The sequence below is a fragment of the Quercus robur genome, chromosome 2, assembly GCF_932294415.1.
Source record: "Quercus robur chromosome 2, dhQueRobu3.1, whole genome shotgun sequence".
NCBI classification, from domain to species: Eukaryota; Viridiplantae; Streptophyta; class Magnoliopsida; order Fagales; family Fagaceae; genus Quercus; species Quercus robur.
This window is the reverse complement of record NC_065535.1, coordinates 4,346,671-4,418,759: the sequence shown is the minus strand read 5'-3', so window position 1 is coordinate 4,418,759 and position 72,089 is coordinate 4,346,671. Positions and strand designations below refer to the sequence as shown.

General features: G+C 35.1%; 6 protein-coding genes and 1 pseudogene across 6 annotated transcripts; 1 reads left to right on the top strand and 6 right to left on the bottom strand.

Annotated features, from left to right (window-relative positions):
* Window positions 1–7,579: 7,579 nt before the first annotated feature.
* Window positions 7,580–9,057, bottom strand: LOC126710317 (WUSCHEL-related homeobox 4). Its single transcript, XM_050410724.1, has 3 exons — window positions 8,767–9,057; window positions 8,245–8,526; window positions 7,580–7,950 (listed from the first exon to the last, which is right to left on the bottom strand). Exons 1-3 carry the CDS (start codon window positions 8,983–8,985, stop codon window positions 7,795–7,797), a joined length of 657 nt encoding a protein of 218 aa, XP_050266681.1. The 5' UTR covers window positions 8,986–9,057; the 3' UTR covers window positions 7,580–7,794.
* Window positions 9,058–31,685: 22,628 nt separating this feature from the next.
* Window positions 31,686–32,767, bottom strand: LOC126710305 (ethylene-responsive transcription factor RAP2-1-like). Its single transcript, XM_050410716.1, has one exon. The coding sequence runs from the start codon at window positions 32,446–32,448 to the stop codon at window positions 32,002–32,004; it is 447 nt and encodes a 148-aa protein (XP_050266673.1). The 5' UTR covers window positions 32,449–32,767; the 3' UTR covers window positions 31,686–32,001.
* A 10,254-nt stretch (window positions 32,768–43,021) lies between these two features.
* Window positions 43,022–44,933, bottom strand: LOC126710295 (putative FBD-associated F-box protein At5g56700). Its single transcript, XM_050410708.1, has 2 exons — window positions 43,712–44,933; window positions 43,022–43,617 (listed from the first exon to the last, which is right to left on the bottom strand). Exons 1-2 carry the CDS (start codon window positions 44,702–44,704, stop codon window positions 43,156–43,158), a joined length of 1,455 nt encoding a protein of 484 aa, XP_050266665.1. The 5' UTR covers window positions 44,705–44,933; the 3' UTR covers window positions 43,022–43,155.
* An 8,012-nt stretch (window positions 44,934–52,945) lies between these two features.
* On the bottom strand, window positions 52,946–54,968 carry LOC126710289 (F-box/FBD/LRR-repeat protein At4g26340-like). Its single transcript, XM_050410697.1, has 2 exons — window positions 53,754–54,968; window positions 52,946–53,630 (listed from the first exon to the last, which is right to left on the bottom strand). Exons 1-2 carry the CDS (start codon window positions 54,771–54,773, stop codon window positions 53,178–53,180), a joined length of 1,473 nt encoding a protein of 490 aa, XP_050266654.1. The 5' UTR covers window positions 54,774–54,968; the 3' UTR covers window positions 52,946–53,177.
* A 2,700-nt stretch (window positions 54,969–57,668) lies between these two features.
* LOC126710287 (uncharacterized) lies at window positions 57,669–59,364 on the bottom strand. Its single transcript, XM_050410686.1, has one exon. The coding sequence runs from the start codon at window positions 59,258–59,260 to the stop codon at window positions 58,037–58,039; it is 1,224 nt and encodes a 407-aa protein (XP_050266643.1). The 5' UTR covers window positions 59,261–59,364; the 3' UTR covers window positions 57,669–58,036.
* A 3,259-nt stretch (window positions 59,365–62,623) lies between these two features.
* On the top strand, window positions 62,624–67,415 carry LOC126693655 (uncharacterized; annotated as a pseudogene).
* Window positions 67,416–67,929: 514 nt separating this feature from the next.
* On the bottom strand, window positions 67,930–69,108 carry LOC126693654 (zinc finger BED domain-containing protein RICESLEEPER 1-like). The gene is made up of 3 exons (XM_050389716.1): window positions 68,935–69,108; window positions 68,522–68,814; window positions 67,930–68,419 (listed from the first exon to the last, which is right to left on the bottom strand). Exons 1-3 carry the CDS (start codon window positions 69,106–69,108, stop codon window positions 67,930–67,932), a joined length of 957 nt encoding a protein of 318 aa, XP_050245673.1.
* Between the last annotated feature and the right edge of the window lie 2,981 nt (window positions 69,109–72,089).

Sequence of the window (72,089 nt, the reverse complement as noted above, 5' to 3'; positions counted from 1 at the left end):
ACTTGAATGAGCTACGTTTTCAAGAGTATGTGGATTTCATTTGGCACTTGAAGTTTATACAATGTGTGGGGGATGAAATATTGGAGCTTGCCATTACCATTGCTTGGAGCATTTGGTTTAATCGCAATGCAACTTGGCTTGGCAAGACTAGCCAAAATGCTAGCATGATTATCCAAAAAGCACGAGTTTTAATTGATGAGTTTTAGGTAGTGAATTTTCAGCCTTCTCGTCTCATCATAGAGAACAATCCCTTGTGGATTAGTCCAAAACCTCGGTATACAAGATCAACATCGACACCGTAGTCTTCACACAACAACAGGCTTTAGGAGTGGAAGCAGTGATTTGTGATCATGATGGCAGAGTTGTGGCTGCCTTAAGTACGAAGCTGTGGTATCCTTTTGTCCCTTTGGAGGCCGAAGCCATGGCTTTCATGGAGGCAATAGATTTCGCTTGGGATGTTGGTGTAAGGGATGCTCATTTTGAAAGTGATTCTCTCATGGTATGTGATGCTCTGAGAGGTTTGAGTACTCCTCCAGTTGGTATTAGCAACATTGTTTCAAGCATGTGTCTTAGGTTACAAGATTTTCGCTCTGTGCAAGTGTTGCATGTAAAGCGATTAGGAAATAAACCAGCGCATATTTTAGCTCAATATGCTAGGGATCTAGATTCTTATGTAACTTAGGTAGAGAAAAATCTGGTATTCCTTGAGTCTGCTTTGACTCATGATGTATTGAATTTATCTTTATCTGAATAAAGTTACTCATCTTTTCATCAAAAAAAAAAAAAATGATAGAAATGAGTGTTGAGGACCATTTTTTCGGCTCACATGGCATTACTTCATTGGCAACCCATGCCACATCAACATATTATTGATTTTTTGGATAAATCTATTTAAAACCCAAAATAAGCTCATATCTCATTTAACTACATGGATTGGGCTTACATGGCCCACAAGATCCTTACTTCAAGAGGCGGATTCATGGTCCATATTTCCTTTTCATCAATTGGGATCATAACCCCACGACATTATCAACATCAACATATAGATTGAGCTTAAGCAATAAATCAAAGGTTACGGCCCATATTATCTCCCTTACACTCATGGCAAGTGGCTTCTTCAACAAAAGCCCATATTTACACAAAATAATAACAAAACCCAAGGTACGTCATCTCATTTTCAACTTATGACCCAAGCTCATAAGTCTCTTTGGGAAAACTTTGGGAGTCGTAGTTTGGAGGGTCAAGAGGTATGTTCAGTAAAGTTCCAGTGGTTTAAAGTTGATAAAAGAAACATGTTGTTTGGCGTGTCTTCTCCAACTCCCTAAACTCTAACGAGTCCGTGTGTAGCGGGTAACATATGGTATGCATCTCTTATCACATAGCACTTTAGATGATAAAAATTCCCTATTGCTCTTTTCCTAAAACTTAACATTTATTATGTGACAAATACTTAATATCTCCAGCCATCTAACTACTGGGTAACTGTTCATTCAATCCCCAACTGTTACCATACAAATTTAGAAACTTCATTATATTATTTTACATAAATCTCATTACTTCTTTCAGCTAAAATCCAACTCAAACACATAACCTAATTTGATTGGCTATCTTTTATCTCCAAATATATACAAAATATTTATGATATCTCTCATACCCAGCTGCTGTCAGCCACAATCAGACCATATATTTCTCTACCAACTACCAGAGCAAAGCATTAAATACTCTTCTTGCTCACTAGGATTATGTCACAATACATTGAGGCCTTTACTAAATTTCCAAAGCTTCATTAACTTTCAACTAGCCTTTCTATTACTTACTAGAAATGTGTTGTAATGAAACCTTGCACCAAAAACACAAACACCTGAAAATGAAACATTTCCAACTGAACCCGAGCAGTGTATTCAGCACTTGACACCTGACTGGAAGTGATATCATTAGTCATTTAATATTGAAATCCCAGCAACCAGCTGCTATATCCTGTAGGGGCCTTTTATGTGTATGGTGTATTGGGCTGGGCTGCTTCCTGTGGTAATGGGCCCGAATATTTCTGAGTAAGGGAGTTGGGGCTGGTCCAATTGTAACTCAACTTGGGCCGGTTTGTGCACAAATTTATGCCTTGTCTGCCAGGAGTAAACTTACGGCAAGTAAAACTGTTGCAGACGAGTTACGGCAGGTAGATATAATAATAATAACCAAAACAGAGTATTTTGATTATTTAAATAAATGGCTATGTAATCCCTACTTATAAAGCATGATTACAGTCATGATAATGTCAATCACAGAGAAAGTAAAAAAAATAATATGAGCTAATCAAATGGGTATAAATCAAGTTTTAAGCTTAGTTTGTCAAAGCAAAACCAAAGAGGGGAGAACGCCTCTTCTCAATGTAAATAATCTCCCAGGAAAAAGATCCTGCCGTGGGGATTAATGGCTTTGAGGGAGTTGGACCTGAATGGTTATTGCCCAAAAAAAAAAAAGAGTCCTTGTTTACGTTTTGGAAGAAAGCAAGATTTGAAAGGGGAGAGAGGGAAACTGATTTACCGGTGCATGCCTACTATATTACCTCTCATTTTTCCTTAATTTTCTCTCTTTTCTTCTCTGTTTTCTTTCTTATCTTTTTTCTCTTCTTTTTACTCTGTTTTTCTTTCTACTCCATAAAAATGCTCTGTTTTTCGATCCCTCTTTCAGGGCATGGCAAGGGCCCTTTTATAGTGCCTGCCATGACCAATCTTTTACCATTTTGCCCCTTAACCGCCTCTGTCTGGTCTGAGCGTACTTGCTGACCACAATCTGTGCGACATTCACCCTTGCCAGACAAAGGCAAGTTTGTTTCGTTCCTCAGTCTACCGTAACACTTCTTTCCTGCCACGGCATAAATGCTTTCTCTCTCTACTCTCAAGGCATGCACCCAACGGTTCCCCCTCAAACTTGTCTCTTTTGGGTGGTCTGTCATCCCAGCGGGATGTACCTCCCAAAAGGGCTTGGGCAGGAGCCGCAAAATAGATCTTTTCCCCTCTCCCCACCACCAAACCATACCCCCTTTACCTCTTACCTCTGGCCCATGGCCCCACCACGTCCTATATTGGCTGGGTACAGGTTGGTGGTGCCTGGGCCTTGCGCGTGCTTTCCTTTTAGATATGTCCAAGAGTCTGCCTGCTGCTCATGCGTTTGCCGTGATCTGGAGACTCTTCGTCTGTGTCTTCTGACCTTTCATGTGGGCTTTTCTTTGGTTTCCTGCTCCATTCAGGAGTTAGGCTTTGTATGATGATGGGCCTTACATTTCTTTGGCTCATTCTTGATTTTCTTTATTTCCTGCAACGTTGAACTATTATTCCTGCCGTAATAACTTAATCTTGCTGTACCTCTTTTTGGGCCAGCTGTTTATCCCTTTTCTCAGTGGTCTGTCATGGGCACTGTTTTGCTTTTATTCATGGGCTCCTATGTCCCTTTGGGCATCCACGACCCGATTGCTTTCTTTGGGCTTCCTCGGCCCGGTTGCTAATTCTACACTCCTATGGGCTTTTTACTAACTTCATTGGACTTCTCCAGCCCAATAACCTTATTCTTATTTTTGGGGTTCATGGGCCTTCCATAAACCCCTTACTCTCTTAGATTGCATTGCCTTGAGCTTGCGGTGACCCTTTTTCACTTTTCTACCTCATACACTGCCCATGGGATGCTATTCCTTTCTTTCTTGGCTTCTTTGAGTCCGCTTGCCTCTTCAAGACCCATTTATTTATTTGTTGGGCCTGTGATCCATTATTCCTGCCGCTTGGGCCTAATGAGTTTTTTGCTATCTATTTTGTCAATTCTTCGTAGCCTTCATTATTGGGCTTTTCTGTCTGCCTGGGCCTCTACAAATGGCCCTCAACATACCCAAAATAGCAAGATACCCTTCAAAGAGATCTTACCATTTTTCAGCCAAATCCATGAATTGACATATCTAGCAGTTTGAAATTACCCATTTGACTTCATTAGCTTCTGCCCAAAGCAAACAGCTGTCTCATGATAGCTGTTACAGCTTTTTCATGATAGCTGTCACAGCTTTTCCTGACAGCTAGGACAGCTTTTTCAAAACAGTTGTGACAGCTGACCTAGTAGCCTGAGTATTACTGATTTTTCACATTTAGCTAAAACCGAAACCAACTATTGAAACTACCTTTCTTTTGCTAAAATACTTTCCTTTTCTGCTACTTTTTCCCCAGCAGCTCTTACCCGAAATAGCAAGAATACCTTAAAACTAAACATACCATTTTTGGCCAAATCTTAAGATAGATTTTCTGAAAATTCATTGCTAGTTGGGACAAATTTTGACTGATATTATTTGCTAAAATACCCCTTTAAATTTAGCTCTAAAAGGAACCCTTCATCAACACCTCAAAGGGGACACCAATAGAGGAGAACTTTCTCATAAACTTCTCTCTCCTTCTAATTATCTTCTGAAGCTCTTAATAAAGTATTGAGCTTCTGAGTTTTTAGTTTCCAAATTAGGAACTAAACTCTTCAGCCCTTAGCTCATAAATGCCTTCATAAGCTCTCACACATCTTACAGCAGAAAATCCCAATAGCTTTGCTAAACACACTACAACACCATTACTTTCTTTATACTCATTCTCTCACTCTCCATGTCTAGAAAATACGTCTATCTTACTGCTCCTATCTCCAAATATCTAAACATATCTCTATACTCTTCTCTTACAAAATCTCTCATCTTGGGAAGCAATCTCTACAATTTCTCCAGCAGTTATAATCTCATATTTTTACTATCTTTAACCTCCATATCTCTCATACTTCCATATATCATACATATTACAAATATTACATCCCACAAAACATCTATGTCTTTTACCATCTCCACACTTCTCAAGAGATATCAAACACTCATATTAAAAGCCATTCTCATGGAAGGCATGAACTTCTATTACTAAAGTCCTTCTCCTAGAAGGCACCAAGATTTCATATCAAAACCCTTCTCTTAGAAGTTACAACTACTTCTTACAAAAGCCCTTTTCTTAGAAGGCACAATTACTTCTTACATAAAACCCTTCTCTTAGAAGGCACAAATACTCCATGCAAAAGCCCTTCTCATGAAAGGCAACACTATTCATAACTTCACAACAACTAAAAGAGTATTGTTAAGGGGAAAACTCATTTAAGTGCATGATAAGAGGGGCAAGCTTAACCAGTCCCTACACACAGCTGGGCATACTCTCTCTCTCCCTCCAGTTGCACCCATTTTTCCCCCTCAATCTTGAAGTTATCATGACAAACTGCCTTTCTACCGCTGGGGTCACTCTGCTAGGATATTATCAACTCACAGAAGCTGTACAGCTGGAGTTGCAAACCATCAAAGATAAGTGACTCTGCTTTCATATCTTTAAATTTACATCATTGAATACATGATTACTTCATATCTAAATACACATTACTTTATTCTAACTACTATTACAACTATTAATCAAGGCTTAAACTCATTTAAATGCATGATAAGAGGGGCAAGCTTGACTAACCTCTACTGCTGGCCTTCTGCTGGAATCCTATTAGCTCATTGATGCTACATAGCTGGAGTTATAAATCATACAAAGATAAGTGACTTTCCTTCCAAATCTTTAAGCTTACATCATTGAGTACATGATTACTTTAAATAAATACTACTTTATTTCAATTGTTATTACAACTACTAATCAAAACTATTATATCAAACGCATATTACATATTTATTTGACCATTATCGCGATTCTTAGACTTTGGCTTTAATGATTTTATAGGCTTAAAAAATATGCTGGTAGCCGTTGGACCATATGGCCCAATGTTGAGTTCCGGATGCAACTCCCTAAAAGAACCTGGGTCTAGTAAGGTCATCCCTCCAACGGACCACATGTGGTTGGGCATTCGAAAAAAGCCCCCGAACAATGAGACAGAGGATCAAATTATTTTATTTTATACCTTAGGGGTCAATACAACGAAATTGAGAATGCACAAGGGCTATTTAAAATTGATGCAAACGACATAAGTTTTTTTGTATATGTATTTTTTTTTAAAAAAAATTATGAAAGTGTTAAAGAAACTTACAAATAAGCCAAGCTCCTGTGTTGAAGGTCCATTATTGCTTGATTTTGAGTTGGAGAGAGAGTGTTGAATTGGATTTTGTCATGCAGACTAAGATTTTTTTAAATTTTTTTTTTTTTTTTATCACACCTTGATTATGATATCTTTAGAAATTATTTGGTTACTATCCTTTATGGTTGCATATGATGCATGCTTTCCAAACCAGTTGTCCTTGTGATTTTTATTTTTATTTTTTTTAGTTGTGATTTATGATCTTCTTGCCACTTGATCGACAATATGTCCAAGTTGAATCACAATCGGAAGGGCATTCACACGCCATGGATGGTTTCATCTATAGTTTTTTTTTTTTTTTTTTTTTTTTTTTTTAAATTGTGGGCACAACCGCACAAGCAATAGATTGGAGGGCATTCACACAATATATAGTCGTCTATATTGACATGAAGTTGTCTGTACGTTTTTATTTTTACTTTTTTGAGAATCGAAAGTTGTCTGTACTACGTGACAAAGATGATGCCTTTCAAGTTTCAACATGAATAATTGAAATTACATAAATTTGAATTTTCCATATTCCAAATGTATCAACTATCAAGGCCACATAAAATTGTCAGAATATAGGAAATAAGAATAAAAAGCACCACATAATATATTGATATTGTAGTTTCCAAATAATAATAAGTAATCCATGTTAATTTTTTGCATTTCATGAAATATTGAGACAAAAATTAAGAAAGACATATTCCATGCACCAATTTCCCAATATGCATCAAAATCGAATATGAGCTAGTTATTATAGGCTCATCTCATTACCTCAGTAGTCAGTACCTCTAGTTTTGTCTTTTATTTTTGTATTTTTAAGAGAGAGATATATATATATATATATATTTTGAAAAGTGGCTCCCTCATAGGCATGGTTTTCATGGAGTCGTATACGTGTTGGTGTGCTTGTGTCGGATATGCTTGCTTTTCAAAGTTCCTCCATCAATTTCGGAGTACCTGCATGGTAACAATGTATATAGAGTACTCTTAAGTCGTATCTAACCATGTTATGTTCCTACGTTAATGTCATTTGAAAGGTCTACCAACACTGCTCATTGTTGACGAAAGAAACCCTCAAGCTATTTCAAATTTTTGTTACCTTGCTTTCCCTCCCTCCCAATCAAATCTCATAGTTATAATTATCGAGTGTCCCCACCAAACACTAGCTGTTATAAAAACTTGCATGCCAATGATGGAAAATGTTTTTTTTTTAAAAGAAAAAAAATGCATGAATCTTCATAGTTGATATCCCACTTTATGAAAGTCTTACAAGCGGGTGAAATATATCATTTTTTTTTTTTGGGCATTAACGCTAGAGAACAATGTCTCTTTCAAACTTGGAACTGAAGCGATAGGCTTAAGAAGTAGGTGTGTGGACTTCAGTGTCCATCGGCTGCTCCTTTTAACCTAAAAGCTTCAATTCAACAAGTTCCTGTAGTCAAAAGGAAAGGCTCATCACAGTCACACCCACAACTACAAGGGCAGAGTACTCATCGAATAAAGAGTGACATAAGGCGCTTTGGTTACAAGTCAGGAATAAAATAAGCAGTAGGGTACAATGGGACAACTTTGTCTTTCTTCTTTCCCGAAACAAAGAAAGAAGAAAAAGAAAGCAAAGCACATCAAAGCAGATTACAATGGAACAAAAGCTTAAAGAAAAAAAAAAAAGAAAAAAAATTTCAAACCCCTTCATCTGCTTTCCGGATGTAATGGGAACAGCTCTAGAGTTCTATCTCCCTCCTCTTTACATGATCTTCTTTCTTCTTCTTCTTCTTCTAAGGTTTCAAATCCCCAGCTCCTGCACTTTCTTTTGTATGGACTATCTTCCTCTCTTTCCAATTCCCCCTACAATATTTGAATTAACATATGAATTCCTTGCTCACTTCGAAAGAAAATACTAGAGGTACTGTCAATTTTACTATAAAATGTTTACAAATCAAAGCACGTGATAATGAATGTGCTCAGTGTCACTCCATTAACTTAATAACTAGATATTTAAATTACTTTTTTTTTTTTTTTTTTTTTTTTTTTTTTTTTTTTTTGTGTGTGTGTTTGTAAGACTTATGTATGAAAATGTATAATATCACTCTTATAAGTAACTGGAGTTGAAAGATCTTGGCATTGAACTTATGGGCATACCCTGGAGTCCAAAGTAATGGTGGTAATGGCAGTCGGGGTTCTTGGACAATGACTAAGGCCAAGACTGTTGCGCTTCTGCTTCTGCCTCTCGCGCGCTTTGTGATTTTGGAACCAATAAAACACATTCTTCCCTTCGATTTTGCCGTACTTCCCAAGCTGTGCAGTGATTTGTTCTATCTGCTGTGCATTAGGAGTTCGCATTCCTCCCCTATACAGCATCTCCAATATCCCTATTTGTTCTTGTGTTGGATTCCATCGTGTCCCTCCTGGGTGTGTTTCCACCTGCATTAATTTTTAGGCAAACATTTTAACAATCATTAGGTCATAAACAAGTTTTAAAAAGGGGCAACAAATTATACGCAGGCTCAGACAGTTTGAAATTTGGACTATATCTAAAATTGCACTACTCAAAGGGCCATGGTATTCATTTTTAGTTGAAAAAACAACATGCATGAAGCAATGATATTGTATGATTGCATGAAGTATGGGAAGTGGATAAGTTAGTATAGCATTAATAAGCACCTGAGGTGGATCTCTCTTGTCTTTGTCTTCAGAGGAACCGAGTTTTCTGGGTCCACTTTCAGGTCTGATGAAGCTCTTGAGGTCGAAAGCAGTGACACCAGAAGTGTCTGTGTTGGCCAGCTTGGGAGCAAGAGGGCGTAAGCGCTTGCAGCCAAGCGTGAGGGATGGTTCGTGCTCCCAGAATCCACGTGCGAACTGATGCACCTTCATGCTTCCCATGGTGGAGAATTGGATGATAGGAATGCAGTAATTATATAGAAGGGATATGATATGAGAGAGTTAATTAAAGTGAAGAAAGTGGGAAATGAGGTGGTGCTCGTAAAGAAGCAAGACCAAATGATGAGGTGAGGTTGACTTGGGATTTTCCATGTATAAACAAAGGAAAAAGGACACGCACATAGAAAGAGAAAAGAGATCGAAATGGGGGGAAAAAAGAGTAAAAGACACACGCACATATAGACAGCAATAAGTCTTAGTGTGATACAATCAAAGTGATAGTAGGTACTATAAATTTCTGTATATAGACTTTTAAAAATGGCTAATGCTTGTGTGTAAACACACATTGCCTGTAACTTAAAACGTGGCTTTTAAGTCAAGAATTTAAACTTGAAAACGTGACTTAAAGTGACACTTTTAATTATAATAGGCCTGTTTATTTATACATAAGAGATGATTTGTTGCAACTTTGTATGCAGCAATTGATGCATAAAGGGTAAGGTGATAGCCATTTGGGTCACTTCTTTTTGGCTGCCACTTTACCTTATATGCATCAATTGCTGCATATAAGGTTTCAGTAAATTTTTTTTTTCTTACACAGTGTGTGTAATAAATGCTATTTTCGAAAAATTAATATATCATCAATCACAATTATAATACTGTTGATTGTAAATGATCGAAAAAAAAGTGATAGAACCATATGAAAATTAAAAGTTATTACTTATAATTAATTATATAATCAAATTGTGGCAAAATGTATGATCATAAATAGAATTAAACTGATAGTGTATTTATTGTCTTTGTAAATTGTAACAATGTTACTTTAACCGCAACAGATAAATAAATAATTATAAAAATATTGTGTGTGTAAACATTTATGAAGAGAGAGAGAGAGAGAGAGAGAGAGAGAGAGAGATGAGACGAGGAATAGGAGAAACGCAAAGAGGGGGATAATTCATCATAATTGTATAAGCGTGTGGGTTAGTGTATGTGCGTGTGTGTTGGCCTGTCAAATCGGGTCTTTTTTTTCTTGCTTTCATGATAAGGTGTCCATGCTTTTCGGTGGCCTCTTTGGCTCTTCAAGCTTTTTTTCACTATAAAGTGAGGGAAGGGAATAAGAGAAAAGATTCCTCCAATCCCAAAACTTGAAAATGGAACTCTTTGTTTTTGCTTTTTTCAAGATACGGATACTGGGTGAGCTAGAATAACTGAATGCCGTCGTCTTTAAGTGGTAGATAGAGAATGTTGAAAAACACAAAAAACACGGCCAAATCTATATCTGAATGCCAGCTACCACCAATCTAGCCAATCCTCTTCTTTGGGAACTGTTGCTCCAATTTCCCAAACAGTACAAAAATAAATAAATTATAACCCTCAACCAAATCCATCTTTTCATTTTTTTAGCAATATTATCTTGACTCTAGCACCTCCCATTATATGTGTTGCTCATGTTATTATTTATATACCCACCACTATAAAACTTGTCACTTTGTATTATTAATATGAACTTAAAGACTTTTAGGAACTTATCTTTTTTGTTTCATGCATATCTCTTAATCTAGATAAGTTAAGATTCTTCTTTAAATATTACAGATTCCCTTTTATTTCTTAATTGACAATGAAATATATATAAAAATATATTTGGTTGGAATGCAACTATGCAAGGAATATTTGATGCAAATAAGGAGACTGGGTAAATGATGATTCAGCGAACAACTTATATGATGAGTTTGTGTAAAACTGGCACAACAGGTTCTGATTACTGCAATCACGGAAATTTTGCAGTGATTGAGAATGTCACGTGTGACTGGGTGTTTTAAGTGAGACATGTTCAGGTTAGGTGCTTCATTGAAGAACATACTATAAATTATGACAAACATACCTGTAAATTCACTTTATGATGTATGGATAATTATGTGCTTGCCTGAGGGACCAATTCCAACGTTCTAGAGTCTATTATATTGACTACTATGGGTAAAAAATGAACATATCCAATTTTCTATTGGTGTTGGGTTTATTGGTATGGACTTTAGAGTATGATGTAAATCTAACAGATGAAAAATCTTAGATTCAATTCATCACACTATTAATTTATTGAATTTTTGACGTGTTTCCTGAATAAATAGTAGAATGTTTGGCAAAAAAACCTAGGACTGTCATTTTCTTTTAATTTATATACAAAAATGTTGTTATCCTAGTAGATAAAAAATTAAAAAAGAAGAAGGAAATGTGTTATTTTTAGTGGTTTTATATTAATGAATTTGAAGAGAGAGACAGAGAGAGCATCGTTCTGTGATTCTTTTAAACTAGATTTTTTTAAGAGAAAATAATTATCTGAAAGGGAATTCTGAAATCATGTTTTGTAATGAATTTTTACAACGTTCTATGTTATGGTGACAAAGTTTACAAAAACAAATTCAAACTTTTCTAGAATTTTTTAAACTAATAAGGCTGGTATTTCAAAACTCTTTGGTCTTGTGGGGAAGTAGCATTGATGGCATTCCACCGTTTTCCACTTTTCTAACAAAGTCCACTGTTTTCTAGAAGAAGTTAGAAATGAAAAGGGTCCATATTAATCGGCAAAACCACCTTCAATATCCTTTTCCTTTTGAAAGACATCTGAATTAGGCCACTTTCTATCATTACAGAAGCTAATTAATATAAAAAGTTACTCCTAAAATGGCAATGAAAGACACTCGTGAGTCGTGAGTAGTGAAAAACAAACAGCCAAAGCAGTACAGTACTACTCCAAAACATTGCATATTTGCATGACTGTAGTGTAGCTTTCATGCATCTGATCTGATTGCTATTCATCATCTCCGGTTAATAAGGGGCCTATCATAAAGATTTGGTTGCCACACTCTGATGTGACACAATGCTCCTCTTCTTCTATCCTTAGATCTCACACTCGAATGTGTGTGTATGAGTCTGAGGGATCTTATGACAATGACAAAATATGACATAGTTGCGTGATATTTGGGTGTCAATCTGCTCAACAGCTCATTGTGTTTTTTTCTTCATGGGAATACTTGTGATGTTGCATTTTTGTGATGGCAGTCTAAAAAGTCATATGGTGTAGAATTTGCTTCATTGGGTACAGATCAAAGGCGGTGTTAATTATACATATATCAGGGTACGTACAATTTCATCATTTGGGTCCCAGTACCAGAAGGATTAGCTAGCTGGTCTTTGGTAAAATTCTATTAACACCTCCAATGATTTCTCATGACTTGAAGAACTCTCACCTAGATATTACTTTGCGTATGGATTATAATTTGTTGAAAATTGATCAAAGTATAATTGTACTTGAGCAAAATTAAAGCCTTAAATACAGGTTAAAAGGAAAAGAAAAAAGACTAATCAAAACCTACATGAACTTATGCTTACTTCATAAATTCAAAGCTCCTTATTTATCATTTATGAAATACTTTGAAAATTTTTATTTTTTATTTTTTTTGGGTAATTGTATCTGTATGGTTCTCATACAGACACAGAGGTTGTCGAAGAAGTTGCACGCTGAACTGAGACAATTCCTATTACTCTGACACCTAAAAAAAGAGAGAGTGAGATATGCAATAACTTTTAAAAGGTTACTCTTTTTAGATTTAAATTCCATTGGCCAGATGTCATTCTAGCTTGACGTCAATACGTGGGGATAATGATAACATTGTTGACATTTGAGGTTATGAGCTTGAGCCCATGTTTTTTTGGCCTCTAACCAAAGCAAAATATCCCATATCTTATTTCACCAATAGGCAAGTAACACTTCCTTCAATCACGACAGCATTAAAAATTTCTCTTTCAGAAATCTTTTCCCTAGTTACCTAGGGACTCATGATTCTGTACCTAATCTTGGTTTGTCCATTATGGGGTTAAGCAACCTTTATTGTGTCGCAGAAATTAATCATTATACTTGGACGTACTCCTAGCTAGGGTGAAACCTATGTACATATGTGAGAGTGAGACACTAGGATAAGAAAAAAAAAGTCGTGTACCTATACCTATCTGTATCTCTACTTCTCTTGAATGCATCTAACGCGGTGTTTTTTTCTGCGGTAAAAGGAATACGGAAAAATATTTCACACCATAGGACGTATTTGGATCGGACGAAAAAGTCAGTCAAACGAAAAATAATTTCTATAATTTCTATTAACCGTAAAATATCAACCTTGAAGTGTAAGATGGTTTACACTTCTATTTTATCTTCAAATCAATTATATTAATTTTCAGCCTACCTCTCTGTCTGAGAGAGAGAGAGAGAGAGAGAGAGAGAGAGAGAGAGAGAGAGAGAGAGAGAGAGAGAGAGAGAGAGAGAGAGAGAGAGAGAGAGAGAGAGAGAGAGAGAGAGAGAGAGAGAGAGAGAGAGCCCTGCTGTCACCTAAAGTCTGCCGCTGCTTGAAGCTTGTTGCCACCGCCCTCTAGATTGAACTCTCATCGTCTCGATCTTGTCGCCGCCTGAAGCCTGCCATTGCTTGACCGATCTTGTTATCTTGATCTCATCGCCCATGATTGATCTCGTCGTCTCAATCATGTTGCCCGTGACCCACCCATGACCGATCTCTTTCTTTCTCGATCTACCTCTCTCTTTCTCTCAGTTTTAAATCACCTCTCTTCCTCCCTCTCTTAGTTCGACCAATTTTTTTAGTTTAATGAATGGTTTTGTTTTCATTTTTGTTTCTTTAAGTATATATATATATATTGAAATTTTTTATTATAAAATTTGTTTGGAAGCTGAGAAAATATGAGAAATTAGTAGAAAAATAGCATTTTCAGAATGCAACCAAACACCTGAAAATATTTTCCAAAACAATTTTTAGAATGCAGCAAAACAATTGAAAATATTTTTCTTTTGCCAAACACTGCCTAAGACCTTAAAAAACCGTTACACCAAGTGAAGACAGGAAGAAGAAGAAGAAGGCGCTCTCATGGGACATTGTTTCTGCCTTATATATGTATTCAAGGCCTCTTATACATTTATCGTCTTCCGTAAAAAAAAAAAAAAAAAAAGGCCTCTCATACAAAAGTTTATGGGTAAAAGTGCAGCTATAATTTGTTATATATAATAACAATATAACATACCAAATATGCATGTATGCATTTTACTCTATTCAATGAATCAATTTAGCTCCACATAAAAAAGAAAAAAAAAGAAAAAAAAAGAGGGTTCTATTAATGGATGTAAAAATTTTAAGAAAATTTTAATAAAAAAGTTCTATTAATAGAAAATTTTATTACAATTTTTATGAAAAATATAAAAAGTTATAAAAATTTTAGTTATTTTTTTCATTTCCCATAAAAAGTTTCTAAATAGTTCATAGGTTAATACCCTTAGGGTATATATTAACTTTTTCCTTTAAAAAAAAGCTTGAAAGAATTTTTTTTTTCCCCTTCTGGGAGTAGTGTTTCTTTCTAACCCTACATCTTCTTCCAAATTCTTTCTTTATGTTACACAGTTAGGTGTTTTTTAATCTATCTATCAGAGAAGGTAGACGTAGACCTAAGTATTTTTCATGGCTACTGTTGTGTTTGGGATCCCTATTAACCAAGTTTTAAGTCCAAATATTCAGTTAATCCAATTATGCAAGATCTAGCTTGGTTAATATGATTAATCACTAACATTGTGCAAATAATAAAAACAAAGGGGAAAAAAGGACACACAAAGATATGGTGACTCAAGAAAAAATAATTGAATAGAAATTGCACAGTAAAAAACACATTGTGGGGCTTGGCCTAGTAACCCTCAAGGAAAAAATACATCCGTTAATTGAATAGAAGTTTTACAATAGCTGAATAAACCTATTCCTAGTAAACTTACTAGCATTATCCAATGTAGCTTCGAGTCCATAGAGTTCTTCAATTATGGAGATGTTACACGTGAGCTTCTGTCCAAGACTTCATGTATCCACTTAAAGATTCAAATTCATTACTTGGAAGAATTGGTATTGTAACGACTTTTACACCATTGGTTTGAAGATATTGTTTTTTTTTTTTATCATCAACAGAGACTTTTGAGAGAAGGAGGCACAAAACCTTCAAATCTACAATATGATGAGCTCCAAAAGTATTTTTCACGTTCCCTAGGGTTTTGTTTATATAATTGAGGCTCAAAGACATGAAGTTCTAGTGATTGAATGGATTGCAAGGGCAGAAACATGAATCATGTCTGCTGCACTTCAATTGATACTAAATTAGGTCGATTGATCCAAATTTAACTAGTTTGATCAAAGTTATCGAACACACATAACCGAGGCAGTGAATCGTAAAACCTGGTAGTTGTCTTGTCATCAAACATTAGTAGTCTAAGGACACTTACAAGACACACATACAACTTTTGTTCACGGATTTGCCAACATTGCTAAAAACCTAACAGCAACATAGACCTGAATTCCTAGTATGTTCATTGTTTCCCGTTTGTGCTCTTCTCTTGTATTTTTCTGAAAAAGAGTATGGTCCTATACTCTTATCTTTATTTAGCTCTGTCTTGATGACTTCTTCAAATTTCTTGAGGATGTTCGGTATTTTGTTGCACCCAACTACCATTGCTTGGAAAAACAAAATGCTATCATCCGTAAATAATAAGTGGGACATCTTGAGACATTATATACTGATTGAACTGTCATGAATGCAGCCGTCTATCACTGCTTGTGCTGACATTCTCGAGAGATCTTCTGCACACAAGAAATAGGTATAGGGAGAGAAGGTCTTTCTATAGCGGAGACTCCTGGGAGGAATGATTTATCCTTTGGACTCTCTGTTTAACAAGACACAATATTATAGAAATGTTATACATTGTACATTATTTCTCTTATTGTATTCCAACTTAGTATAATTTGTATGATATCAACTAATTTTGGTGTTATTTATTCTTATATAAATTACTCTTGTATGGTATTTATATTTAACGACAAATATTTGTTAATGTTACATTTGAATTACTTAATATTCATTAAATTAAAAAAATAAATTATATTTAAGTATTTTTATATAAAATTTTATGATTACTATAGGATACAATCTACATATTCTATGTTTCATTCACAGTTACAACTAAAAAAATATATAGGAAAAATGAGTAATAATGATTCTTTTAATTCATATTCTTATTCCTACTGTATTTTCATTCAACAAATCTATCCTTAGCATGAGGTAGTTTTAGTATAAATTAAGTATTTTTCATAATATTTAAATTTCTTATGCTAAACTCACGTTACACCATTCAATATCTCTTTATTAGATTTGTTTTTTGATAAATTTATCATTTGATTACATTAAGTCATTATCTTCTTATGCCCTAAATGTATGTAAAATTTCAAAATAATCAAAAACTAATTACTATCTCATTTATAAAATTTTATAATATTAACTTTTTTTTTTTGTTAACTCCATAATTATATACAAAATATGAGTTGCAGATAAAATTGTAAATAATATATGATTAATACAAAATTTGGTACGTATGTTAAGAACATAATTAAAGAACTTGCAATCCATTAATAAGATTTTTAAAATATTAATCTAATAAAACACAATTAAAAGAATTTTCCTTTAAACAGTTTCAAGTAAAGTTATTACAACCCACTATGTGACAAGTCAAATGAATGTCCACTTGTTTCTTTAGTCAAATAACTTATGTTATGAACTGATTTTTTATCAATTGTTTAAATAGAAGTTTAGTCGAGGTGACTAATCCTATAATGTTGAGTATCTGGCAGCTCCATGCAAGTGTCCTCCACACAAGACCGAGTCATAATAACTTAAATGACTTATAATTGGATTATATGATTTAATAAACAATGTGATAGTCTTAAGTCTTATGAGTTATCATGTAATTAGTTGGATGAGATTCTTTCAATATGGTTTATAGGAAAATTTTTTGAAAAAATTATTAAATGGTGTATCATTAACTAAGCAAGAGTTTTTTTTTTTTTTTTTTGATAACCGATTAAGCAAGAGTTACACTATATTGTATGATACATGAATTCTACTACTTAATAGCAGTCAAAGAACTGCGATTAAGACTATATATTTATCACAGGATTAATGATATGCATGAATGATTCGCTATGTATTAGCAATTTACTGGCAATAAGTAGCTTCCTCCATTAATCAACAAAAGCATTTGTAATCATCTACAAATGTATCATTGGTGTACACGTAATTCTCCTTTTCAAAATGTATCATTGCCACTTTATTAGAAGCAGTGGTAATTATCTGCAGAACCACTGATAAACTGTCTATCACACAGTTCATGAGTTTTGACTATCCTAATCAAGTGCATTACAAATGTGAAATGGGACAGCCAATAAGTGACAAAACTTTTCTGTGGACACTTTGTTGCAATTCACTTTGGATTTTCAGTAAAACCTTATTATTGCCTCAGTGCCAATACATATATTATTGTCATGTAGCATTTTCATCGATCAGCTAGTTTTAACAGGGATTGGAAAAAAAAAATTGAAATGATATGGGCATTTTGTCGGTCAAAGATAAAGAGGAGACACTCAGTGAAGTTGGGTAGCATGATAGGAGTGGATCCCACACAGTGGAAGAAGCGGTGGGAATCCATCATTATTCAGGAAGACAATGCCATCATTTGCACGTGTCCATGGACCACATTTCAGTCTATACATGAAATTATGGCACTATATGAATAAGCCAGACTGTAGCTTTAAAATCCTATATCTCATACACGGTTTAAAAAAAAAAAAGTTATTTAAAGTAAATAATTTATAAGTATGAAAAACTTTTTCATGTCCATTTCATGACAATTGTTTTTTATTATTATGTTAAGATATTATTGGTTTTGTCTGTTTCATGACAATTGTTTTTTATTATTAGGGTAAATTGCAAATTACTCTCTTAAAATTTGGAAGTGATTGGATTTTATACCCTGAAATTTTAGAATTTAAATTTTATCTCCTGAAGTTTGTAGTATTTGAATTTTACACCTTAACGTTTGAGAACTTGGATTTTACGCCTTATGTTGGGCAACCTAGCTATTATATCACCTTCGTGTGAGATGTAAAAGTTGATAGAGTAATTTTTATTTTTTAACAACTTTAACTTTTACATCTTACATGAAACTGGTAATTATATGATACAATGTTTTATTTATTTATTTAAAGTAAATAATTTATAAGTATGATTGAAATTGAACTTTTTTTGATGTCCGTTTCATGACAGTTTTATTATTATTATGTTAAGATATTATTAGTTTTGAGTATAGGAATTGAGATTCGGAGTAATAGCTTGTTATAACACCTTCGTGTGAGATATAAAAGTTGATGGAGTAATTTTTATTCTTTTAACAATTGTAACTTTTACATCTTACATGAAACTGATAATTATATGATAAAATGTCTTATTTATTACGGTGTAACAACATTTTGGGTGTAAATAAGATTTAAATAGAAATCATTATTCAAAGGTAACAAAATTTATCAATTGAGTGAACTGAGTACGTTTGCCATATGCCAAGAACTAGAAGAAACTCATCGTACCAATAATTTGGGTGGTCACAACAATGTCTCTATGTTGGGCAACCTAGCTATTTGCCTATACTCAATTTGTTTTTTTGGTACAAATTTAGCTATAATCATTCAGCACTTGAATTATGACTCTGATCATAAGGGGTTGGTGAAGTAAATTGAGGTTAGTTTTGATCCAAATGAACAAGTGAAAGGAAAAAAACAAAAAAGAATCATTCAATTTACATAAAAGGAAATACTTTCTTATAATGTGGAAGAGAGCGATATCTCCTTGTTTTGAACAAAATTTTAATGGGCCAGTCCACGCCCAAAAACAAATCCAACAAGTTGAAAAATAAGTTAGGGATAAAAAGAAAATGATACATCTTGAATTCAACACTATTTTTCTTTTTCTCTATTTTTTTGGGGAGAAAGAGACACCAAAAAAACAATGTATTGCACTACCAAAGGAAAAAAGAAATATTAACTTTTTTAATGCATTGAATTTCTTTAGGGTTAGTTTAAGATAAGTTACTTTTAAATTTTTTTTTAAGGGAAATCAAATTACCCACGTATTTAACGTCTTGAACTTGTCTTATTATCGAGGTAATAGAAAGAATGGACACGTGGCATCCTTCCACAACACAAAATGTCCATCACAAAATCCATTTATGTAGACGGAGAAAGGTCCTCTTCACCTACCTTTTTTTTACGAGTGACTTTATATTTCTATACTCTAGTCCTCATTTTGCTTGGAAGCCTTTTTAGCTTGGAAATTGATGGAAAAGGATTGATGCCAATGTCACTGACCTTAAATATATCATGCCAAATAAAGTGAATGAAGATAGGGCATCATTGTTTGGATTGAAATATATTCCCAACTAGATTTAGATGGGCATCTTTATATACACTTAGCTAATGACTTTATGTTGTATAGTGTTAAATTCACTTTTCTTTTTCATCCCCCTTTTCCTTTTTTCTCGAGAAAGAGAAAGAAAGTTAAGATGGGGTTGAGAAGCATGATCGCATGGTGAGAAAATAGTCATTTCTTGTAAGGGAAAGTGGGTGCAAATGTGCAGGGAAAGGGGTTTTGTTTGTGGGTAGTAAATGGATGACAGTCCAAGCACAATTAAGTGAATTGATGGCACTGAAAGATCCTCACTATACAAACTTTTCTTTCTTTTTCTTTTCTTTCCTTTTCTTTTTTCTTCATATATTCTTTGTTGTTGTTGTGTGCTCCTTTCTTCCTTTTCGTTTTTCACTCCAATGTTCTTTTAACCCCTCCTTTGTGGCATTTTGCACAAACTCGAAGAGTTTTTAATCTTGACTAGCTCTTACAAAAGTCTAAAATGTCTTTTTCTCATTTCTTCTTCTTCTTCTTCTTGCTATAAAGCTTTGATATATGCAATTCTTTAAAAGTACTTACGCCATTCACAGCGCGTCAAAATCACTCTCCAATTACATGGCATTTAAGTCCCACATGTCTCACATGTATATGTTATTTGTATCCCAAATCCCAAATGAATCTGAGTTGTGTACTAGTGTTCTGGTTTCCCGCCAAAAGAATCATAAGAGAGATAAAAGAGAGAGAAAGTCCAACTTCCATTTAGAATTTAAAACTACTTCAACCACATGACTCAATCTATGAAATAAGAGATTTTATTTTATTTTTTTCACATAATTTGATATAAAAAAATTGATTTTTGAGGGGTGATTTTTTTGAATTGGTGGGTCATTGACTATTCATTTCATCTGAAAGACTATTTAGAGAATTGAAAACATTTAAAATTTCTTGTACAATGTTGCACTAACACAGCACCAAGGGTAAATTTCATTTCACTCTCAAATCTTTTAACTTTCTATACAGGAATCCCATTTCACACATTTTTTAAAGGTTTGAAAATTGCAAAGGATGGTTTTTTTTTTGTTAATGAATCATTTTAGAAAGATTTTGATACCACCTTTATAGAAAATAAAAAAAAATATAAAAAAATTAGCTCTTTTATTTATTTCTTTCTTTTTCTATAAATTTTTTTCTAAAATGATTCACTAATAAATGCCTTTAGAGCACCTATCAAAATCCATAAAATAAAGTAAAGTCTCAACATTGAGGTGAAAGCATAAAATGAAGATGGTGCTTAATTTATATGGTTACTTCTTATAAATTACAGATTGTTACAAAAATTTGAGCTATAAGGAAATTATGAATTTAATTAACTAACCATAATTTTAACACTTCCTTTCACATGTGGGCATAGACTCCTCCTTAGTTAGTGAAGTCCAACGCATGAGATTTTTAACATTAATTTAAAATGGGAGGTAAAGTGAGGACAAAGATTGAACTGATGATCCCATACTCTAATACCATGATAAATTACTGGTTGTTCCAAAAATTTAAGTCATTAGAAATTAGTGAGTTTAATCATTTAACCATAGTTCTAATGATCTCCTTCATGTGCCCAAATGTTTGGAATTATAACTAGGTTTAATACTCTAACATGTAATTTTTAAGGTTGATGTAAACAAGTTGATCTTTGCAAAAAAAAAAAAAAAAATGTAGAATTGGTTCATTTAATCTTATTTTGACAGGATTTGACTTCAAGCTTATTATCAAATTAGATTACATATTTAAACTTGATTAATTTTCTTCTTGAATAATCTTGAACTTGTTCATAAGTTATATGATTAACTTATTCTTTCCTATTATAATAAAGTAATTATTGGGATTATAATTTTTAACCCCTTATAAAATTTATATTAATAATTTAGAATTAATTATATTTGAGATTATATTATTAGATTTAATTAGCTAGGATAATTTTAATTTATATTATTTGAGGGAAATGCAAAATCCTTAGTTTCTTCATGGTTAATTAATTGAAAATTTTAAGTATTACTATTAATTATAAGAAAAAAAATACAAAATGTAATGATGCTCTTAAAACATAGCAAAAACTGGGGGAAATTTTTTTGAAAATACAATATTCTGACAAGAAATAATAATAAGTTTGAATCTGATTAAGCATCAGCTAATTCAAGTACTTTGCTTTTTGCTGAATAATTTCAAGTAATTTGCTTGTACGGGGAATATTCAAGCCACGAAAGTACAAGTGTCCAATGAGCCCATCATTTCAGAGTTTTAATGTAAAGCCCATTAACTACTCATTTCAATAGGAATTATTTATATGGGCATCGGAACTTGGAAGATTTGACAGTGCTGGACCCGATGAAAGCTATTTGAATAGTTATGCTTACTACCTGTTGTCCGTACTATTCCTGGGCCTGGAGTTGTTTGGGTTGGGCTGAAATACTGACCCATAATCCAATTGTCCCAAAGCTCATCCTCAGGCTTCCAAAAGCAAATGAACAAGTCTTTATAAGTTTGTGTAACTATTCAGTGATCCGAAAGCAAAATAAATGCATGCTCCCCCTAATATGAATAACCTCATGAATTTAATTAGTTGAATTCATTATTACGTGAGGAGGGGAGGGAGTGAAGCACGCATTATTGTGCTCTTAGAGTAATGAATATATATATATATATTTTGCATAAGTTTATATTTCTCCACTTTAATTTTCCTTAGCTAATGTGGGATTCAGGATACATCATACAATATGTTTAAAGTATAAATTTAATATCAACGTATACTTTTAGTGTGATGGTGACTCTACAAGTATAAGTGTTTGTGGGGTATAGGGGTAAGAGCCGGATTCAAGTCTTTAGAAGAGAGTTTCACACATATATATATACTTAGATTAGGCTGGAGTAGAATTTCTATTTTGTATAAATTTTTTTTTTTAATCATAATTCACATTGATTAAGATATTATCCTCCAGGATTGAGGTCGGTTCAGCTTGTTTGGTGGAGCACAAATAGCTCTTATTCTTGGTCTTGTTACTCCACTAGGCAAGATGAGATAGGGCAGACAAAATTCATTTAACATCGTCCCCTCGTCAAGGTGGGAAAGCCCACGTGATGCAGGCGAGACTGGTCAGGTCAAATCTGGTGGGGACATTTTGCCATCTCAAATTTTAAGACGGTCAAACTTGTTATACATTTTAAAAGGAGTGTTTTTGAAATTGTACATTTTGGAAATGGCCTAAATGCAAAAACACCATTGGAGTTTGGATTAATAGCAAAAACACTCACTAAGCTTTAAATTATTCTTTATAACACCTTAAGGGTTCTATATTCGTCAAATTGACCTCTAAGATTAACTTATGTTAGCTTTTATGAAAAGCAAAATTATATGAATATCATGAGATCGGTGATACAAATTAATTGGTAAGTCTTCTAAATGTACTCATGTAATGATTATGTGATTTTTCTGTCCATAAAAGCTAATAGAAGTTTGTTCACGGAGTTAATTTGGCAAAATATGAAAACTTTAAAGAGTTACAAGGAAGAATAATTAAAATCCTATTAAGTGTTTTTTCAATTGAGCCAAACCCAAGGGTGTTACTGCATTTTGGCCTTTTGCAAATCGTACTACACAATTATGGGCGAATGAAATCATAAGATCTGTTGGTATAATTTGAATGTTACTACTGGCTACTGCATGTGCTGCTTTTAAAATTTTTGTTTTTTTATTGGTGATTGTTGGTGCAAATTGTACAACACAATTATGGGCTAATGAAATTATAAGATCTGTTCGTAAAATTTGACGATCTATATATATATATATGATTTGGGGCACATATATAGAGACTTTAAATCTCGATTGGAATACACGTTTAAGGTTGACCAGACTTGAGACTTCACTTGAGACTTCCTCCCTAGGTTTTGGAATATGTATATTTTTTTATAGCTAGGATTTTTTTTGAATATATGAATCAGAAGTAGTCTATAATATCGAGTTACTTCTTTTTCTTTGCATCTATTGAATTTAGCGATCACTTTCTATTGCTTGCTTGCAAAGTTAATCCTCAAAATTATGCTTTGAATAGTCCCTTTCGATTATTTTATCCTTAGATTTTTCCGTGGTGATGTGGTCCATTAACTTTACACGTTTTTGGAAATCTTCTTGTAGGACCTCTAATTTCTTATAGTTGTGTCAACTAATTAGCTTCATGTCGGTTATCCCCATTTCAGTATTTAATGCATTTTCAAAACTCTTTTTTTTGACATGAAAGAAAGGTGGTGTCCCTGTTGTGTGTCTTTTCTATTTGCTACAGAGATGAAGTAACAATGGTTTTGGACTTCTTTGCTATGATTATGTGAATGTAGGCAATCAGGTCGAATCATGTAAAATATCTTATTTCTTTTTTATTTTTTTTATATATAGTTTATTTTTCTGCTCTTATTTCAATAGTTTGTTTGATTTAGTGAAGTATCTCTTGAGGTGCACTTTTTGTATCTTAAATTTAGCGAAAACCTTAGCTTGGAGTAATCCCATTTCATCCTTCAATTGTTTAGGGGCTGTTTGGATTTATTTTTTTGGTCACTCAATTTTCATCACTCATCACTCATCACTTAAAATACCATGTTTGTTTGGCACCATCACTCACTTCCCATCACTCAATACTTTTCACACTATTTGTGGGCTCCATACCTGTCATTGGTGCAGGTTTTTTTTTTTTTTTCTTCAGTACCCAAGCTCACTGAATCCAGTGAAAAAAAAAAAAAAAAAAAACCGAACAGCCAACCTAGGAAAAGAAAAAAAAAAAAAAAAAGAACGAATAGCCAACGCCAACCCAGAAAAAAAAAAAAAAAGAAAAAAAAAAGTCAAAAGGTGGTCAAAAGTTGCGGCTGTGGGTACCCTTTGTGTGTTTAATTATAATATTGTCATTGAGTTATGAGTTATGAGTTATGGAGTTGTTTTCAGTTTCCATAACTCATAACTCAAAAATCAGAGAATTGAGTGATGGAAACAGAGTTATTGTTTGCCAAACAAACTTTTTACTATGGATTTCATCATTTTTGAGTTATGAGTTATGGAAACAGAGAATTAAATTATCAAAACTAACAATCCAAACGGGCTCTTAGTTTCTTTCCTAGTACTAATAGTAAGAAAAATTTATTTCTCAACAAAAAAGAATCCAGGACACATATTAAGGTTTTTAAATATTTTTTTAAAAAGAAGCTAATCTTGACTCCAATACTACTACAACAACAACAACAACAACAATAACAAGCAGTAGCTTCAATTCCAAAATTTTGAGGTTGATTATAGATTTTCAACGAATTAGTTAGGGTTGACTGTATAAATTCTTTTCCTCTATTCTATTGCGTACATTTAAAATCATATTTTCTGCTACTTTGTTAATTGAAAAGTTTTTGTGGATCTTCCTCTACTTTTTTAATTCTCTCAATATGGATCAACTCACTTTTTCTTACCCAAACACTAATAGTAAGAAAATTTTATTTCTCAACAAAAAAGAATCCAGTACACATATTAAGTTAAGGTTCTTAAATAATTTTTTTTAAAAAGAAGCTAATCTTGACTCCAATACAACAACAATAAGAAGCAACCTTAATTCCAAAATTTTAAGGTTGGTTATAGATTTTCAAAGAATTAACTGGTGGATCCATCACATAAATTCTTTTTCTCTATTCTATTACATTTAAAATCGTATTCTTTGTTACTTTCTTAATTGATAAGTTTTTGTGAATCTTCCTCTACTTTTTTTAATTCTCTCAATTTGGATCAACTCACTTTTTTTTACTGGTGTACTAATTGCTCTTTTCTAAATATGATTAAATCATCTCAAACGATTCTGTTGTATCTTTTCATCAATATAAGCTACCTCTATCAATAAGCGGATTTCCGTTACAACTGTCCACCTCTACAGCATATAATTATTAATTAAGCACACATTATAGTGGGTTCCTAACACCACCCACATTTTACTCACATATTACGTCTGCCATGCTTGATAATATAATAAGTTAATAACCAGTTAATGTATGCACTGATTCTTCGGAGGAGTGGACATTTTCTGAACTATATAGAGGCAGAAGATGAAAGATCCTTTCAAACAACATAAAGAAACATGGCCTTTTGCAGCTTTCTTATCTTGGTCCCCTAGCTATGTGTCTATCTGTATCTGTACCTCTGATTGGGTTGAATGTTAAGGAGAACTTTATATTCAGGTTGATTTTTTCAGATTCTTTCGTATATGCTTTCGGAAATGGTATCTGTCAGATCATGGTTTCATACTCTGTGTAACAAATCTTTACATGTGCTGAATGGCTGTCTAGTTGCTATCGTAAGGAAAAAAAGGTTGTACCCGTGCACAAATTTTCACTTTTGAAAGAGTGCTTCATATATTATGGCAAACCACTTGATGCAACATTTCACCAAAAAAAGAAAAGGGTAATACAAGAATGCCTCTTGCATTAATTTCAGGTGACTTAAGAGGCACTGCTCATTCCTAGCATGAAGCGCCATATATGCTTTGACTTTTAAAGAGGCTATTGATTAGTATATGTAAGATAAACAATTGCAAATTGATTTGTGTCATTTTGCCTTGTGACTCTTATATACACATACCTTTCTATGTGCATTCTAAGTTTTACTAGTTTTTTCTTAGCATATGCACACTGACTGCTTCCTGCTACAATGGGGTGTAGCCAGAAGATCTAATGATTGGACCTCACGTTTAATTATCAGTTTCCCTGTCCAAATAAGCATGGAGAAAACAAAGATCTATTGGTATTATGATATTATTTTTTCTCCATAAACTGAATTGTAATTGTCATATAAAACATTAGGTAACTTTTCTTTAAGGAATATGATGCAGTTGCAGCCTTGTGAAGATATCATAATGTCTGAATTTTACTTCAGCGATGACCTAACATTTGACTGTTTATTCATCTTCTATATTCAAACCAAACTGAAAAATATATAGTATATATTAAGGTTTTAATGATGAATAAGAAATTAGAAGAAACAAAAAGGGAAATTAAAAGGAGAAGTTAAATTGTTGAGACAAGTGATAATTTCTCATGTATCAGAATAAGTGGTCTTAAATTAGAACCTCGTTTTTACTGTACATTTTTTATTAAAAAGTTGAAAATACAAAATCAATTCTTCAACATTGTGATATGCTTTGTTGTCAAATAACAATGACAGGAAAAAGACTTGAAACCATTTTAATTGTTATATATGTAAACTATGAAGTATGAACTATCATCCGTGTCACAAAATTCCTTGAAACCTTGAATTTTTTTTTTTGTTTGTTTGTTCTTCTTGATGTAGACCTTCGCAGGTGGGGATGCATTACCAGCTTTTGCCACATCAGTGGAGTACTAAAAAACGATCTCAATACCATATGAGTAGAATTTTTAGTTGGCACTTTACGACAATGACAACCTGGTGATAGTGCTTCCATGGGTTATTGTTTATTGCTTAATGTTGGCCTCGGAGAAGAGATGGCACTCTCTATGTCAAATGAATTAAGCGGTGAAAAGGAAGAAGGTATCTCGAACATTCCATGCATGTTTCATCATTTTCATAGAGTATGAATCAGTGGCGGAACCAGGAATTTATCTTTGGGGGGCCATCTATAAAAATTTTTGTGTGTGTATGAAATCTAAAATAGTAATGTACAATACTTCATAACTCAATATGTGCTATAAACAACAATTAAATACATGTTAATTTTTTTTGAAGTGCTAAATACATGTTAATATAGAAGTATATACTTTATATTTTAATCAAACTAATCAAGTACATTTATAAATTATAATGTCATACGGTATATAATATATTGATTATTATAATAACAAATAATGTATTATAAGGAATATAAAAAAGAAAGCAGATGAAAAGTAAAGTAAAGAAATCAAAAGAAAGCAAATGAAAAGTAAAGTAACACATACAAGAGCACTATACATGGGTGAGGGGCCTACGGAAGCTTCAAACTTGTCTTTCACTTTTTCTTGTTTAGTTTAGTCACATTGAACTTTTACTTTTATGTTGTAAACACAAAACTGTAGTAGCATTAATATCACTTTTTCATCTACCAATTACTACTCATCAGATCAGCCATTTATAATATTTTTTGTAAAATAGTGTGTATCTCTAGCATTATTTTTCTATTTAAATGAGAGTTATGTTTATTTTTATACTTTCTTAAATATATATGTATATTATTGGGTATGGGCCCAAAATGATAAGGTTCTTTTAAAAATTTTCAAATTATTTAGGATAATTCAAAAAAAAAAATATTCATTCATTGTTTTCAAAAATTTGGGGGGCCAAGGACCCCTTCAGTCCTTGTGATGGTCCGCCACTGGTATGAATTTCATACAATCGTAGATTGTGGAGTCCATAATATGCATATAATGAATACATAAGATATTTATTAGGAGAACGGCTTTCAACGATAGCTTTTTGAGTATGTGGTAACCAGGAGAAAGGCCTTCAATGATAGCTTTCTGAGTATGTGGTAACCAAGACACCAATTAGTTTTTGGGCGTAGATGGGAATCAAATTTCAAATCTCTTATTCGACGATAATAAATCTTACTAGTTGAGCTAACTTGGACTCATTGAGTATGTGGTAATAATAATATATCTTTGTATGTTTGTTGAAAATGGATTTGTGAGTATAGACTACGGAATATATTTTTCCATTCCTAACAAATTTGTTTATTTGTAAAGTTCCTATGCATACTTCCTTTCGCACACCTCTCATGTACATAATTAATATCTTATCTAATTGTCTCGTTTGTTAAACTTTAATTTAAAATGAAAATTGCAGGTGAGAGGTGTGCTAAAGAAATGTGCACAGGAAGTACATAAATAATAATTTTATTTTCCATTTTTTTTAAATTTAATGCAAGTTTCTTTAAAAAAACATTTAATTGTCTAATGCTATTATCTAGTTATACTTCTATAATGAAGCTAAAAAGTTTTATCCACCGAGACTAATCATCTATACGACAAAATGCTTAGTTTAGGTGTGTTCTAGTTAGCTTCGAAATTGGACCTTGGAAAAGTTTGAGATAAGATGATGCTATTCATTGACAGTAATTTGTCGGTTAGGATATATATCTTTGTCAGGAACTTAATTCTTCACCTGGTTAGAGATAAATAGGCTTTGATGGGAATACTAAAATTAATTAATGTGGCATGTTCTTGGCCCTGCAATTGAATGACTCTGATTCCTTTGAATAGAGTTTTGTCATATCATTCGACAAAGATGAGACCACTGAAAATTTTCGAAGCCATTGTCACCAAGCGAATGTTAATATTTAGCTGAATTGTGGAGCAGTTTCATTTTATATATATATATATATATATATATAAATATAAATGAGTTTGCTTTAAGTTACACCTGATGTAACTCTAAGCGATATTACACCACTTAATAACTTATTATTAGATGCGAATTTTGACAAATTTACCGTTGGATTACATTATATTCATATACTCTCTATGCTTGCAAAATTTAATTGTAATAAAAAATTAATAGTTATGTTATCAATTAATTATTTAAATTCAAGTTTTTGTAGTTTAAAATAATTCAAAAAATATAAATTTATGGATCACATGGTAAATAACATCTGATTGGCATAAAAATTGACATGCGTGTTAAGCACATATAAAACATGTAATTTAACGGTGAGATTCTTAAAATATGAATTTAATAACAAGTTATTGGGTGGTGTAACATTGTTTAGAATTACACCAAGTGTAACTTGAACCTATATATATATATATATATATATATGAAATCACATACATTATTACAAATAAGCTAGGATTTCTCTTGTTATAAGGCACCGATTATGTCCATAAATAATAATAATAATAATAATAATAATAATAATATTAATATTATTATTATTAGATTCTTGTCAAGTCGGTCATGCATCCATTACCAACTATAATATTGTCTTTAAAGCCAGCAAAACAATGTCATATCACATTATGTTTTTGCGACAATTTTTAGATGTTAATAGACACAAGATGAACTTGAGAAAAATAGTAAAATTTTAGAAAAAAAGAGACAAAAAATGAACTTGGAAAATGAGAATGACAATTTACCCAAACTTAAAGAGATAAAATTTGGATAAATTGTCGTTCTCATTTAACTTTGACAATAGAGTAAACTATGTTAATAATTTCAATATATGCATAATACATCACATGGTATAAGTAGAAACCAATTATATATATATATACATATATATATATATATATATATATAAAGAAAAAAAAAAGGGATAGGAAATTCACTTTACAAAACCACAATGCATAATGCAAATTTTATTATAGAGATTTTAATGTACTTATAGTGCAATAAGAACTCTTTTCTTAATGTAGTGTTGGCTAGGAGAGGACACTTGCTTAGCACAATCATAACGTGTATGATACAATTTTTATTATATAAATATGCTACATGTATTTGAAAAATATTTATGAAATATGTAATATCTATCTATAAAAGAAAGACAATTCATAGAATTTGTCAAAAAAATGAAACATACACATATATATATATATATATATATATATAGAACGTATCGAATTTCTCAAATAGAAAGTATGAACTATGAAGCATAATGTTTTTTTATAGAATGTTTCATTTTAATAAAAACAACGGTTTTAATTTCTTTTAGATAACATAACATGTGACAAAAATAAATTATAATGATGATTTGTAATTATGTTAGTTTTTATTTATGTGATAATATTAAATTAATCCAAATATATATATTTGCAAAATGCATGCAACTAATCATTAAAAAAAATTGTTTAAACCCCATACTGCTGGCATTAGCAACTTTGGAAAAGTCTATAATCTCAACTAAGAAAAGTTGTTTACTTTGACATAATATGAAATATGGATCAATTCAATTGTATCGGTCCCATTGCCACCATAGTTATTCCATTAGCTGGACGTACAAACATCTTGCTAAATAAACGTAAATGTTTATACTTTATACTCACTTTATTCTATTGAGGGTGAAAAAAACATTTATTTTTGTTCTAGACAAGCGTGATGGACAAGTAAAAAATGTTTTCAAAGATATATTATTATAAAAATAACTCTATGTGGAGCATTTTAATCGTTGTTCTCGAATTGGCTACTATTATCAATTGAGTGTTGAGCATCAAAACCTGAACTTTGGAAAGCATAGTTTACACACACCAATTAGAGAAAGGAAATAAAATAAATGTAGCCGCATGTTATTTCCGTTGGTTAACATAACATAACATGATGACAATATTAATTAATAAAAGGACATAAGATCCACAAACCCCGTAGATTTATTTAATTTAAAGAGTAAATAATAGAAAGTCAAATTTTGATTCGAGCACAGTTGGGCAGCTGATTTTTTGCTAGAGAGAAATCCGTTATAAAAAAATGAACCGTCGTCCCAATGGGAAAACAATTTAGCATGGCTCATTGTTGCCTTGTTGGTCACCATACAAATCACAGGCTAGCAGGTACAAACACGCATGCCAACAAAACTGTTCTATTAAACAAACCCACATGACAAACATAATTGTCCTATTTTAATTAACTACAATAATTAATAGTAGTGATATAATTAAGTAAGACGGTTATCTATCATTTTAACAAGACACTAATTAATTTTTTTTTGGTATTCGTGTTAGATTAAATAAGACGCGTTAGATTAAGTAAGACTGTCTATATCATCTTAACAAGACACTGATTAGTTTTTTTATTTTTTTATTTTTTTTTTATACTTGTGTCGGCTTTATGATGAATTTTGTGCAAATGAGATTTGATACCAAGTTTTTTATTTGATAATAATAAAAATTTACAAATCAAACTAATAGGAACCATACTAAAGATACAGTAATTAAGACATAAAAACAAGTTTAACAATTAAAAATGGGAAAAAAAAATATTAAAAAAAAAGGGTCTCACCGCCCAGAACCCATCACACATCAATCTCTAGCAAACAAAGCTTTCGTAAGCTTCCACCATGTTATGACGGTGACAACCTCTCTGATTAAGGACCACTATAGACTATACTCTCTCTTTCTCTCTCATTTTAGTTTTCATAGTTTTTGTGGTGTCCACAGACACGCCATGAGTACCAGTTCTTGGTGCTCTCTACTCTGCCTTATCTCCTTATCTCCTTATTTTTTTAGTTCGGCAAACTGAGAAAAAGAATATAAAAGTTTTAATTGGTAGGCCATCGCTGTTCCCCTCATTAGACGGCCATTCTTCTTCGTTTTCATCAAATTTCCCAAACTTTATTACAAACATATTAATATTAAAGAAGATTCATCCATAGAAAGAAAAAATAGAAAAAGAAAAAACATATGAAACTATTTAGAAACAAGTTCAAAAGAAGAAAAGAAAAAGAAAAAACAAACTAATTTTATGACTAAAAACTATTGCTGATTAGTTCTTGTTACAAACTGAGAATCTATACCTATCAAACAGAAACCGGGTAGTGATTCTATTTTCACACCCAACATCAACTTCGTCCTTCTTTCTTTCTTTCTCATCTTTTTTACATCAGAAATACTTTTTTCCTGATACATAAAAAGCTTCCACTTTGGTGAAGTCTGGATAAAATGATTGATAGACAGGCTTACCCCCAATTCTGAAACGTCTCTTCAATCATCATCATCGGAGTTTTCTGGGTTCGGATACTCGTTTAAATCCGGCGGCTCCGAGGCACGACTAGACGGCTTTGATTGCGATGATGCATGGAGAGAAGTTTGTAGCGCGTCGACCCTAGCTCCAACTTCGGTGGCTTTCTTGCGTATAGAAGCCGCAGACATGTCTCGAACATCATCATCTTCCTCATGGAAAACTAATTCCGGGAAGTTAAGCCGAGCAGAAGGGCCACGGAGATAAAACACGGCGGTGTCATAAGCACGCGCCGCAGCAATAGGAGTAGTATAGGAACCAAGCCAAATTCTAGACCTCTTATTGGGTTCTCTAATCTCAGCCACCCACTTTCCCCACTTCCTCATCCTTATCCCTCTATAGGGCTTCTCTTGCTGCTGTTGTTGCCTTTGCTTGCGCTTTTCAGTGCTTGTTGAAAAGTCTCCTTCCATATTAGTATATAAACTTTAACTATTACTAGGTAAACAATTTTTCTTTGTTACTATATATTCTGACCTAAAACCAAACGAAAACAAAACCCAGGAAGATTCTGTTTTCAGTTTCCGAAAGTTGCACTACTACACCTCCCATACCAGAAACAATAATTATGTATACATGTAGAGGGTGAATATATATATAGAGAGAAAAATACAGAGAGGGAAAGGCGCATTAGTTTTAGTTTCTTACTTGGCTGCTAGTCTGTCGTCTGGGTACGGCCGCCACGTTGATCTTCCTTAAAGATAAATCCAAAATTGGCCGACACAATCCATCATCTCCCATCTCTCTCTCTTTATATACTAGAATAGTACTATATATTGTTGCATGTTATATATGATAAAACAGCACTGTATTATGTATGTATGTATGTTATCGATATTCTATTAAAAAAAAAAAAAAAAAAAAAAAAGAGAGAGAAAAACTATGCTATCACAATTGTTAAAATAGCTTACTATGAGTTGTGTAATAAAAAGTAATGTTAATGGTGTATTAATGTAAAAGTGATGTGGTTGTAATTATAATAGAAGATATTGAGTATTAATTATTATGAAAAAAAGTTGTAAAAAATATAATGTTCTTCACATTCTTTTTTATAGTTCAGTTAGGGATGAAAATTAATGGTCAAATTATGGGTGTCTCATCCCTACCTTGTTTCCTCTTCCTGGAGGGAAAACTTGCACAAGGTAGGTAGGGTTAGGGCAAGTTAGAGATGTTTTACTAAAGGAGAATGAGAGACAAGTATTTTGAAAATGATAATGAAATATTGAAATGATTAAATTATATGCATAGATAATTTAAATGTATATAAAAGAAACTATGTATATATAAATTTGGGGCAGGGAGAGGTAATATGGTAGGGTGAGTAAAACACGTCTCCATCTCATCACCTCTTTGGAGCAAGGAAAATCTGTATGAGACGAAGCGGAATAAGGACAAGGCAAGTCAAGTCAAGTGAGCGAGTTTTCAGGAGGAAGTTTCACACACATATACACTTAGATTAGGTTAGAATAGAATTCTATCTTGTATAAAAATAAAAAGTGAGTGAGTTTCATCCCTAAATTCAAATATTAAGAGATAATAGATTTAAGCTCTGAATATCTTCATTGAAAATACAAAGCTCTAGGTATGTTTGACGGTATTTATATGTTATTATACGATGCAACAATTCTAGAACAGAACCAAAGTTATCTTTTTCACAAATTTGATGTAGTGAATTATAATTAGTTTTATTATACATTAATCATGATCTATTACAATTATAAATAATAAAAAAGTTTGTTGTCTTGAATTATTGAATATGTGGTGTATCTTTCGATGAGTCTGAAAGGGCATCTGCGAGTTTGTATAGAGGGTTTGTGGGCATGTGAGGGCCGACGTGGATGGTTACGCCTCTAGTACGCAAACGCAAAATCCAAACCCCTTTGCCCTTGCTGCAAAGCTATTTGTCCATATAGGTTTGTCAAACTGTAATAACTAAATGTTAATTAATTAATTAATATAACGCTTTTGTGTGAGCGATAATGATGAGTTTGGTTTTGCGGACAAGTGGATGCAAATTTTTGTGAGAGAGAGGTCGGTGGTAGATGGATTGGGTTTTTGAGAATGACTTTCCGTCCACGCAATGAAGAACCCCAAGGTGGTGGAAATTGCAAAAGTAGCTATCTCTTTTTTTTTTTTTTTTTTTTGAGAAGTAAGTAGCTATCTCTTTTGGTTCAAAGTTATTGAATCACTTTTATGGTTTCTTTCGTCATCTGTTTTTTAAATACAGTGTTGTGACTTGTGAGTGCGTGGTGAGTAGTGACTAAATTAACCCATGTCTGAAAATCATGTTTTAGTCGCCGACTAGAATAAACAATCATAATTTTTTATTTTTAATTAATAGACTAAACAATGATTCTGGACATGTGGCAAGTGTGTAATGGTTTGGCGATAAGGGGTTTTAGGTACTACCAGTTATATAGTTAGTGACTTTTTGACAAACTAAACATTCAACACAAAATTCACCGTCAAATGTATAAAATAAATGTTAAACTAAAGGGTGACAAAAATTTCCCAGCCTATCGGCATCACTATATCCCTTTATATTCCATGTTAATTTTTACAGTTTCAACGAGGTGATGGAGGCAAGGATGGGTTTTCCTCACTTGTCTTGAACATGTGTTTATATGTATTTATTATATTTAGCCTATCTTTTAGCACTACATCTTATAATTTATTTTTTTAATATAATTTTGTTAGGATTTTTAGACCCCAGTTTTATGAAATAACCAGTTTTAAGCCAAGTAATTAGTTAATTAAATTATGCTTGAGGCTTTGGTTAATGAAGACAACAACAATAATATGCAAAAGAAATGGTTGTGGAAATAAATGATGCATAATATAATTATACAGGGAAAACCAATAGTAGAACTGTAAAAATACTGAGTGTTTGTTTAAAAACAATTTATCCATTTTTTTTTTTACTTGAAAGTGTACTAAAGTATACTTGTACTTTAAAAAAATTTTAAAAAATGAGAAACTGTGAGAAAATGTAAGGTTTTAAAAAACTGTACATAAAAGTAAAAAGCTAATACTAAAAGTTGTTCTCAATCATACTCTAAGGGAAAACCTTCCCAATGACTAGACAACTTACAAAGAAAATATTTCACTACACCATAATGTTTGGACTTTTCAATCATGTGAACCTCCTCCATTATGGATGACACATCCATGATCAACAATCAGAACTTTCAACTAACTTTTTTTTTTTTGATGGGTGAACTTTCAACTAACTTCAAGAATCTATTGAAGGTATTATTTGATGTAGCAACTCTTAACATGGTGTCGAGGCTACTATATCAAGGTAGCTCTTTATTGATTGAGGTTGAGTTGAGGAAACATAAACTTCACTTTTGAGGCTTGACTGATCGAGTGGTGTCGAAACTAGAGTCAAGATTGCTATAATATAATGTGATCGGTGTTATTAGCCGTAGTGTCATCGATTAATCACTATGAAATTAATATTATTTTCAATTATTATTAATAAATATTTCAACCATTGTAAATATATATATATATATGTGAAATTTTTTGTGTATATTAATAATAGCATATTGACATTCCTCTTATTAAAATATGTAGCGAAATAGTAATAACACGTTCGTTTTTATTTTCTCTTCCTTATCCAGTTATCCTCTCCTCTCTCTCTCTTTTTCAAACTTCCATATCTAGAGTCTACACATAGTGTCGGCGGAACGTAAAAGAACTTAAATTTTAGTTAGTATTGAATGTTACATTTATATAGGGCCGGTCATCCTTCACTTACAATTTTTGCGGCGCTTTGATCGGACGGATAGGTGCTGTCAGATGATTAGTCACTATTAATGTATCTACCTCTGCGGCAACTGGTAAATGATACTCATATGCATGTCTGAAGTACGACACACAGACTTTCTCTCATGAGTGTCCTGAGACATCCGTTAACCATTTATTTTAGAAAAGTTTTGACACTATTTTTATGAAAAATGAAAAAAATTGTCAAAACATTAATTATTTTTTAAAGTGTTTCAAATTAATTTTAGGTAAATATTTTTTCATTGTTCATGCTAAAGGGTGCTTCTAAAGTAATTGTTAACAATCTATTATAGGAAAATTTTGACACTACTTTTATGGGAAATTAAAAAAACTGTCAAAATATTAATTGATTTTCTTTCTTTTCCCATAAAAACTTTCTTTAAATACATGGATTATTAATCATTATTCTAAGAGTATCGGTTAGCATTTCCCTTTTTTCATTATAGAAAGTTGGGATAAGTTAATGAATGTTATAAGTGCATTAGTTTAAGAAATATTTTTAGAAATATTTTATGAGAAAAAACTAATTTTTTAAAATACTAATTTTTTACATTTTCTATAAAAGTAATATTGAAACTTTCCTAAAATGATTTATTAATAAATTTCCTAATGACATTTATTAATAAGAATCTTATGAATTTTACATCGAATTTATTGTAAAATAAATGCCTAAGATCATGATGATGATGTAGTAATTTAAACTTTGGTATGCTTTCGCTTTCATGCATGTTCTGCTCATCATTTAAGCTTTTTTTAAAGGCTTGTTCAAAGGTAGAAAATTGACGTATAATTTGGAAACGGAAAGACGTGGAAGTTTGCCTAACTGTGCTGTCCAACTTGGAGGCCAGTCGGCAGGACTAAATGTAATTAATAAATATGTATGGGTCAGTACACATAAGTCACTAAAAACTTGTTGCTTTTCAGTTTATCAACAAAGAAAAAAAAACTTGTTGCTTTGCAAACTTTGCGTCTGCCTGCAAAGCCCTGTCAGAGTCATACGCAAAAATCTCCAGCTGCTACAGAATTCTACTATATCCTATCATGGAATGGAAGCCGAAAAGGAAGTCATAATTTGACTCTATCTAAAAAGACAAAATTTATATAAGCACACATGCTCGTGTGTGTCTATAAATATATATATATATATATATATTTTTTTTTTTTGAGTAATATTAAAAAAAATTCATTAGAAGGTACGGTAAATATTATTCTAATAGAAGACAATTTATAAAACGATAGTATATTAATTATATTTTGTTTTTATCTATTACGGAGTTTTTGTATTGATTAGTTACTTTTCGTTTTTCCTTTAATTCAAAATTTCACTTATGAATGAAAAGATTTTTAGTAGTTAGATGAAATCTAAGTACGATTTATGTAATTTTATATTATTATATAATTATCTCAAGATTTTGTTTCCCATTACACAAATTTGTATGAAATAGAATAAATCATCAATTAAAGAAATTAGAGGTTGTATTAATTCTTTTAATTAATTATAATAATTATCTCATGCAATCAATTTGTTAAACAACCTCTAATAATTATCTCATGCAATCAATTAGAGGTTGTTTTAATCAATTTGTCAATTTGGTAGGAATGGGAGGAACGAGAGATGATGAGGGCTAGACCAAACAATTTGTTAATTTCCTTTCTCTTTCCTCCTTACGAACCAAACAAAAGGAAATAGTTTTTCTTTCTCTTCTTTACCCTTCTCCACCCTCTTTCCTTTCCTTTCCTTTCTCTTCCTTTGTTTTTTTCCAAACATAGTATTAGTGACATGTTCGGAGTCCTTTTGTATTGGTCCAACGATTTTAGTTATTCGATTATAATTTGAATTATTGAACTGCCTAGAAAGCATTTGAGATACTCAGTTCCTAAGATAGACTTATTAGACTCCTCCACAACTTTCTTTATGTCATTTTGTACTAAAGATAATTAGTGAAGGAGAGGAGAAGAGAACTTTCTTAAATTATTCATTACAAGTGGATGTCTTGTCTAATCTTTACCCTTTTCTTTTTGTTCTTTGAGTGTAGTATCATTTCCAGGCACAAACCGAGAGAGAAACACACACAGGAATAGGAACTTCAAAAAATGAAGAAGGAAAATTCAATCTCAATGACACTTATTCAACAACTAACAAGTAAGCACTGTTACTAGTCGGAAATTAGGTATTTCAATAACTAAATCCTTGTGATACATCACCCTTTTAATCCATAATAAATGAAACCAAGAATTACCACCGACCTTCTCATATGAGGCTGCCACTAATACATGCATTATAGACTTATATCCACATTCAAGACACCTCCGGTGGCTTCCTATATCATGGAATTGGACCCAAGTTAATAACATTTCAAGACACCAAAAGTGATTTCCGACGTCATTCAATGAACATAGTCTTCAGCTCCTAATCTTTTAATGAATCCCAAAATATTTGGTCAACAAACTATAGTGCAAAATGAACAATACAATTTACATCCACAATTAAGACAAATACATGATCTGATGAGAAATGCTAAATGCATATTTGGGGATTATGGGTTTGTAAATCCCACTATTTTCAATAATTTAATCATTGGGCCATTTCTAAAATATCGTAATAGACAGTGCCCCCACTACAATTTGACGTGATGCACGCCATGATTGGTCTCAGGACCAAGTATAGAAGCAACCCATCTTTTCAGACTGGAACTAGTCTGGAACGGAGTAACTTGTGTGCTTGGAGTTTTGGCTGAATCATAGACCCCAGGGAGCACAAGGTCGGAATTTCCCACTCGTGAAAAGGACTTTTGCAGGTCTGGGTCGCATTCGCCTCTCCAGTGATCAAATCCTTCACCATAGAACTCCATGAAATAGTTCAGCACAATCCAAGTTGGATACTATAAATAGAATCCAATTTTTAGCTACAAATCAAGATTATAAACTTGCAAGTGGAGATTTATAACATTATATATCAGAGATCCTACGGGAGTACATCCTGTTTGTTTACAGCCTGTTGTTATAAAGCTACAAAACAGGTCATTTCATTTCAAAAAAAGCTACAATACAGGCAAAATCCAACTAGTAATTTGTGCTGCCTAGTGTGATGATAAATTAAACCAATAGTTATAGTATGCTTATATGACAATAGAGTGTCGAGTTCCGCTAATTTTATATTAGAAAATGAGATTACAGACCGATAAACTTTCATAAGAAAGTGAGAGATTGAGTTGAAAATTATACAAACATATCAATCTGGTAGTATTTGCATAAGTCTAAATGATATCTGAAAGCTGAAGCATTTCGGTCCAGTTCGGTCTATTTTTGTCAACTTCAGTCCAATTCGGTCTACTTCAGTCCCCTCAAGTCCATTTCATTCCCCTTGGGTCCAATTCGGTGCCTTCAGTCCAGTTTGGTCTAATTAGGCCTTAAATTTTTATTTTTGAGAAGAATTTGGGCCTTAAATTGAATCTTTTGTAGGTTTCTTTACATTTTTTTTTTCTTAATTTTTTGTTGAAAAATATGAAATGGACCACAGTGGACCGAAGGGACTTGCACAAATAAGACCAGTAATAGCAGTAGCAAGAGGAAAATGTAAAAGTGATGAAGTAGAAGATTGTAATGGAGGAAGGGAAAAGAGTTCAAGACTCGAGCTGGTACTTAAAAGTTTCATACTACAAATGAACACAAGATATTTGTTGACATGTTTCAAACTTGCTTTCTTTGCACCTAACGCTAAGCCTGGGACCAATTATGATCTTCAGCACTATCTTACTAAGATTGTGGGTTCAAAATTCTGAACCAATAAGCTTGATCGAAATTACAAAATAAATAATCATGTATATAACAATTTGGGAGGGTCAGAAAGTCCGAAGGTCTGCATCACATAATGAAGTTTCATCAAAGAACTACATGAAAAGTACCATCATGACAAAGTAATCTGTTTTATGCAAGTCATTTAAGATTATTGATGAAAAAATTAATCTGAAGAAGAATTAAGCTTTACTGCCTCCATACATGACATGTACTTTAGAGGGAACAATGACAATGGCTAATGTTTTCTCTAAGGCTTGTTTGGATTGAGGGGGAGTGAAGGAGAGTAGAGTAGAGTTGGCTGAAAATATACTAATTTTGGGCCAACTCTACTCTACTCCCCTCAATCCAAACGGACTATTCAATTCCATGATAGAGTTCAGATTGCCTAAAGACCAGAATCAGTCCACAAAAATGAAACTATAATATGTTCCAGGAAAAGTCAAGTAAAATACTAATCATGCCCTCAGAACTCCAATAAAGTATTCAAAACATTATAAATGTTCACCAGATAAAGCATTGAATTTGCCTCGCCTTCCCACACACCCCCACCCCTGCATTTGGCTGGGGCCGGGGGCAGTACATAACTTTGTGTGTGTATCAGTGTACCTTAAGCAGACCCAACCAGGTTTTGGTCAATTTCAGAGGCTTGAACATCTGTTACTAAAGACAAAACAGTATTCTAGTTTCATCTAAACCGTTTCCACTACTATTTTTTAACATATAAATCTACAAATAATATTTGAACCTCACTATTAGTAATAGAAATGTAATAGTTTAAAGGTTTCAATTCCTTATATCTTGGTCTAAAACTCAACAAAGCCTTTATTCCATATCTAGTTAAAGTTTTCTAGGCAAAGAAGATTATTTTACTCCTATCAAAAATATTGTACTCCTATCAAAAAGGAGATTATTTTGATGAATAAAGTTTCAATTGAAATTGTATCCATGGTCTGGTGCCAACCCTAGGTGCTGACTCATTTGTTTTTCTTAGCTCGGTGCTGATGCAAAGCAAACTTGGATACTAACTCCTAGGTTTTATCTTTATTTTTCTATTCTTAATTTATATTGCTGCATCATTCTAGCTTGTCCTGCGTCACAATCAGAGAACAGTGTTTAAAGAAGTGAAGCAACAAACATCTTCTAATCAGCCTATATAAGCCTCTTTTTTATTTTTGCCTGAATAGACATGCCTAATAGTATGCTTTACTCCCTATGGAAAATACAAATGCTAAGGTTGTTAATGTCAATTCTTGTGTAGACACATCTTAAACAAATGAGTTAACTTTCTGATACTGATTCAAATTTCAGGAAGTTGTAAACATGCATCATGAGATTTGTGTTAACAACATACAAAAGATGTACCAAGTCTCATTATTAATTATTTGCATAATTAATTAACACCAGCTCCAGAGAAGCATCTTTGCATAAATCAATACTAACTCCTCAGTCAGCAGATCTTCAGGCTTTAACTAATTAAATCTACACAAACAAAATAAACATACTTAAATGATTTGAAGCAGACAAATTCCATATTTGCAGACCTGAAGTCCATGAGCATTAACCTTCCAGAGTTCTATGGTGAATAAATATAGTTTGTGATGGGAAGAACAAATCTGGACCTTCAATGCAAACAGCCAAACAAATACACCCAGAACTAGACATGCTTCATGCTACAAATGAATACATATGATGTTAGACATGTGTCAAACATGCTTGACTTGTGGACCTGAGGTACATCCTGATCATCTGATAGGAATTGCAAATAAATGGTTTATTATTTTTTAAAACTTCAAGAAAGATCAACTGAACACCAATAAAAGTAGCAAACATTGTTGTTAGTATTTGTTTCTTTAACTGGTGTGTTTATGATGAAAACTATGGAAAATACAGGGAAAAGATTCCAATTAACTATATAATCATAATCCTGGCTTCAGGATAACTGGCACCAAGAGCAAAATATTTTTTGATTGATAAGTCATACATGAACTCAATGGATATTAAACTTGCAACCATTGTATTCAAACACAGGATCAGACCAATCAGTCCTGAGGTACAACTGTGACTGGGGTCTATACTGGTCTGGTCCACATTCAAAAACTGGAATACTTAAAACCAGTCAAAACTGGCATTTCAACCTCCAAAACTGGGAACCGGAACTGGTTTTTACCCTTATTTTAAAGTGTTTGACATCCGAAGACATCCCCCCAAAAGAGTAAACTAACATGTATTACTTCTTTTATTAAGGGAGTAACGGGCAAAGTAACAAACCCAACATTGAATGAAAGAGTGTTATGCCCAAATAGAAGTTAGCTCATACATTCAATATTTGAAATTCTTAATGGAATGTGATATTTATAGAGTAAGAAGTATAACAATTTTTTTTATTTTTTCAATGCTACTAATTTAGCATTAAAATCTTTAGTTTTATTTTGTAACCTCTTTATAGTAGTAGAAATATAATAGTTTAGGGTTTCAATTCCTCACTTTAGTGTAGAACTCAACAATACCTTCAATTCTACCAAGTTAAGGTCATCAAGACCACTTTCTACAAATGCAACCTCATATGGGGCTGCATCTTATAAAAATCACTGGCTTGGTCTTCCCTCAAAACCTTTCTGCTACATGCACTTTCCATTCAATCTGTAGCATAGCCACCTAAGCACTAATTTCTTTTTCCTATTTACATCTCCATTTTTTATCTTAATATGACTACAGTCACCTTTAAGTAATCAAGAAAAAACAATAGCAACAACATTCAAAACCAGCACTTAATATTAGGACATCAAGACAGAACCGATCAAACTACAGTTTAAAAAAGTGAAGCAACAAATAATTCCTTATATCAGTAATCAACCTAGATATGCATAATTGTATGAAAACTTTACTTCCTATGGCAAAACAAGGCTAGTTAACATCACTTCTTCTACAGAAAAATAGGAAACAAATAACGTGACAATAAACTAGATCGGAATAGAGTGTAGTATTGTACCAATTCTCATTATCAAATATCTATGAAAGTTCTAGCTTTTACTAAAACTGCATAAACAAAAGCAACATACGTAGATTATGCGGGACAGAAAAATACCATTTCTCTAATCCTAATAACTTCAATCAGTGATGGGAATAACAGCTTTGCTCCTTCAAGTGCAAACAGCCAAACAAACATTCCAGTAGCACACATTGTGGTAATTTCTACAAAAATCCAATATACTAACAGGAATCGCATCAGGGAGAACATGGAATCAGCAAGTATGCTTGAAAATTAAAAAGGAAAAAGAAAAAAAAAAAAAGCTCAGGGAGAACAAGAAATCAGCAAGTATATGCTATACCAGGGGGGAAAATCCTGAATTGAAAACATGCTTACTAAAAACTAGCATAATTGAAGGAGATGGCAAATAAAAATCAAATCTTCAAGCATTTTGCATTGTACCCTAGGAATAAACTCCGACACAGCAAAGGCAGCAAATGAATTACACAAAGATATTAAAGCAAAGCAGGTGACATGCAATATCCAAGAGGAACGAGCCACATCATGTGAAACGTCCTTCTTCAAATGCAATTTTACAATTTTGAGAGCTCCTTTGAAACTTCCCCAATTTCTCGCGAATAAGAAGCTTCGACTTTAAGCCTAGACAACTGGTAACAGAGATTTTCATTGACTTTAATACTTTTGCTGCCTCCAGGATTTGTCTAACAAGTTCCATCTCTTCCTCTTTCCCTTCAAATCCTTTATAATGACAGGTAGTAAGGTGTGATGACAGACATTCAGGAACATCCAGTGGCTCCTCCAAGCAAGGGTTAGGTTTATAAATACTTAAGCCAAACAAGTGTTTCCATTCAAATGTAAGTATTTGTAGCTTTGGAGCCCGAAAAAGCAAGAGACGTACTTCACGCCACGCATACCACTCAGACGAAATGCCACCAAATAATTTCAAGGAGGACAAATTATAAAATGTGGGACTATCTTCACGATTGAAATCATGGCAGAGGATCTGCACGACCACATAACAATCACAAATTTCACAAAGTCACAACTCACAACAATGTTATTTAGCATTTAGCAAATTAATTATAGTGTGATCTTACCTGTGCGGTAATTGTGCTAAATTCCATGGAAATAACATTACAGAGTGGTCCCATGAAGTCCCGTACTCTCTTTGCATAAACTTCAACATCCATCAAAACACATTGCTCAAATTGAAGGACACATTCAACCACACTGGGGAGGTTTTCCACCACATTATTCCCATTCAAAAAACCTTCAAAATTAAAGTACTCGAGAGCTGGGGTGTTTATCTGGAATTTGTATGATGAAGACTGAACATGCCAATGTAAACGTAATGTTTTAAGCGTAGGTACGAGTACAACGACATTGAACTCGTCCCAGTGTTCAAAATTTGAACCACACAATGTGAGGGACAAACTGAGGAGGGCCGGGCAGGCAGTGAGGAAGGTAGAGAGAGAGTCGCGGTTTGCGAATTTAACACGCGTAAGTTCTAGAATCCTGAGACATGGTAACACACAAGCAGGCGGAGGATTGAGAAGAATTGAAGCCATCAATATCAGAACCACTAATGTTGTAGAAAAATAGATACTACGGGGCAACTCCAAAGGTTGGTGAACATTATTAAATATGTGGAGATCGAGCTCTTGCAAATCACGCAGATTGGTGGCGCGAAGCCATGTGTTAACATTGGAGGGAAGACAATTTTGATACCAATAAATGATCAATTTGTGTAGGGGCATGGGATCGGAAATGGAGTCTCGAACAGTCAAGATTCCAGAAACTATATCTGCAAAACTGTAATTTGGATTGTGTGTAAGTTTTCTCTGGACCAAGTGAAGAGCAGGGACGAGAGTCCAGAGAGGCCTCCACCTGCTCGACAAAATGCTTGTGGCGACAGAGTTTCGGGTTGGGAGAAAGGAGAGGATATGGGAGAGGAGAGAGTCTGGCAGGTCGCTAATAATGTCAGTGTTAGTAGTGAAGGCATTTCGTCGAGCAGTTGAGAGGCGTTTTCTCTGTTTCTGATCTCTCCTTTTTGCTCTCTCAGGTCTCTCAATTCTCTGCCTCTGCTCCATTTTTGTTCAATATGTGTGTGGGGTTCGCTTTATGGGAATCTTGAGTGACTGAAAAGGAGTCTCTGACTCTCTCTAATGCGATGCGGCGCCGACAGAGCGATTGAAAATTCAAATTTAAAGGAGTCAGGTTTTTATGGGTGTTAAATTTGGATTCACAACTGCGCTCATAAAAATCTGCCCATAAGATTTGTCATGAAACAGTGAGTATTGTGAAGATGTATGCGTAGTATTTCTCAAATTAAGTGGCCTTTGGTTTTAATTGGCAATCCCAAATTAAGCGATTAGGCCATTAGCGCTTTATTTATTAATATATATATATATATATATATATAATGGTTATTTATTTATTATTATTATTATTTTGAATTCATTTGATAAAATATTCTTTATTAATTATTATTATTATTATTATTTTTTAGAGAGTTTCAACCTTTGGGTCTATTTATCATCAAATCAAAACACTAATCAATTTTTGGTGTAAGCGGAGATTGAATTTCAGATTTTTTATTCAACCATAAAAATTTTTACTAATTAAGCTAACTGGAACTCACTTATCTCCAATCCATTTGCTATTGCAATTTGCCATTGATATTTGATTTTGTAGGATAATTCTTAAAGAGGGTTCACTGCCCTGGTCTTCCCTCAAAACCTTTCTACTCCATGCTATTTACTTCAGTTTATATTGGTCCAGTTCGGTCTATTTAAATTCATTCGGTCTAATTTGGTCTATTTTTGATTAATTGAGCTATAAATTGATTCTTTTTATAAATTGTCTTTTTTAGTTTCGGACAAAAAAAATTCTTTTGTTTTATATTAAATTTTGGGTTGAAAAATATGAAATGAACCAAAGTAGACCGGAGGGACAAGCACAAATAAGACCATAATAACAGTTGTAAGAGACAAATGTATAAGTGATGAATCAAGTAGAGGATTGTAACAGAGGAAGGGAAAAGAAAGAGTTCAAGACCCAAGCTGGTACTTAAAGTTTTCATACTACAAATAAATACATAAAATATTTGTTGACATGTTTCAAACTTGCTTTCTTTGCTCCTGACCCTAAGCGTTGGACCAAAGATGACCTTCAGCATCATCTTACTATGATTGTGGGTTCAAAATTCTGAACTAATAAGCTTGATTGAAATTACATATAAATAATCATGTATTTAACAATTTGGGAGTGCAAGAAAGTCCAAAGGTAGGGTTTCTTAGATTAGTTAGAATTATGGTTTATTACACAAATTTAAGCAAAATATTGTACTCCTACCAAAAGGAGATTATTTTGATTAATAAAGTTTCAATTGAAATCATCGTCACTCATCACGGTTTGGTGCCAACCCTAGTTGCTAACTCCTAATGGTTTTTCTTTGCTTGGTGCTAATACCAAGTGTAGGGACACGATTTTTAACGACCCAAGGATGACGTTGGACTCGTGTGTAAAGGGCCTGAACAATATGATTTGTAGAGAGTGGGTTTGGAAAGGCCTGCCTTTGGGCGCTGGGTTTCGGTCTGGTCCTGGTTTCGTGAGCGATCATACAAAAATGAGTTTGGACTGCATAGCTGAGTCTTGCATCAATGTAGTTTGAAAGGTTTGACTCCTCGGAATTAGTTCGAGGAGCATTACATTATCACCATTCATCCTTTTTCTTCCTTCTTTTTTCGGGGCCTCTCCCTTTGTCCCCCCCCCCCTCCCTTTTTCTCCTTTTATACTAGTATTTGATTTCCCTTCTTCATCTACGTGTCAGTTTCTCCTTGTTTGGGGCAGTTATTCGTCCTATCAGTCTTCACGTCAGAGTGGTTGGGAAAAGCTGGATAGCATGGTATGGGGTATGGGTTTGTCAGGTGCTGGGCTCCACGTTATGGTGTTGGCAGCTTTCTAGCTTGTACTGCTCTTGTACTGAGTTTGTCATTTTCTGCAGGCGTTTTGTGAGGCGTTGATCGTGAGGTTGTCCTCGGCTGTATTATTGGGCCATCAAGGGGTTCTCCTCATACCTCCTCGGTAGTAGAGCTCCTCGGCTTGGACTTTGGGCCATTAATATGAAGTGGGCCGAGATTCCAAATTTCAGGCCCCACAATAGCCCCTCGAAATCCTGCTTCCCGACTTTTTAGTTGGGAAGGAGGGTTTTGGTGATGCTGAGCCCACCTCGTGACTTGTTCAAGTTTCGTGCCTTATTGCTGCTGGTGTCCTTCCATTTGCGTAGGAGATGTGCCGAATTAAGAGGCATTACTTTATTCTTCCTCCGCGCAGTGCCCTTTGTCATTTCAGTCTTCGAGGCGCGCCTTCACGAGGACCTTTAAATCTTGTGGTGGTGGATAGCGTTGGAAATTGTGCCAGAGCTGCCTTGTCTGCAGTGTGTCTCGGGAATCTGCTCAAATTAAATTAAATGACACTTCCTTATCCTTTATATAAGTAGGACAAGTGGTTGTTCTCCTGGCATATAAATCCTTCTACTCTCTTCAGAATCATAACCCTTTCTCCATAACTAGTTCCCACCTCCAGTGTCGTCTTCCCTTAGTGCCATATGTTTGAGGCTTGGGCGGAGGGGGAGGAACTTCACCCGTCACAGAGGCACTGGACCCTTCCAAGACTTAAAGTGATGTGGTCTAGGCAGGGGAGGCACAAATTTAAGGTGTCCTCCCGCTTGGATATGGTGGGAACGGTACCCTCCCCTCTTTTAGTCAAAATCCGAAGCAGGTTCTGGTCACACAAGATTTTTGGTGTGTCAGAAGAAAGATTTTCCGCCATCAGCGCCGTTTGCCTTGTCGCAGGCAAATTTTTGTGTAGGCTCCTCAACTTCCGGTTCCCGGCACCTTTTCTTCAACGGTGTGGGCTTCAAGTTGGGTTCCCTGCACCTTTTCTTTAGCTGCGCTAGCCTGAAGCTGGGCTCTCTACACCTTTTCTTCAATGGTGCAGGCCCCATGTTGGGTTCTTTGGCTGCCTGAGTTATGGGCATGTAAAAGTGTTGAGGAATGGTTTTCCTTGAACAAAGTCTTGAAGCAGCAGCCAACCTCTCCTCTGTACTACTTCCTCGGCTTTATCTTTATTCTCTTGTATCTTTCTTTTCGCTTATGTAGTTAGCTTTAATATAAGCTTATTCCAGCTTTTCATTGTACGCTGTACTATTTCTTTGTCTTAATAAAAGAGGAATTTATTTACTTGTTTTGAATATTTTTCTTTTTTGCAACAACTACTTTATGAATGTGTGTGCTCCATGTGTGTTTTTCTTCAATGATACTTAGAGCAGGAAACCTTAAAACATAATCCGACTAACTCTAATTTACCGACATTACCAGGCATAATAACGATAATTCACAGTAAATTAAACTTAGGAAACTAACTGAGATAACAGCTGAATATTCCGTAATACGTGCAAGGAGACTGTCGGAGAACAATAAACTCTGAATAATTCATCCGAGGGGGTAACCGAACAGTAAGGGACTCCGATTGTGTTTTTGGTAACATATTGCTCTATATTGCATCAATCCCTTTGGTACCGAGGATCCGAGAGCAGACTTGGGAATCCTTCCAGTTTAGGGATTAACCCAATTGTTAATGGAGAGTTCTCTTCGGATAGATTCTAAGGTCCATGTATCGTAGTTTTTCTTTTAAGTACTTGGTTTTCCCATAGGCTTGAGTCCGAGGACCATGCAAGGCCTTGGTTCTGTCCAAAACTTATGATTTTTCTTTTGAGTACTTGGTTTCCCCATAGGCTTGAGTCCGAGGACCGTGCAAGGCCTTGGTTCTGTCCAAAACTTACGATTTTTCTTTTGAGTACTTGGTTTCCCCATAGGCTTGAGTCCGAGGACCGTGCAAGGCCTTGGTTCTGTCCATAACTTACGATTTTTCTTTTGAGTACTTGGTTTCCCCATAGGCTTGAGTCCGAGGACCGTGCAAGGCCTTGGTTCTGTCCAAAACTTACGATTTTTCTTTTGAGTACTTAGTTTCCCCATAGGCTTGAGTCCGAGGACCGTGCAAGGCCTTGGTTCTGCCCAAAACTTATGATTTTTCTTTGTATTTATTTGTTTTTCGAAGGTTAGCCCCTAGACCATGGCGGGGAGAGTTGGCTTGAGGCCGGAAGCCCCTAGAGCTGCCCGCGCCGTTGGCACTGCAGGGCGTAGCCCCTAGCAGAAGTTTATGTCGGAGCAACAACTGCATGTCGCCGGAGATGGAGGAAACCCCGCGAACCTCTGCTTGCTAAAGAGTTGACTCAACCGCCACTTGCGCAAATGCGCAAGCCTTCCCACAGACGGCGCCAATTGTTGGGACATGATTTTTAATGACCCAAGGATGACGTTGGACTCGTGTGTAAAGGGCCCGAATAATATGATTTGTAGAGAGTGGGTTTGGAAAGGCCTGCCTTTGGGCGCTGGGTTTCGGTCTGATCCCGGTTTCGTGAGCGATCATACAAAGATGAGTTTGGACTGCATAGCTGAGCCTTGCATCAATGTAGTTTGAAAGGTTTGACTCCTCGGAATTAGTCCGAGGAGCATTACATTATCACCATTCATCCTTTTTCTTCCTTCTTTTTCTGGGGCCTCTCCCTTTGTCCCCCCCCCCCCCCCCCTTTTTCTCCTTTTATACTAGTATTTGATTTCCCTTCTTCATCTACGTGTTAGTTTCTCCTTGTTTGGGGCAGTTACTCGTCCTATTAGTCTTCACGTTAGAGTGATTGGGAAAAGCTAGATAACATGGTATGGGGTATGGGTTTGTCAGGTGCTGGGCTCCACGTTATGGTGTTGGCAGCTTTTTAGCTTGTACTGAGTTTGTTCTTTTCTTCAGGCGTTTTGTGAGACGTTGAGCGTGAGGTTGTCCTCGGCTGTATTATTGGGCCATTAAGGGGTTCTCCTCATACCTCCTCGGGAGTAGGGCTCCTCGGCTTGGGCTTTGGACCATTAATGTGAAGTGAGCCGGGATTCCAAATTTCAGGCCCCACACCAAGCAAGCCTTGGTGCTAACTCCTAAGTTTTATCTTTATTTTCCTATTCTTATTTTCCTATATGACCTTTTTTTTTATTACTTCCTTTTCTTTTTCCCATTTTTTCTGAATAGATATGCTTAATAGTACGCTTTACTCCCAATGGAAAATATAGGGATGGCAATTTTTCCCTGCCCCGCTTGACCCGCCCCTCCCCGCTTCGCCCCGTGCGGGTTTCCCCGCCCCGCAAAGGTGGTGGGGCGGGGATGGGGCGAGATTTTAGACCCACACCACGGGGCGGGGATGGGTTTACACTTTTTAGACCCACCCCGCCCCGCCCCGCCCCGCATTAATAAGGGTTAAATTGTAATTTTATTGTATCCTAAAACCCTACTATTTAAACAAAAATATCATCAACTTATTTTATTCTACCTAACGTGGCTCTACCTCTTTTTTCTCTCTAGCAAAGTTGGAAATAAGGTACCAATTTTAACTTCTTCTTTTTTTTTTTTGTCTTTATTGGAAACAAATTTATATACTATTGAATTGATGATTTCATTCATAATTCATACGGTCTTTCTCAACTTACTTTTCATCATGTACATAATATAATTTTTTTTTAATGAGTTACGGGTCTGTGGCTCTAAATATGTGTCTGTGTAATTGTTTTTGTAATTTTGTGTGGGCATTTGGCTGCTTAACAACATTGTTTCTTTAAGCTTGTTAAAATTTTATTTTATCATGTTATGAGATTTTTGTTGTGATATTGTCTTGTTAAACATTGAGATAATATTATTTAGTTTTTGCTAAAAATTAGTTTAATTTGATAGGATAAATTTATTTATAATTTTAAGTATATTTTTATTATTGAAACATGTCATTTTATTTGAAAAAATGGTAATAGTTGTAGGGAAAATTAACAAGAAATAAAGTTTTACGGTGTAGGGTGGGGCTTCGCGGGTCTTCGTGGGGCCTTAAGGGGCGGGGATGGGGCAAGAAATTTTCCCCATCATGCGGGGCGGGGCGGGGATGGGGCAAGAAAAATCCATGCGGGGCGGGGGCGAAGATCTCATCCTTCGGCCCCGCCCCGCACCATTGCCATCCCTAGGAAAATACAAATGCTAAGGCTAGTTAATGTCAATTCTTGGGCATACACATCTTAAACAAATGAGTTCACTAAGCACCTTTCTGATACCGATTCAAATTTTAGGAAGTTGTAAACATGCATCATAGTTTTTGTGTTAACAACATACAAAAAGTGTACCGAGTCTCATTATTAATGATTTGTGTAATTAATTCACTCCAGCTTCAGAGGAGCATCTTTGTTTAAATCAAGACTAACTCCTCAATCAGCTGATCTTCAGACTTTTTTACTAATTAAATCTACAAAAACAAAATAAACATACTTAAATAATTTGAAGCAGATAAATACCATATTTGCAAACCTGAAGTCTATGAGCATTAACCTTGCTGAGTTTTATGGTGAAAAGAAATACTGTAGTTTGTGATGGGAAGAACAGATTTGGACCTTCAATGCAAACAGCCAAACAAATACATCCAGAACTAGAAATGCCTCATACTACAAATGAATACATATGATGTTAGACATGTGTCAAACATGCTTGATTTGTGGACCTGTGGTTCATCTTGATCATCTGGTTGGAATTGCAAATATATGGTCTTTTATTTTTTTTTAAAGCTTCAAGAACGTTCAAAGGTATGCATGGCATGATAAAACATCATCAACAGAAAAACTTCTATCACACATTTTCAACTGAACACCAATTAAAATACCCAACATTGTTGTTAGTATTTGTTTCAGTAATTGGTGTGTTTATGATGAAGACTACGGAAAAAACAAGGAAAAGATTCGAATTAACTATATGATCATAATCCTGGCTACGGATAATTGGGACCATAAGCAAAGTATTTTTTTGATTGGTAAGTTATACACGAACTCAATGGATTTTAAACTCGCAATCAATCTTTTCAAAAACTGGATCAGACCGATCAGTCCTGAGGTACAACTGGGATCTATACTGGTCTGATCCACATTCAAAAACTTGAAATACTTAAAACCAGTCAAAACTGGCAATTCAACCTCAAAAAAACCTCCAAAACTGGGAACCAGAACAGGTTTTTACCCTTATTTTTTACTTGTTAAAAAAATTTTGACATCCAAAGACATCACCCAAAAAGAGTAATCTTACATGTGTTACTTCTTTTATTAAGGGAGTAATGGGCCAAGTAACAAACCCAACATTGAACGAAAGAATGTTATGCCCAAATAGAAGTCAGCTCATACATTCAATATTTTAAATCTTCATGGAATGTGATATTTAAAGAGTAAGAAGTATAATAATTTCTTTTATTTTTCCAATGTTACTGATATAGCATTAACATCTTTAGTTTAATTTTCAAACCTCTTTATAGTAGTACAAATATAAAAGTTTAGGTTTCAATTCCTTACTGTAAAACTCAACAATACCTCTAATTCCACCTAGTTAAGGTCATCAAGACCACTTTCTAAAAAATGCAAACTCATATAGGGCTGCATCTTATAGAAATCACTGGCCTGGTCTTCCTTCAAAACCTTTCTGCTACATACACTTGCCGCTCAATCTGTAACATAGTTAACTAAGCACTAATTTCTTTTTTCCCATTTATTTCTCCATTAATTATCTTAATATGACTGCAATCACCTTAGGAGCTAGATAAATGGTTTTACATGAACTTTTAAGAAATCAAGAAAAAAAAAATAGCAACAACATTCAAAACCAGCACATAATATCAGGACATCAAGACAGAACCATTCAAACCACTGTTTAAAAAAGTGAAGCAACAAATAATTCCTCTTATCAGTTATCAGCCTAGATATGCATAAATGTACGATGAATAATTGTTCCAAACCTTTGCTTCTTATGGTAACCAAGTCTAGTTAACATCAATTCTTCTGTAGACAAATAGGAAAGAAATAATGTGAGCATAAACTAGTCCTGAATAGATTGCATTATTGCACCAATTCTCATGATTAATTATCTACGAAATTTATAGCTTTTACTAACACTGCACAAACAAAAGCAACATGCATAGATTAGGCGGACAGAAAAATACCATTTCTCTAATCCTGATTGCTACAATCAGTGATGGGAATAACAGCTTTGCTTCTTCAAGTGCAAACAGCCAAGCAAACATTCCAGTAGCACACATGGTGCTAATTTCTACAAAAATCCAACATATTAACATGGTATTGCATCAGGGAGAACATGGAATCACCAAGTATGTTTGGAAATTATTATAAAATAAATTTTAAAAAAAGCTCAGGGAGAACAAGAAATCAGTAAGTATATGCTATACCATGGGGGAAAATCCTGAATTGAAAACATGCTTAACTGGCATAACTGAAGGAGATGGCAAATACAAATTAAATCTTCAAGCATTTTGTACTGTACCATAGGAATAAACTCCAACATAGCAAAGGCAGCAAATGAATTACACAAAGATATTAAAGCAAAGTAGGTGACATGCAATATCAAAGAGGGGCGAGATAAAATGCCACATCATGCGAAACGTCCTTCGTCAAATGCAATTTCACAATCCTGAGAGCTCCTTTGAAACTTCCTCAATTCCTTGCAAACACGAAGCTTCTTTGAGTCTAGATAACCGTTAACAGTGATTTTCATTGACTTTAATACTTTCGCTGCCTTCAGGATTTGTCTAACAAGTTCCATCTCTTCCTCTTTCCCATCGAATCCTTTATAATGACAGGTAGTAAGGTGTGATGACAGACATTCAGGAACATCCAGTGGCTCCTCCAAGCGTTTAGGTCCAAGATTTGAACCAAGCAAGTGTGCCTTTTCAAACGAAAGTGTTTGTAGCTTTGGAGCCCGATAAAGCATGAGTCGCACTCCATCCCACGCATACCACTCAGACGAAATGCCACCAAAAAATTTCAAGGAGGACAAATTATAAAATGTGGGACCATCTTCATGATTAGAATCATAGCAGAGGATCTGCACTACCACATAACAATTACAAATGTCACAAAGTCGCAACTAACTTACAACAATATTATTTAGTATTTAGCGAATTAATTAATGATAGAGAGTTATTAGAGCATGAAAACGTAGCATGACCTGTGCAGTAATTGTGCTCAATTCCATGGAAATAACATTACAGAGTGGTCTCATGAAGTCCCATGATTTCTTCGCGTAATCTTCAATACTCAACGAAGTGCGTTGCTCAAATTGAAGTACACATTCGACCACATTGTGGAGGTTTTCCAACACATAATCCCCGTTCAAAAAACCTGTGAAACAAAAGTACTCGAGAGCCGGGGTGTTTATATGGAATTTGTACGAAGGAGACCTAACTTGCCAATCTAAATATAATATTTTCAGCGTAGGCACGAGTACAGTGACACTGAACCCATCCAAATGTTCCAAATTTATACCAAACAATGTGAGGGACAAATAGTGGAGGACCGGGCAGGCAGTGAGGAAGGTAGAGAGAGAGTCTTGGTTTGCAAATACAACACCTCTAAGTCCTAGAATCCTGAGACATGGGAACGCACAAGCAGGAGGAGGATTTAGATTAATATCGCCTGCAAATTTCAGAACCACTAGTTTTGTAGAAAAGTAGAGACTACGGGGCAACTCGAAAGGTGTCTTAAAAGAAGTCAATATTGAGAGAAAGAGCTGTTGCAAATCACGCAGATTGGTGGCACGGAGCCATGCGTCGACATAGAAGGGAAGACAATTGTGATGCCAACAAATGCACAATTTGCGTAGGGGCGTGGGATTGGAAATGGCGTTTCGAAGAGTCCAGATTCTGAACACTATATCCACAAACCTCAACTTTTGATCCCCTTCCTCCTTATTTGTAAGTTCTCTCTGGTCCAAGCAAAGAATAGGGACGAGAGTCCAGAGAGACCTCCACCTGTTCGACAAAATGCTTGTTGCGACGGAGTCTTTGATTGGGAGAAAAGAGAGGATGTGGGAGAGGAGAGTGTCCGGTAGGGTGCTAATAATGTCAGTGTCAGTGTTGGTAGTGAGGGCATTTTGTCGAGCAGATGAGAGGCATTTTCTCTGCGTCTGATCTCTCCTTGCTGCTCTCTCTGTTCTCTCAATTCTCTGCTTCTCTCTCCTCTGCTCCATTTGTTCAATATTATGTGTGTGTTTCACTTTGTGGAATTTTGAATGACTGAGTGAAGGGTTCCAATACAGTGTCAGTAGTGATTTGATTAACAAGAATGAAAATGAGTCTCTGTGACTCTCTCTCTCTCATGCGAAGCCGCCGAGCCAAGCGGATTGAAAATTTAAGTTGCCTTCGGTTTTAATTGGCAATCCCAAAACGACGTTGGTCAGAGCATCAGCATTGAAGAATGCTACTCTATCCTATTTTACCATCTCAAAAAGTTACTTTATCAATTATACCATACCATTTTACAATACACCCTACATCCAAAAACTCTATTATTTTACTTTTTCATTAAAATATTATTTTTTTAATCTTTCTTTATTATTTCTTTCACATCATCACTTTTTTTCAACTAAGGGGTGGAATAAAATATATATATATTTTTTAGCATAGTGCTACAGTACAATTCTAAGTTTAGAATTGTACTGTAGCACTATTGCAAAAAATTTTGCAATAGTGTGGTTTAGCATTGTTTGATGTAAGTGTTTTTGTCCTCTAAAATGTCAAAAATGCCTTAAATATGGCTTTAGTATTTTTCAATGCTAGTGCTCTCATGGTGGAAAGTTAAGTGGCGTTTGATATTCCATTTTAAATAAAAAATTTTAATTTTTAAATAATATTACATGTATTTTCACACATTTTTTATTTATATGAATTTTTAAAAAAATACAAATAACGTTACTAAACAGTCCTTAAACCATTCGGCCATTAACTACTATTCATTTGATCTTAAAAAAAAAAAAACTTTTTATTAATATATTTTTTTTATTAAATTCAATTGATTAAATCTCCTTTATTAATTATCTTCAATCCATTTGGTATTGCAGATTTGCAGTTTGCCCTTGATATTACATTTCACTACAGGCTCTCATGGCTATTTGCTAATATTTCACTACAAGCTCTCGTGGCTATTTAGCAAATGACTATGACCCAATTGTGGCTGGGCATTCTTATTGCAGATGTCAGTCAAATCCATGTCTAGTAGAATTGAATGTTATGACTTATGAGATCTCTAGTGTCTCAAACGAGTAGCTAATGTGGCAGCTCATAATTGCTCATTCATGTATCTAGTTGAGTTTATACTTTATAGTAATAAAACTCATTTCTTTCATAATTTTTTTTTTAAAAAAAAGAAGATAATTCTTTTGCGATATAGAATTTTACTTGAAACACTTTTTAACATTTTAAGTATTTGACAAATTTTTTAACATTTTATCTTTTAAAGTATTTGACAAATTAAAATGAATAAAGCTTTTAAAGTCCTCCATTTATAGAATATGAAGGGTGAATTACAGAAATTTTTCTTAAAAGCTCCAAATTTCAATTTTAAGGCCCTCTTAAAAGTTAACAGTTAAAACTCTATAGCAAATGACTAAAAAAAAAGACTCTTTAGCAAAATTATCAAACATTTGACAATTTCTACTAAAAGAACTTTAAGCCTCCTAAATAACTTTTCTGATAGTGCCAATGCACTACTAAACACATCCTTTTAATTTACTTTCCAATCTAAAACAAAATCTTCATTTCATTTCGTAAATTAATGTTGTAAGGATTTTTTTTTTACTCTTTTAGACATTGAAACCGAGGAAACTCCACCCTCCTAAGTATCGACGAAAAAAAAAAAGATTTACTGGCTTGATTTTGGATATAAAAACCATGAAGAAAAACTTTAAACTGAAAGCAACTTCTTGATATCATTGGACAGGTAACGCATAAAATGCTGGCAATGCAACTGCAATCTCACCCATAAAAGGAGGACACCATCTAACTGGTTGGTAGTGTAGTCTCGGGCCTCTCGGCTTTGAGGGAGAGTCATGAACCACCAAAAACTCCTGTAGCAGCTCCCTTGCCCGACATCACCTGTGAGAGGTCCCAAGAAGATTGATCCATCCTCACTCTGTTTCTCCTTTGCCAAAGACACCAAGCAACCGTGGTGAAGAGTGCTGCACCAACACCAACCCCATCAGACCAGCAATAGACCCCGACCCTTCTGATCTTCAGTTGTCAAATCTAGGATCTGAACTCCACACTTGCTGAAGCTGATCACACCGGCACAGTGCACGTATAGTCGTATACCATCTTCCACAATCTCGGGTTGGGAGAAAGGAGAGGATGTGACAGAATTTTACGTAGGCCCCTTAAGGTTTTAGTCAAATACAGAGGCACTATAAATCTATACATCTATAGTACGTCACATAGGCTATTCTCATCTACACATTTTCTGCAACTACTTTATCATTAACGTCTCTAGAATTTTTTTTTGCAACCCCTCATTATAGTAGTAGAAATATGATAGTTTAGGATTTCAATTCCTTAGTCTATAACTCAACAATGTCTTCAATTCCACCAAGTTAAATCATCAAGACCACTTTCAACAAAATGCAACTTCATGTAGGGATGCATCTTAGAGAAAATCACTGCCCCAGTCTTCCCTCAAAACCTTTCTGCTACATGCACTTTCCATAGCCACTAGGCACTAATTTCCATTTACTTCCTTATTCTTTATCTTAGCATAACTACAATCACCTTAGGAGCTAGTTTAAACATGAACTTTGATTTTTAATCAGTATTTTTTACGTTAACTTCTAAGTAATTAAGAAATAAATAGTAGCAACAACATACAAAACAAGCAGATGATATTATGAGATCAAGACAAAACCCAATACAATCACTGTTTAAAAAAGTGAAGCAACAAAAAATTACTCTGATCTGCCTAGATATGCATAATTGTGGAAAACCTTTTCTTCAGCAGACAAATTGGAAACGACTAATGTGATTAAAACTACAAGCTTTACTCATTCAAATTTCACAGACTAAACAACATACGAAGACGAATGCAAAGAAACCAGTCAAAACATAAACTAGTCCTGAATAGATTGAAGTAATGTACCAATTCCCATTATAAAATAACTAGTACAAAATTTATAGCTTGTACAAACTCTGCACAAACAAAAGCTACATAATTAAATTATGCGGAAAATACCATTTCTGTATTCCCGATTGTAAATCAGGGATGGAAATTACAGCTTTGCTCCAAGTGCAAACAGCCAAGGTGCTAATTTCTACAAAAAAAAAATCAATCTATTAAGACGGCACCGCATCATTGCTGCACATTAAGTTCTTCCACATTCAATCTCTTCCCATCAATCCCTACACATAATTGCTCTAATTCAAGCAAAAGAATCAATTGGCACATGCCTTGTGTAAGTATAACCAACCACTAATAATACTCATCATCCTCGTCCTCACTATCCCATAACAAATCCACCTCCCCATTCTCATCCTCCTCTTCCCCTTCATCAAAAGCCGAAATCCTCACCCCATTAATCTCTGCCCTCGCGCCAACAATCTCCTCCACAAGACTATCCAAAGCACTCTCATTCCACCCCACATTCTCATCCAAGCTACTAACCGAAAACAACTCATCCTCCCTATCCAAAAACTCGCTCCCCGTCCTCTTCTCCTTCCTCAACAAATCCTTCTCTCCCACCTCCCCCTTCTCCACCCGAACCCACGGCACCCACAAATCCGCATGCCTCCCCAACGCCCTATCCCAATCACCAACAACCACAGTCCCCAACTTCGCCTCCCTCGCTCTCCTCAACATATCCGAAAAATCTGAATCATCAGATACCAAAAACAACCAATCCACCCCTCTACTCATCGAGTGCTGCATTTGCTTCTTCAATGCCCAATCCGCCGCTTGAGGCTTATCCTCAACGGTCTTAACGAACACGCCAGCTCTTCTCAGCTCCGAAGCTAAACCGTAACCGACTTTCGGCGTAACCAAATCCCTAGCCGCCTCGTTGTACTTCTCGTTCCCATTTATAAACCTCTCCTTGAAACGCTGTCGTTTCTTCCCTTTCAAAGACCTCATTCGATTCAGCTTCTTCTGCCTCTCTCGCTCGTGGAGTTGCTTGAAGTGCTTCTTCAAGTCCAGATTGGTCTTGCATTTTCGGCCGCAGACTTTACAGATGTAAGGATCGGACGGTGTGATCAAGCCTTTGCGCTCGAAGAAATCGACTTCCTTGCGGTCTCGGCGTTGCTGTACGACCCACTGGGGCAAGTGGATGAAGGCGTGGCGGTTAGCATAGGCTGACATGTCGATGACGTCACCGAACCGTTGAGCTAACTGTTTTAACGACATCGCCGCATTGTACGGCGGGCCTCGCGGGGGTTTGTTATCGAGGTCCCATAGGACCACTACTTTTTTCTGTTTCGGCGTGTAGACGCCTTGCTTGTTCTTCACCATGTCGATTTCGTAAACGGCGCCGTTTGAGGTCGAGGTCGAGGTCGAGGTCGAGGCGGCTGAGCATTTCGTTTGGAAACGGCGTGGTGAGAGTTTTGGATTGTTGTTGAGATTGATTGGGTAAGTGAGGAATGGTTTGTGGAGGAAAAGTAGGGAGGGGGAAATGGTGTTCGTTGAATTGGCGAGAAGATTCATAGTTCATTTTATGATTTTTGAATACTCTGTGTTTGTGTGTTTCACTGTTTTGTTGTGTGCTCCCAGTTCTGATTTTTTTTGCTCGGTCTATCGGTATCGGATATTCGGATTGTAGGATAAGGATCCGAAGGGTGTGGAATGTGGATATCATCCGGTTTGTATGTCAAACGGGTTCAGGTGAGGAAAGCGTGAGTAATGGGCTTGTGGGCTAACAATAGGATTGGTTCACTCTAAGGGTGTACACGGTTCGGTTCGGTCGGTTTTGGAGAGGTTTTTTACACCACACCTATAGGGTGCAGTTTCACCCTATGCTGAACCGCATCTCACTTTTGGAAGATAAAAACCGGTTTACACAAGGTGCGGTTAATCCTAGCGGCTCGGTGCGGTTCGTTCGATTATATGGGCTGGATTTTTAAAAATTCTTATTTTAAGCTTTGGACTTTTAAGCCTTTAAAAAATAGCATTTTGAGCCCATTATGACTTCTTTTTAACTAGGCCTTTCTTTATTAAGTTTCAACCACAAGAAGACACCTCCAAACTTGTCACCAGACTCATAATCAAGTCTCAACTATAATACAACCTGTCAAATTAAACATGTATTTATTAAATACATTAACACATATTAAGAAATCTAAACCTGTCACAACATTCCAAATCAAACACACAACTATTAAGTATCAAGTCTCAACCATAAAAAAAAAATTCCAACATAGCAGCAACATTAACATTAATATTTCTATCATAGTAATCACATCAAATATAAGCAGTAGCACAATCCCAAGGAGTAGTAGTGCAGTACTACAAAATAGTCAAGTAGTGCTTGAGAAGCACTATACAAATATACATAATGGATGTTGGACCAAAATATACAACTGGTACAATACAGAACTACATATTTTTCACAAAAAATGGAGGCAGTCTAGTCTACTAAGACTAATAGTGTGTTCATTCAGTGCTTGTGTTGTCATATGTGCATCTAGTAAACAAAAATAAAACAGAGAGCAGCAAAAAAGCTTTAAGCCAGCAACCAGCAATAGCCCAAGCACCCAAACACTCCTAATTTGGTCCTCTCCATGATTAAGTCATCAACCACAAAAAATTTCTACAATCAGCCAGCCAACAACTCCAAGTCATCATATACAAAAAACTCCATCCCTACAATGTCAATCTCCAAAAAATAATGATAAGTAGAAAGTAGAAAGCAATACATGACAATTAACACCATTACAAACAGCAGCCAACAAACATAAACAAATTACATAAAATTTTTAGGTTACCTTAGGTAGCTAAGTCCAAAAAACAATCCCACCTCCCAAATCAGTCTAGAACAAAATCTGTACCCATAGTGGGTTTTGGTGCAAGGTCTAAAAGGGGGAAAAAAAAACAAAACAAATTGTATATAAATAATAACTCACAAAAACCCATTTTTTTTCTACCAAAAAAAAATAATAATAATAACTCACAAATAAATAAATAACAAAAAAAAGAAATACAAGAGAATTTATAAATAACAAAAGCAGTAAAAAAAATTAGAAAAGAACATAAACACATTACTCGATTCAAGTTCATAATTTTCCACTTCATCCATTACCTCTCGTAGGTTAATTGGTTCAGTTAAATGCTGGGTCCTCAACCAATTTTGTGTACAAATCAAAGCTTCAACAGTATTGGGAGAAAATGAGCTACGGAAAGGATCCAAGACACGACTCCCTGTGCTAAATGCAAATTCTGATGCAACAGTAGAGACGGGAATTGCCAAAACATCATGGGCAACTTGAGAAAGGATCCTATATCTTGAAGAATTCACCCTCCACCAATCAAGAATATCAAAGCCTTCTATATCCGGATCTACACTAGCTTCTAACAAGTATCTTTCCAATTCAGATTTACATTCTACACTATCCTCATCTGCTAAGTGCTGTTTGTAAATGTTATTGTACCTCTTCATCCTCTCTTCTGCACTACCAAAACCACTTAGCATGGAGGACATGACAGTAACATCACCACTACCAAACTTGATGGAGATCAAGGCACCGCTTCGAAGGATATCGTTCAAGTACCAATTGGGCCGGTTACAAGAGCACGAGCAAAGAAGTTCAAGGATGTACTCAACGGACTCATCCAAGAGTTATGGGCTTAAGCAAACTCGTGGAGGCCTATTGAGCATGATCCACATGGGCAACAAAAAAATCGTCACCTTTGATTGAAGTTCTAGAAGGATCCGATCAAGGCTAAGAATTGGCATGAAATATTTTGGGTCTATGTAAAAAACGTTATTCTAGGTTTAGGTGATTTATTTCCTTGTATTTAGGTGCATTTAATGCTTTTTAGGTCAAACTTTATTCCTAATATTTTTATTCCTAATATGGTTAGGTATCAATTAGGAGTTATTTTAGAATATATTTTCTTGTCTGTCAAGTTTTAAGGAGCCCTTAAATAGCCATCTAAGTCTGTAAACGTTTTTTTATATTAATTGATAAAACTTGTGAGGTTTATTCTCTTTGGTTCTTTGAAGAACTACTCGAACTTGTTGGGAATTCCCGTGGCGTTCATCTCGACTTATCAAACGGAGTTTCCACCACCATTTATGGCGTCTTCCTTATACCGAGGTTCTTGTTTGTCATAAACAACGGGTCGAGGTCTCCCATTTGAATCTGTCCATAGAATGATCTTGGGTTCCCTTTCGTTGTTGGGTCTCGTTATTCTTGACGGGGTTCACATTATTTGGTATCAAAGGAAGGTTTCTAGTTCAGGTTTGCCTATCCTTTAACATATTTATCTCTTCTTAGCCGAATTTCCTTTACCCTATCTGTTCAATCTTTGTTTGTCTTGTTGATGTCTAAACTATTGGTTTGGTCTCACATCTCTTAGTTATTTCGAAATCTTATTTCATTATTCTCAAAAGCTAGTTGCTGATCATAAAAAAAAAAAAGAAAAAAGAAGAAGAGAGACTCAAGAAGAAGACAAAAAGGAGTCTGAACCAAAAAAAAAAAAAAAAAAAAATTCACTATTCTGTGCTTCCAAAATTCCAAAACTGCCATATTCCTTCTAATTCTAATATGAAAATTTCCATATTCCTTACGTTCAAATTTGAGATTCCTTGATTAGTTCTGGGTGAATTGTTGCTGGAAATTTTGAGTTGTTTGTTTAGTTTAAAAAGAACTGAAAGAGAATTATCGAGTGGAAAAAGGCAAGAGTGGTGAGAACATCAGAGGGTAAAAGCCATATTATTTTGAGTGAAACACGAGTGGAGAGTGATCCACATTCTTGAGTGTAAACACGTAAGGGAGTGATTTGTGAGGTTCCTTTTTTTTTTTTTTTTTTTTTTTCTTTTTTTCTTCTAACCTTTGTTTTGCAGCAATCATGTCTCACGATAGTGGTAAGAGCATTGCCGAAGATGATACAAAATTGGCTGATTCGAAAATGTTTTTGGAGGCCATGATGAGTGAGATGAGGCGTGTGATGAAGATGGAGATGGTGCAGGTTCACAAACGGATAGATCAGATGGAGAATAGACGTGAGGAGCAACCACAAAACGGTCGTAATTTGCATAGAAGGGAAAGAGTTCCACCGAGGGAGGAGGATGAAGAGCGTTATGGGTCTGGTTTTGATGAAGAAGAAGATCGGGATTCTATTGTTAGCAATAGGAGACCTGGAGGAAGATTTAGAGAAGCTAGGAATCGCGAAGATAACAACTTGGGTGGTATTAAGATGAAGATTCCATCCTTTCAAGGTAGGTCTGATCCTGAGGCATATCTTGAGTGGGAGAAGAAGATGGAGTTCGTGTTTGATTGCCACAATTACTCCGAGACAAAGAAGGTAAAATTAGTCGTGATTGAATTTTCTGAATATGTTATTACTTGGCGGGATCAGCTTGTGATAAACAAGAGGCGGAATAGAGAACACCCAATAGACACATGGGAGGAGATGAAAGTAGTGATGAGAAAGCGATTCGTTCCAAGTTACTACTACCGAGAGTTGTACAAAAAGCTACAAGGTCTTAGACAAGGGAGTCGAAGCGTAGAGGATTACTACAAGGAGATGGAGATTGCTATGATCCGCACTAATGTAAAGGAGGATTGGGAGGCTACAATGGCTAGATTTTTGCTTGGCTTAAACCGGGAGATCCATGATAAGGTAGAGATGCAGCATTATGTGGAATTGGAAGATATGGTGCATATGGCTATCAAAGTGGAACAACAACTCAAGAGAGGGAATGGGACACGTGTAGGCATAACTCTAGTTCTACCTCCTGGAAATCGAGTCATGCTAAGCCACTGGACAAGTCACAAACGCCCAAACTCGAGCCCAAGTCCTCAACCACCAGCCACGTTCCTCAAGGTAAAATCGAAGCCTCTACCTCTAGGAATCGTAATATTAAATGTTTTAGATGTTAAGGCAGGGGCCACATAGCAAGTCAATGTCCAAACAAGCAAGTCATGGTGTTGCAAGCCAATGGTGAAATTGTGGCTGATGATGAAGATTCCGACACCGACGACATGCCGCCATTAGAGGATGTTTCCGAGGAAGAGTATTTAGCCCCTGGCGCATTGACATTGGTGGCGACGAGAGCATTGAGCTTGCAAGCAAAAAGAGTTGATGAAATACAGCGGGAGAACATCTTTCACACTAGGTGCTACGTTAAAGACAAGGTATGTAGTGTGATTATTGATGGTGGTAGTTGTACTAATGTTGCAAGCGCAATTATGGTGGAGAAATTGGGATTGCCCATGGTAAAGCACCCTAGACCGTACAAGTTGCAATGGCTAAATGATAGTGGTGAGATTAGGGTGAACAAGCAAGTGTTAGTTGCATTTCGAATCGGTAAATACGAAGATTAAGTGTTGTGTGATGTAGTACCGATGCAAGCGGGACACTTATTGCTAGGGCGTCCATGGCAGTTCGATAGGTAAGTGAAGCATGATGGCTTTACGAACAAGTACTCTTTTGTACTTAATCAACGATTAATCACTCTTGTACCATTGACACCGCAGCAAGTATACGAGGATCAAGTAAGATTACAAAAAGAGAGTGATCAAAAGAAAGAGAGTGAGCAAAAGAAAAAGAGTGAAAATCAGAGAGAGGCTGAGAAAAATAAGGGAGAAAAAGAAAATCAAAGTTCAACCCTTGAGAGGAAATCAGAGAGAAAACAAAAGAATTTCTATGCAAAAGTAAGTGAGATCAAGTGAGCAATGTTTTCAAATAAGCCGATGATTGTACTTTTGTACAAAGAGGCACTTTTAAACACTAATGAACTTGACCTTGCTTTGCCTAGTTCTATTGTTTCTCTTTTGCAGGAGTACGAGGATGTCTTCCCCGAGGAAACACCACATGGGTTACCTCCAAGCCGAGGGATTGAACATCAGATTGATTTTGTTCCCGGTGCAACCATTCCAAACCGACCAGCTTATAGGAGCAATCCCGAGGAGACAAAGGAGCTTCAACGGCAGGTAAGTGAATTGTTGGAGAAAGGGCACGTGAGGGAGAGCATGAGCTCATGTGCAGTTCCGGTCTTACTTGTACCTAAGAAGGATGGGACGTGGAGAATGTGCGTTGATTACCGAGCCATCAACAACATAACGGTAAAGTATCATCATCCTATCCCACACTTAGATGATATGTTGATGAGTTGCATGGTTCTTGCATATTTTCTAAGATTAATTTAAAAAGTAATTATCATAAAATTAGGATAAAAGAAGGAGATGAATGGAAAACCGCCTTTAAAACAAAAAATGGTTTGTATGAATGGTTAGTTATGCCTTTTGGTTTGACTAATGCTCCGAGCACCTTTATGAGACTTATGAACCATGTTTTGCGTGCATTTATAGGCAGATTTGTTGTTGTCTATTTTGATGATATACTCATTTATAGCAAAAACATAGACGATCATGTAGTACATTTGAAATCCGTTTTAGATGTGCTAAGGAAAGAAAGGTTGTTTGCTAATTTAAAGAAGTGCACTTTTTTCACCGATAAGCTTGTATTTTTGGGATTTGTTATTAGTGCACAAGGTATACAGGTTGATGAAGAGAAGGTACGTGCAATCCAAGATTGGCCGAGCCCCACAAGTGTAGGTAATGTTCGTAGTTTTCATGGACTTGCTAGTTTCTACCGGCGGTTCGTGAAGGACTTCAGTAGCTTAGCCGCACCGCTTACCAAAGTGATCAAGAAGAATGTTGGATTTCGGTGGGGAGAAGACCAAGAGAAGACATTTCAATTAATCAAAGAGAAGCTGACTAACGCACCTTTGTTGTCTTTGCCCAACTTTTCTAAAACGTTTGAAATTGAATGTGATGCTTCAGGTATTGTTATAGGAGCCGTTCTTATGCAAAAAGGACGACCAATTGCTTACTTTAGCGAGAAACTCAGCGGGGCAGCCTTAAACTACCCAACTTATGACAAGGAGTTGTATGCATTGGTTCGGGTTTTAGAAACGTGGCAACACTACGTATGGCCTAAGGAGTTCGTGATTCACACCGATCATGAGTTCTTGAAATACTTGAAGGGCCAACACAAGCTAAACAAAAGGCATGTGCGATGGGTGGAGTTCATAGGGACGTTTCCATACGTCATTCGGTACAAGCAAGGTAGAGAGAATGTAGTTGTCGATGCACTTTCTCGCAAGTATGCCTTACTCTCCACACTTGATGCAAAATTGCTTGGTTTTGAACACATTAAAGAATTATATGCTAAAGACCACGAATTTTGTGAGGAATATCGAGCTTGTGAGAAAATCGCCTCTGGTAAGTTCTTTAAGCTTGATGGATTCCTATTTCGAGAAAATAAGCTATGCGTACCTAATTGTTCTATGAGGGAGTTATTAGTGTAGGAATCACATGGTGGGCGATTAATGGGACATTTTGGAGTTGTAAAGACTTTAGCTATTTTGCAAGAACACTTCTATTGGCCTCACATGAAACGAGATGTCGAACGGATTTGTGGTAGATGTGTCACATGTAGGCAAGCTAAATCCAAAGTGCAGCCCAACGGTTTGTATACTCCTTTACCAATTCCTAGTGAGCCTTGGATTGATATTTCAATGGATTTTGTGTTAGGATTGCCTAGGACTAAACGTGGAAGAGATTCAATTTTTGTGGTCGTGGATAAATTTTCTAAAATGACACATTTTATTCCATGTCATAAAACGGATAACGCTTCATATGTTGCTGATTTGTTCTTTAGAGAGATTGTGAGATTACGTGGCATGCCTAGGACAATTGTTTCGGATAGAGATGCTAAGTTTTTGAGCTATTTTTGGAAGACTTTGTGGTGTAAACTAGGTACTAAGCTATTGTTTTCCACTACTTGTCATCCACAAACTGATGGTCAAACTGAAATAGTAAATAGGATTTTGTCTACTCTATTGAGGGCAATCATTAGAAAGAACATCAAAACATGGGAAGAATGTTTACCACATGTTAAGTTTGCATATAATAGAGCTGTTCATTCTACTACCAAATTTTCGCCATTTGAAATTGTGTATGGGTTTAATCCTTTAACCTCATTGGATTTATCTCCTTTACCTTTGACGGAGCACGTTAATTTAGATGGCAAAAAGAAAGCTGACTTTGTGAAGCAGATTCATGAGAAAGCAAGACTCAACATTGAGCGAAGAACAGAGCAATATGCCACATAAGCCAACAAAGGACGTCGCAAACTGGTTTTTGAACCCGGAGATTGGGTTTGGCTGCATATGAGAAAAGAAAGATTCCCAGCGAAAAGATGTTCCAAATTGCTCCCAAGAGGAGATGGTCCCTTCCAAGTCCTCGAGCGTATCAATGACAATGCTTACAAGCTAGATTTACCTGGTAAGTACGATGTAAGTGCCACTTTTAATGTTACTGATTTGAGTCCTTTTGATGTAGGTGATGATTTGAGGGCAAATCCTTTTCAAGAGGAGGGGAATGATGGAGATCAAGGCACTGCTTCGAAGGATATCGTTCAAGTACCAATTGGGCCGGTTACAAGAGCACGAGCAAAGAAGTTCAAGGATGTACTCAACGGACTCATCCAAGAGTTATGGGCTCAAGCAAACTCGTGGAGGCCCATTGAGCATGATCCACGTGGGCAACAAAAAAATCGTCACCTTGATTCAAGTTCTAGGAGGATCCGGTCAAGGCTAAGAATTGACATGAAATATTTTGGGTCTATGTAAAAAACGTTATTCTAGGTTTAGGTGATTTATTTCCTTGTTTTTAGGTGCATTTAATGCTTTTTAGGTCAAACTTTATTCCTAATATGGTTAGGTATCAATTAGGAGTTATTTTAGAATATATTTTCTTGTCTGTCAAGTTTTAAGGAGCCATTAAATAGTCATCTAAGTCTGTAAACATTTTTTATATTAATTGATAAAACTTGTGAGGTTTATTCTCTTTGGTTCTTTGAAGAACTACTCGAACTTATCGGGAATTCCCGTGGCGTTCATCTCGACTTATCAAACGGAGTTTCCACCACCGTTTGTGGCGTCTTCCTTATATCGAGGTTCTTGTTTGTCATAAACAATGGGTCGAGGTCTCCCATTTGAATTTGTCCATAGAACGATCTTGGGTTTCCTTTCGTTGTTGGATCTCGTTATTCTTGACGGGGTTCACATCAAAACTCATTAGTCCCATTAGCACTAGCACCACATGGGGTCCCCATTGCTCCACTATAGTGCTTGTACAATCTATTCAAACTTTCCTAACTCTCAATCCTAACTCATCAGTCTTCTCCTTGTCATACCATTGCTTAAACCAAAGCCTCACATATTTCAATTTATATCTAGAATCAACCGCAACAGCCACAAACAACATCGGATTTATCCTATCAACACTTCCCCAATACTTATCATACTTCAATTTCATTCTCTGTGCCATACCCTTTAACAAAGGATCACCCCTACCGTTACACAATTGATTTAACTGGTCTTGAAGACTAACAAGCTCATGGAAATACACATTAGTAGTCACAAACAAGGAACTAGAAAATCTTAAAGTTGCCTCATAGAACATACCAAGAAACTTTGTAAAAAGTCTTACATTTTCCCAATCTAAAAACCGAGGGGGACCGCTAGATGGATCCTTAAAATAACGAAGGAAATGCCCATCATCTTCCTCCATCCTTTCAAATGCAGCCACAAACTTTAGTGCACTTTCTAACATCAAGTAAGTTGAATTCCACCTAGTAGACACATCAAGGCACAACAAACTTTTGCTTTGAATTTTTTCTTTTTCAACACATGCCTTAAACTTCTCAAATCTATTAGGAGAGGATTTCACATACCTCACTACATTACGAACCTTAACAATTGACTCATTAAGGTCCTTTAGCCCATCTTGCACAATTAAATTCAAAATATGGGCACAACAACTTATATGAAGGAACTCAAAACCCAAGAGGCTACCCACCCTATCCTTTGTTTTCCTCCTAAGATATTCTATGGCCACATCATTTGAACTTGCATTATCAACAATAATTGTAAAAATATGATCAATCCCCCATTGATGCAAACAAGACTTAACCACCCTACCAATGGTCTCACCCTTATGATTAGGTACTAGGCAGAAATTCAAAATCTTTTTATGATAAACCCAATCAACATTAATATAATGTGCAATCAAACAAAGGTAATTAAGGTTTTGGATTGAAGTCCAAGTATCAGTTGTCAAACACACCCTTTAACCAGCCATTAAAACCTTTCTCAAACTCTCCTTCTCCCTAATGTAAAGTCTAAGACAATCTCTTGCAACAGTAACCCAAGAGGGAACTTCAAACCTAGGCTCTACCTCTGCCATAAAATCAATGAACCCGCCATGCTTAACAAACCTAAAAGGTAGTTCATCAACAATTATCATCCTAGCTAAGGCCATCCTTAGTCTCTCCACACTAAACTTTCTCAACACCAGCTCATTACCACCCTCTCCCTCCCCCTTTTTTTTTTTTACTTTGGTAACTCAAAGTGGTTTGGCCTTTATCACGCCTATAGGGGTACTTCTTACAACTAGATTTTATATGAGACCACATGGCAGAGGTTCCATTTCTTTTTGGGTGACAATTATAATTCTTTTTCCAATAGTTGCATTGGGACTTAGGGTAAAGGGGGTCACATCCCTCTATTTTAGAGAAATAGTCCCATATCTTAGAAGGATCTTTACCACCATTAATAGTAGCTTGTTGAGTTTTTGTTTGTGTTTGAGGGGATGCAACACTTGATGGTGGAATGGGAGATTGTGTATTTGGTTGATTAACCTCAGCACATGAACTAGGAGTAGGCTCAGTAGAGGGGGTGGAAGAAGAAGCACAAGCAGCCATGATCTAATTACATTAATATAAATAACAATCACATATACATAGTAATTAAGGAATCAACAACAAATAAATTATACAAGCAACCTTTAACTTAAACACGCAGTCATACACTAATTTCAATAAAATATTAGTAAACAAAAACTATACAAGCCGCTTTCTCAGTGCTAAAATCACAACAAGACAATCAACTAAAATCACAACATATTAGCATGATATAATAAACTAAAATCACAACAATATAATCAATCAATAGGATGATCAACAAATAAATTTACAATCTTTGAACCCTAGAAACAAAATCAAACAACAAACAACATGAGTGAACCTTAAAAATAAAAAGAGTGGCTCTGATACCATAAAGGGGGAAGGGGATGCACAGCTGAAGGGAAGAGACGGAAGCACAGTAATATTGTAAAGAAAGTAATGTACGTAACTTGAAAATAAATAACTTGGAAGTAAGAACAATTATAAGGCGGTGGAACCAGCCAAGTATATATGAAAATGATTCAAAGTAAATGAAAGCAATTTAGAACCGTCCGTTATGGCGGTAATCCGTCCAAGGTGGCAGTAGCAACAAATAGAACAATGAACATAAAACTGAAAATACTTGTTATTGAAAGTAAGATAAACACTTACAATAGTAGTGAATACAAGATCTCAACAGTATAAGTTAACAGTTACAAAGCTTGAACTAGTCCTAGTTACAAGGTTTGTAAAGTTACAAGGTTTGTAGTGAACAAGGTAGTAGTAGTAGAAGTAGGGTGAATTCTCTTTCTAAGAAGGCTTCCTAAGGGAAGGAGTTCTAAGGGAAGAGAAATCTGAACTAAAACTTAAGTAAAACTTGTTTCAAACATAAGGGACAACCCCCCTTAAATAGGCCAAATTCGGAGTGAACAGTGTCATGAACAGTAACGGATGAATAGTGACAGGTGAATAGTGACTAAATAGTAAATTTTCTTTTTTGACTCCAAATCTTGGGGAATCATCCGTAGAGTTGGAATATCTGAAAATTTGAGAACCTAGTCCATCTAATGAGTGTCTTTAGATTCTAGGCCATCTCATCCTTTAGGCCATATTATTGGTGCCCAAAAGAACCAATCACAAGAGAAAGAAACAAACTTTGTCATCTTGTGCCCATTGAGAGTAATTATTAGGAATCTTTAGAAGCATCATATTGGTGGCAAACATGCTTCTAGCAGTAGTAAATATTGAAGCATTTGGCCATTGTGCAGGCCAAACAAATAGGAGAATCAAAATCTTCTACAGAATCCGAAGTATCATGAAACAGTTCTGGATTTTCAACAACATATACATCAAGGACATTGAAATATTTTGGCTTTTGTGCAAGCTAGAAAAATAAAGTAGCATCAATCTTGTAATAGTAGTAACCTCAGGAATAAACTCATCAATCAGTAGAAGGAGCATCGGATGGATAACCATTAAAAGGATCAAAAGGACCTTGTGGAGAATCACATTCATGCTCATAGTAAATAGCATACTGGTTACAGAATCCACAATATAAAATTGGCTCAAACGTTGGAGTTTTCCCCGGGATGAGAAGACTTCTTGGATTACAATGATCAGCAATCCGCAAATGAGCAATGGCATCAGGATATGGTCTGGGACCAAAGACAGAAATCCTATCTGTGCTTCCCATGAAATGATATTTTTTCCATAAATTCTGAGCAACATTAATAATTTGGTTATTAAAACAATTTCTCCAACATTCTGCAAAAGTAAAAGGATCATTAAAGGACAAATGAGAATTTCCTTCAAACCATGGCCCTTGGTGAGTGTGACCATTTATGAGAATGAGATGCTTTGAGGACTGGACATTCATCAAATTATCTCTTTCCCATTTTGGCAACGTACTCCAGCATCTGATGGAAACAAAAGGACTATTAAATCCTTTAATAACATCCTGAATAATTTGTGGGAGTTGGCTGGCTTGATAATGGCTTGTTAATTTTATAAACCTGATAAAGTCATATTCAAACATTTGGGAAAGCCAGTGAGGGTCCCTGTCATCATCATCATCTGAATTGTTAGCAACAATTGAACCATCATCATAATTTATCAAGAGGCCAGGAAATGGGTGTTTCTTTTCATACACTCTAAGGGTACTCCCAAAGTGTTCTTCCCAGTCAAGCTGAATAAAGACATTATCACCTTCGTCTAATTCATCAGGATCAGGAATAGTGGCTGTAATAAGTTTCTTGAAATACCTAAACCATAGGTCAACAGACCGAAACATAGCCTTGCTGTTCAGAATACGAGATTGTATATCTGTTGGCAAGTTGGCAACAGCACTTCTTAACATAGATTGGGTCTTAAGGCTCAATCTTGCATAATCAGTGCCCATTATAGTCATTTTATCATTTGAATGGATATCCTCTTTGCCAAAGAGTTGACTGATGTAAGAATCATTTGTAATATTTGGATGGTCAACAAGATGGCTTCTAAAAGCCTCATTTTCTGAAATAAGAATATTTTCTGGAACGAGGTTTGAAACAAGGTCATTTTCCGAAGCAAGGATTTTTTC

Excerpts from the sequence above, each read along its gene's own strand:
- LOC126710305 (XM_050410716.1), bottom strand. The coding sequence starts at position 32,448 with ATGGAAGGAGACTTTTCAACAAGCACTGAAAAGCGCAAGCAAAGGCAA.
- LOC126710287 (XM_050410686.1), bottom strand. The coding sequence starts at position 59,260 with ATGAATCTTCTCGCCAATTCAACGAACACCATTTCCCCCTCCCTACTT.
- LOC126710295 (XM_050410708.1), bottom strand. The coding sequence starts at position 44,704 with ATGGAGCAGAGGCAGAGAATTGAGAGACCTGAGAGAGCAAAAAGGAGA. Across the intron at positions 43,618-43,711 it reads TTAGCACAATTACCGCACAG|ATCCTCTGCCATGATTTCAA; the intron begins GTAAGATCACAC and ends GTGGTCGTGCAG.
- LOC126693654 (XM_050389716.1), bottom strand. The coding sequence starts at position 69,108 with ATGGCCTTAGCTAGGATGATAATTGTTGATGAACTACCTTTTAGGTTT. Across the intron at positions 68,815-68,934 it reads AGAAGGAGAGTTTGAGAAAG|ATTTTGAATTTCTGCCTAGT; the intron begins GTTTTAATGGCT and ends TATCATAAAAAG. Across the intron at positions 68,420-68,521 it reads AAGGTTCGTAATGTAGTGAG|GTGGAATTCAACTTACTTGA; the intron begins GTATGTGAAATC and ends TGTGTCTACTAG.
- LOC126710317 (XM_050410724.1), bottom strand. The coding sequence starts at position 8,985 with ATGGGAAGCATGAAGGTGCATCAGTTCGCACGTGGATTCTGGGAGCAC. Across the intron at positions 8,527-8,766 it reads ACAAGAGAGATCCACCTCAG|GTGGAAACACACCCAGGAGG; the intron begins GTGCTTATTAAT and ends AAATTAATGCAG. Across the intron at positions 7,951-8,244 it reads CCATTACTTTGGACTCCAGG|GGGGAATTGGAAAGAGAGGA; the intron begins GTATGCCCATAA and ends CAAATATTGTAG.
- LOC126710289 (XM_050410697.1), bottom strand. The coding sequence starts at position 54,773 with ATGGAGCAGAGGAGAGAGAAGCAGAGAATTGAGAGAACAGAGAGAGCA. Across the intron at positions 53,631-53,753 it reads TGAGCACAATTACTGCACAG|ATCCTCTGCTATGATTCTAA; the intron begins GTCATGCTACGT and ends GTGGTAGTGCAG.